Genomic DNA, 69420 nt, shown 5'->3' with positions numbered 1-69420 from the left:
TTCTTCTGGACTTGAGTGAGTGTTCATCTTGTGTTTCCGTGTCTATCCTGTTTGCATGCACCAATCATCCCTTTGCATCATGACTATGATTGGCTTGGTTGTGTGGTAACGAACATCATCAGGTGCTATTTTCTTGACCTATATGTATTGATACATTATTTGCTTGGAAGTGCATAATAGATCTGATGACTCAGTTTTGATCAGGTCAGGAACTTGGGTATTGGAATTTCTTGATTTTGGTGGTGAAATGAGACGAGATGTCTGGCATGCTTTTATTAGTGAGGTCATTTCATTGTATGATTTCATTGCGTTATGAAGAGCATAAGAATTCCATATCACAAAACAATTAAATCTGTAATAGCTTGAGATCTGAATCCAAAGAGAAGAACATTCTGAATAATCACTGAGCAAGCAATCAAACGAAAAATTTGGAAGATGAAAATTTTGAATGGGAATCATAGCAGCATTTCATTGCTGCTGCTGCTGCTGCTGTCATGAATATTATTCTTCTTTCACTATGTACAAGATCTAAATCACAACATTACGAATATCATGGTCATTTAGATGTCCACTGAACTGTAGGAATGCATGTTATAGTCTGAAACTCTCCTCAATGATGTCCAACAAACCACAGCTTCTGCAGCAAACTGCACAATGTCACAACACAAAGTTGTATGATTTCATGGTTATGGGAAGTGCAGCATTATTTATTATCTTTTTAAAGAGAGAGAGTTTGAGGAATTACTCTCTATCCAAGAATTAAATCTGGAACATTTTGTTGCTGAGTGCTGGCTGAGCTTCGAGCCCCTTGGGAGGCTACGATTTGGGCTGCGGCATGGCTCGAAAGCGATTGCCTCACTGTTATCCATTGGATCGAGAAAGCCATGAAACCGGCACGGTCTATCGTTCTTCTACGGGCTACGGGACATGGTAATTTCGGCTTCACGTTTCCCCTCGCGGACGCAGCGTCCGCGGCGCTATTTGTAGTTTCTTGAGAAAGCGTTGTACCCAAACCGCTCGGGGACTGGTTGAACGCTGACCGGATGAGCTACGTACTTTGGCGCTTAATATAATATATGACGAAGGAAGGTCCATGAAGCAGCTTAATATAATATGAAGCTACCGGGGAGTCAAATCTTCGCATGTAAATGCATATTTACAGTGACAAAAAAGGATGATATTTTTGTTTTTATCCTTTTTTTTTAAATTTGGCATCATTTTTATATCAGCATTTTGGAGACTTATAAGTAATCTTAAAATAAGATTTAAATACTTTTGGATTAATTGTTCGGTTATCTATGAGATCACAAGAAACTAATCACAAAATTTACTTTATGTAAAAAGATTTTATTAAAAACAGAGAAAACCTGTTCACCACAAAGTTACGGAGTTTTAGCCTAACATAACATAACGTAAAGCAACAAAATTTAACCCAGTAAATGTTGGTAACTATGCGATGCTGTCCGTACATATTTCTTTTTTTTTTTTTTTTCTTTTTTTGGTCAAAACGGCATTTCATAACCAATAATTCAAGATTGAGTACATCCTGCCAGATCAGAAGACAAAAGACAGTGCAGCAAATGGGGAACGGCTGCCAGGCTGGTCCAGATGACCTCCCCGGAATGACGAGCAACATATGAGGCGACCCAGTCTGCAGCTCGGTTCACCTCACGATATACATGACCAATCCGGACAGCTAATAACTCCTGAACTAGTCTGCGTGTATCCCGAATCAAGGGATGACCATCACCATATCTATCCACTCCCCGTATCCAGTCAATCACAGTAGCAGAGTCTCCCTCAATGCATAGTCTGTCGGCCCCCAGCACACACCTCGCGTATCGGATACCCTCCCAGGCAGCTCGTAGCTCTGCCCCAACAACCGTCAATCCTGGCGTGCTCCGACCACCAGCTGCAATCAACCTACCGTACTGGTCCCTGATAACAAAGCCCACTCCTCCAGAAGCTCTATCCATGGCCATACCACCATCAAAATTCATCTTAAGATAACCAGGGGGTGGGGGTACCCAAGAAAGAGAAGCATACCCAGTCGCTGCAGCAGCAAGAGAGGTACCCCAGATATCCCTAGCCAGTAAAGATGAACTCAATGAAGTAATCGAGAAGACCTCCGCCGCCTGTGTCATAGCTCTGTCCACCACAAACCTCGGGGCCGACCCTCGCCCCTCAAACAAGCGTCCATTCCTGTCCAGCCATATATGAAATGCCAAATAAGCAGCCATAATCCCCTGTCGTACTATACTAGGCCTCCTGGTGGAATCCCGCAGAAACTGTAACAAATCCTCCACTAACTCCCACCTCGGAAGTGGGAGCCCAGATAAGCTGCTCCAGATCTGTACAGCCCTAGGGCACAGAAGTAAGACATGGTGAATAGTCTCCTCGGTCTCCGGGCAAACCTCACAATACTGTGTCATCCTCAGACCGCGCCTAACCAGAACACTCCTAGTCGGAAGGCAGCCCCAAGCCACCTTCCAAAGGAAGAGCGCTACTCGAGGATGCAGCCTCAACCTCCATATCCAACCCACATCCATCTGCCTGTGAGGCGTCGTGTCGATCCGAGCAAGAAGATCCCTGGCACGGACTCCCGATCTGCCCGTCGGCTCCCAAATCAGTCTATCCGGCTCCCCCCGCGATGGAACAGGTAATGCCATGACTCTCGCCGCTAACTGCTCTCCAAAAACCTCCCGTATCAAGCCCTCGTGCCATCGTCCCTCTCCGGGATAAATCAGATCACATACCCTAAACCCCTGCAACCGCTCTGCATCCACCATCGTCGGCATCTGACTAATAGGAAACTCCGTCACCCAGCTGTCCTCGAGTACATCAATGGATCGACCATCACCCACCGCCCATCTGATCGCCGACAGCACCATCGGACCTCTGGCACAAATCTCCCTCCAAATAGGGGACGAGTGGCGCCCAGCACGGGTGCCAATAAACAGTCTCCCATATTTGGCCCTCATCAAGGAGGACCACATACTATCGGGCTCCAATAGAAATCTGGCTGCATGCCGCATCGCCAATGCCTCCTGTCTCAAAATCAAAGAAGTCACGCCCAAGCCCCCCTGCCTAATCGGCTGGCACACCACCTCCCACGCCATCAGATGAATGCCACCCCTGTCACCCCGCCTGCCCCATATAAAGTCTCTGATAAGCCTCTCAAATGATCTCAATAACGCCACTGGGAGTATGGAGCTAGACATGAGGTAAATCGGAATGGAGCTCAAAACTGTCCGTGCCAAGGTAACCCTACCCATCATAGATAAAGTATGTGTCTGCCAACCCTCCAACCTGTGTCTGAAGCTGGTCTCTAGTGAAAGACAATCACCTCTGCGTAGTCGTCGACCCGTAATCGGAACTCCCAAGTATCTCAGGCCACTGTCCTGCTGCCTAACCCCCAAAATCACCAAAATAGCTGCCTTCACTTGTGGTTTGATCTTCGGGCTAAAGTGTATCGTTGTCTTAGCAAGATTGACTCGTTGTCCAGAAGCAGCACAATAATCAGAAACAATAGATCTAATCACCTGAGCAGCCTGCCTGGTCGCCTGGGCCAGGAGTAAACAATCATCAGCAAATAATAGATGGGATATCGGCCTGGTCCCCCGTACCGGTCTATATGCCTCCAGCCGCTGAGAGTCCAGGCACTCCGCAAAGCCCTAGAGAGAGAGTCAGCACACATAATGAAGAGTAAGGGAGATAGAGGACATCCCTGGCGAAGACCAACAGAGGACTCGAAGAAGTAGGAAGGGGTCCCATTTACCAATATAGCAAAGGAAGGGCCCCTCACACATCCCATAACCCATCTAATCCATGTCTCATGGAAACCAAAGCTCTGTAGGGAATGCTGAACAAAGTCCCAACTCAATCTGTCATATGCCCGCTCCATGTCAAGTTTGATCTCCATTAAACTTCCCCGTCTAGGAGCCCTACCAAGATCATGCATAAACTCCTGGGCAATGAGCACATTATCAGTAATGCTCCGCCCGGCGACAAAAGCTCCCTGCTCTGGGCTAATGAGCCTGGGTAGTATGTCTCTCAATCTCACAGCTAAGATCTTAGCCGTTGCCTTATACAAAGTGGAGCACAAACTGATGGGGCGAAAGTGGCCCGGCTCGGTAGGGTCCTGTCTCTTGGGGATCAAGGCAATAAAAGTTCTCTGCCAATCAGATGACATCGCCGCCGTACGGAAGAACTGCTGGATAGCCTCAATCACATCCTGCCCAACTAGCATCCAATATCTACGAAAAAATACCGGAGGAAAACCATCCGGGCCGGGTGCCTTGTCCCCCGCAAGGGACCATACTGCCTCCTGAATCTCCCTCCCCGTAACCGGCCTAATCAACACCGAAGACTCCTCCGCCGAGACCCCCACCGAAGGCAGGGGTAGGTCTGTGGAAATCCCACTCCCTGTCTGCTCAGTCCACCTAGCTCTGAAGAACTGCTCCACCACCCGTATAATCCTGTCCGGCTCCTCTGTCAACTGTCCATCCTCTCCCCTGATGACCCTGATCCTGTTCCTCTGCCTCCTGACTAGTGTAGATCGATGAAAGAATTTAGTATTTCGATCCCCTTCTAAAATCCATTGAACTCTTGATTTCTGCCTCCAGAATATCTCTTGTTGACGAAGAAGAGAATCATGCAAAGATAGAAGAGATCTGAGCTCTGTCATCTCCCCTGCCAATAACCCTCCCCTCAGTACCTCCTGAGACTGTAGTCTAGTGATAGCCTCCTCGATTTCCTCTATCCTTCTGAAAATGTTCCCAACCTCATCCCTATTCCACCTCATCAATCGTCTCCTTGTCAGCTCCAACCTCCGAGAAACTCGATACATCGCGTCACCCCTCACCGGCATACCCCATGCCTCACTCACTACCTCCCAAGACCGGGGATAACAACACCAAAACTTCTCAAATCTGAAAGGACAACGAAGTGGAATAGGGATCTCCGTACTCACCAATATAGGGCTGTGATCCGAGGCAATCCTCGGCAAATGCTTGACCCGAAACTCTGGAAATTCCTGAATCCATTCAGCTGTAGCAAAAGCTCTGTCTAGTCTCTCCCAAACCCGAGCCGAGCCCTGTTGGTTATTGCACCATGTATACCTTGGCCCCACAAAACCCAAATCAATCAATCCATTCCCAGAAATGAACTCTTGAAACTCCCTCACCTTCCTATTGTAACTGAAATTCTTCCCCCCCATTTTCTCCTGTGGATCATCAATGCAATTAAAATCACCTGCTATCAGCACTGGTGCTCCCTGATCAACCACCCTGGATGCCTCCTCCCACAATGTCCTCCGGACCCTGAAGTCAGTGCTAGCGTAAACTGCTGCAAATATCCATGGCCGTCTACCCCCCTCAGATATCACCATGATGACTTCTTGATTACACATGTTGAAGATGTCCAAATTGCCAAAATTTAGTCTCCAAGTAACTATTATTCCACCCGATAGCCCAATGGAATCCACTGCATAAAAACCCCAAGATCTCGGCACTGCTCTCCTAGCCTTCTGTAAACTACTACCGGACAAACGGGTCTCAAGCAAGACACATATGTCTGGACTATGCTGCTGAACTAATCTACGGAAAGCCGGAGCAAAGGAAGGTTTCCCTGCCCCCCTGCAGTTCCATAGTATGATCTTCATAAATCACTCAAGATGACGGCACAGCCCTCTTCCTTGGAGCTGTTCCCATTGCTAGCTGAAGAGCCTACATCGCAACTCACCTTCTCTGAACTTTTCTGCACAGAGGCCATCACCTGGAGCAGCAGCTGAACATGGCTAGCATCCCCCTGCACACTGTTCCTTTGTGCCATCCGGCACGCCTCAGCCACAGTAGCAGACCCCTTCACAGTGGCCGATAGCTCCTTTGCCACCAGCTTGCCAGCCTTGCCTCCCGTTGCCTTAGTCTGCGCCGCCACACCCTCCATCTCCGGCGACGGCGAGCCTCCCTCAGCCGACGGAGACGATGAGTCTTCCGCGGACACGAGCCGAGAAGTCCCGCCCGGCCGAGATTCTTCACCCTGGCGTCCTCCCCCAACTGCCAGCCCTGTGCTGGGTGTCCGGCCAGACTCCGGCGAAGAAGGTGGGGGGGAGCTCCGACATCGCCGGCGACCCTTGCCTTCGAATCTCCGCTGCCCCTCTGCCGGAAGTTCCAAGCCGTCGGATCTGTTAAGATACAGATCATCCAACACCATCAGACCAGAGGTCGGGCTCCTCACCCGTTTGAATGAGCTCGGATCCGCACCCTTTAACCCAGGTGTATCAGACTGGACCCCGTCGACCAAATGCGAGCTGACTCCAGCCCCATCCCGAGTCGGGCTCTGGCTAACCCGCTCCGGATGCTGCCCCCTCTCCTGCTCACCAGATGGCTGGACCGCATAACGAGCCCGGACATGGTTGGTGCGACTCGACTCAGCCTGAAAAGAAGCAGCCCCGCCGGGTCGACCCGCTCCGCCGGACGGAACCACCGAGGGAGCACCCGCATAGGATTTCCCGGATGCTTTCCGGCGGGCAAGTTTTGATGGAGTCTGCCAGCCGTCTCGATCCTCCGAGCAACTAGCAGCACCTTTTCCCTTCACCGCCGCTCTCATCTCCGAGCTCGCCGGTATCGCCGCTGAAGTCGACCCTCCACCAGACTCAGGACTCTTCTTCGGTCGGTTCCCTGCTTGCACCGGACGAGGGGGGCGAATTCTGTGTGTGACCAACCAAGGGCCATAAGGCATCGCCCCGGTTGTGCCCTTCCCCTTTCCCTTAACCTCCCGTACATATTTCTGCTGCTCCGTTACCCCTTGTTCAGGCTTAATTACTACCTGTAGTTTCCTCTCCAACGAGAGGACAGCGGTGGTAGCCGACTCCGTCGGCCACCGCCGCGGCGGCCGCGTCAACAACCTTTCCGAACCTATGAACCCGGAGGAGCAACTTTCCGGCGGCGGCTAGAAACTGCACCGCCTGCCGCGGCCTCAAAATCCCCACGACGCCTTTGATCGTCTCCATCCTCAGCTGGTCCGCCCTCTCCAGCACCCGTTTCATCGCCTCCTTCGCTCCCACCAACCCCTCCTCCATCGCCGCCACCTCTCGCCCGCTCTCCGTGATCTCATGCGAGATCTCCACCATCTGTGGCCACGCGACCAACTCCTGAGCCTTGGCCTCCTCCTCCGATATCTTTCTTTCGGTCTTTATGGTCTTCCTCTGGAGCCGATCCACTTGCTCGAGCTGGAGGGCCGAGAGCCTAGTCAGGTCCTGGACCCGGAGTACACCCTGGACGAGGCATCGCTCGATCCGGCGACCGAGCTCGGAGTAGAGGAGTTGGAAGGCGGCGCTGGGCCGCCAGCCGCCGGCCCAGAGGAAGAGCTTCTCGGTGGAGGAGGCCCAGGCGGTGGAGAAGATGGTTAACACGTCGCGCCGTGCCGACGCCAACTTGGCGCGGTAGTAGTACTCGTAGTGCCCCAGCACCATCTCTACTAGAGACCGGAGCTGGTGCTCGTCGTCGTTGGCGTCGTCATGAGGGTGGTGCCGCGTGTCGAGGGAGGGCTCGTCGGCGGCGAGGAGGGCTCGGAGGTCGCGGTCGAGCTGACCAAGCCAGCAGTCGAAGAAGTGGGCAAAGATCTCCTGCTCGGCCGCTTGAGAAGCCATCGTAATAGAAGTGTAGGATTAGTACGTAGCAGCAAACGTCGTCGGAGGAATACTCGATCGGACATGTATGGCCTCTATAGGGCTTCTCCTTCGGGACTTTATATGGAGATAAGGATGGGAAGGGCGGCGCCCCGTGATATGCTTTAGGGGGGACATGGGATATGGATTGGCCTAGGCGATTGGGGCCGAATCTATGGTCCTCCATCAGGTTGGAAGGCGGATTTCGGCGTGGCACTGGTTGGACGCCATCTGGTAGCGGTGGTTCGCGCGTCATGGCGCAGACGAGACTTGAAAATATTCGTTTGTGTGTTGTTTATTTGGATCCGGCACCGGCCCTCTGCGACGATGGACACGTTGCTCAAGTCGGCGCCCTGCAGGACGCGGTTTCGCTGACCTAGGTGTCACGCTCCAACAAAAGATCCTGTGCAGGTACTAAATTTGTCGAACCCGAAAACTTCTTCTACTAATAGAATTATAAATTATATAATTAAAAATTAAAAAATATAGTTAAAAAATAAAAAAATAGTTAGGGTATTTTTATTTTTTTAGAATATATTTTTTTTGCCGATATACACTATCTGGCCAAAGAATACATACCAAGTAAATTAGTCATCTAGTAAGTCAATATATATCTTTAGATAAATTGATACATAATTTTCAGTGCATGGTATACTAATATACAGTACACGATCGGATAATATACACTTAGTAAATTAGTTATCTAGCAATTTAATACATATTTTCAAGCAAATTGATACATAATTTTCAAAATATTATATTTATCGGTACACATTATATGGTTCAATGGTACATATTCATCGACTTTCTGATATATACTACAAGCTTATTTGATACACGCCCAGTAGTGATCTAATACAATCTTCAAATAAATCGATACATAGTTTTCAAAATATGCTTTTTACCAGTATACACTAAATAGTCAGTTGATAGATACTAAGAAAATTAGCCATCTAGTAAGCTAATTCACATCTTTAGATAAATAGATATATAGTTTCTAAAATATGATATTCACCGATGTACAATACACGATTAGTTGATACATGTTAGTGTGGTCCCTCCTAATATAGGAGCTACCTCATTTAAATTTAAAATAAAAACGAGATAAGAAGGAACCGGCGGCTTGGATGAGTAAATTGCCAGGAAACCAGAGAGTGCATGGCTCTTTGTTAAACAGAAGAGAGAAAAAAAATAGAGAAGAAGAAGAGATAGAAAAGGTGCTGCTTTGTGAGATGATTGGATGGTTGATTGTATCTAGATTTGGCTGAAATTTCAGTATATTGTTTCCGACATTGAGAGCTACAAATTGAACGATTTGGATCTTTAAAAAGCCTTCTCTATTGATTATTTCAAGCATCAATACTTGGTGAGATCTATTCTATATTTTGTTATTTATTGTTGAAATTCGCCTTATTGGTGATGAATGTTTTTGTTGTGGAAGCTAAGATTAAATCTTGTTGATGTTTGTGCAGCCTCTAGTTGAACTAAAGAGGATCTATTGTAATCCCAATATTTTAAATAATAAAAGTTTTTGGCTAGACTAGGTCCCATAGTTTTTTTCTTCACATATAAGGATTTTTCTACATTAAAAATTATGTTGTAGAGAAAAAAAAATTGTGGCATCATTATTCCTTGGTTGCAATTTTTTTCCAACAATACATACTTAGCAAAATTAGTCATCTAGTAACTCAGTATACATATCCAAGCTAATTGATAAATAATTTTTAAAACATCATGTTTATCAATACATATTATATAGTTAAATGATATACACTCATCAAATTTCTAGTACATAATACAAGTTTCTTTGATACATACCACCAGTGATTTGATACACACATCTAAATAAATCGATACATAGTTTTCCAAACATGCCTTTTACCGGTACACACTACATGGCCAGATGATACTTACCAAAAAAATTAGTCATCTAGCAAGTTAATACACATCTTTAAGTAAATCGATATATAGTTTCTAAAATATAGTGTTCATTAGTATATGATACATGGTCAAGTAATATATACTTAGCAAATTAGTCATCTAGCAACCCAATACATACCTCCAAGTAAAGTGATACATACTTTCCAAAATATCATGTTCGTCAATCCACAAATATGGTTAAATGATATATACTCGTCTACTTTTTGATACATACTACAAGATTTTTTGATACACACCTAGCAGTGATCTAATACACACCTCCAAGTAAATCAATATATAATTTTCAAAATATATTTCTTACCGGTACACACTATATGGCTAGATGATACACAACAAGTAAATTAAGCCATCTAGTATGCCAATACACATCTTTAGATAAATCGATGTACAGTTTTTACAATATGATGTTTATCAGTACGAGTACATAATGCACAATTTTTTAGCTTTCTCTAACATAAGGAATGATATGTACATCATTCCTTAGATTTTAGAAACTCTTTGGTGCAAAGTCTTGAGAAAGAGAGAGATTTGGAGGAGAGAGAGACTTTGAAAGGAGGAGAAAGACCTCACGGACAAAAAAGACGCTTTGACGAGGAAGAGAATGGATGGAGAGGCTTGATGAGAAAGAAAGAGGATGTTATGTGCGACTTTCTTTCCTTCTTTTTTTTATATATATTTATTACGGAACCGACGACTCTGCTAGTAAGAGAAGTTCCTGGCTTTTGGGCTTTTGCTTTAAGATGGGCACTAGGAAAAATATGGAGAGTCCATCCCATATTTCCTTCTCTACTGCCTGCCTCATATGATTTTTGTTTGTCAGTGTTCAGTGAGCTAGGAAAAGATGAAGCTTCGGATTGGCCATGGAGGCTAGAATCTGCTTATCTGAGTTATTTCTCAGTAAAAATATATTTTATCCAAACCAAGCCAATCCAGAACTGACTTGTTGAGTTCACTTATTGGAGACAGCAACCTGACTTGCTAAAGATTTCAATCAAGACTCCAAATCCATCATGGGATGAGGGTATACATAGAAATTAAATTTTATTAAAAAATATTCAAGCTTCTGAAAAATTGATATGAACATTAGATATTGATCCGAAGATTCATAATTTAGACTAGGAAATAGTGATGGACTGGGATGGACCGGCTTGTAAAGTCTCGAAAACGCCAACTTGAAACTGCCAAATCATGATCTTCGGCAACATTCCCTGTTCCCCGAGGTAGAATTTCCTTGGGCCCCACTCATCCCTTCCATTTATACATAGTGCCAAGGAGTCCTCCAAGACGAAGCTATATGATAATGACAAGTGTTTTTATTTTTAGTCGGTTCTTGCTGCTTTCCATTTGGCCTTAAATTCCATTCTTCAAAGGGAAAAGGAAAGGATTTTTTTCCAAAATTAAAGATATTGCCGGTCATATGATTTTCTTTCACTTTATTCCACATGCATCAAATCCATCTTAGTGCATGAAGAGGTGAGCTTCACTGCTTTTATGGTTTTATTTCCTTAGCAAAAATTAAAAAAATAAAAATAGATTCTCTCTCCCCCATGGCATCAACTCGGCAAAAAGTCTCACCTTTTAGGCGGATCATCAATGCATGTCAATTTAAGGAGCCTTAATTGTTATCTTTGAGAATCCTATTCTCCAGCACGCAATTGGATGGGCAGGTTCACTATCAATTCATATAAAAAGATCACTTTAATATTTTTTTTTGATTATTTTTCTTAGATTTTCACTATGTAAAGAGCATCCTTAAATATTTTTTCTTCTAATTTTTCTAATTTGTCTTAAATTGTTTTTAGTCCTTTCTACCTGGCCATGTGGAGCTAACTGAGTGATTCACTCCATGTGCACGGTATGGTTGTTGTTGGGATGGAATTTGGCTACATGGATGAGTAGTCTTCTTATTTTAATCCAAAAGAAGATGGATAAGTCATCTTTAAAAAAACTCATTGGATACATCACCCATGTGCACCTGTTGTCGAAGAAGACGCGAATAAAAGGATGAATGTTCGAGATCATTTCGATGTTTAAAATAATAAAACTTGCTGGAGAAGGAACCAAAAAATATTTTTTTTGATGAAAATGAGAAGAAACCATAGTCATCACTGCTCCCATCTTAAGGTGGCTATTAGCATGAGGCTAAAGCTTGGATATAGTTTTAGTTTGAGGCATTGAGAACATCCCAAGAAGACAATTAGGGGGAACTTTGATGGTAACCCCACCAAATCTCGTGCAAGGCATGAATCCTTATTATATATTTGAGTGATCGAAAAAAAATGACTTTCTCGTCAATGACATGAAAGATAATATAGAAATTCACCACCAAACATTAGTTCAAACATCCTATATATAAATTTTTGGTTCCATGAGTAATGTGGCTTAGCCCGCTCAAACAAACATGCTGCAAAGCACAAGAAAGTTATTATTAAATTTATTTGCTTTACTAAATTCATCCTGAAGATTTTAGAATTAAATGATTACCTGGCATGATAACAGAGCTAGGTAAAATTATCAAATATCGATCCTCACGTAAGAAGGGACGTCAAGTCAGACTGTTGTCTCATTTCATATATTAACCTAAGCAATTATGTGATGCATGCTTTCGAAAAACTATTTTATTGAAAGTTTGATCAGAGATGACTTCATGTTGTTACCGAAGCAGGCTGGCATCATGCTCATGCAAGATGTTTTTTTTTCTCTCTCCGAAATCTTCCTCGCATTACCCAGTGTGTACTCGATCTCAGAAAAGTCCGGACGGCGAATCACTTTTCATGTAAATTAATCCGATGCTGCGATTGAAGGGTTGGCTAAATTCCCTCCCTGGGTTGCCGTCAATCATTACGCTGCCGACCGGAATCAGATTCCCATTCATGTCATCCACTAAGAAAATATCAGAGATCGAGCTGGCGCCCCAAACTCGGAGCTATAAACCGGCATTGATACTGAAGGAATTCTGCTGGTAGAAGTCCAGCAATAGCCTATGGGGAGCTACAAGCACTGCCTCTTCTTCACACAGAAGTTCCGGCGGAGCGAAGCGGCGCCGCCGCCGGACGTGAAGGCGGCCTTCGAGGCCTACACCGATGGCGGCAACCACATGGGGCCCGACGATCTCCTCTGCTTCCTCGCCGAGGCCCAGGGCGAGGCCGGCGCCACCCTCGCCGACGCTAAGCTGATCGTTGACCGGGTCCGGCATGTCCACTGCCTCCACCACCGCCTCGGCCGCCCACTCCTCACGCTGGAGGACTTCCACAGCCACTACCTCTTCTCCGACGAGCTCAACCCACCCATCCGGACACAGGTCCGTTTCCTACGCGCGAACCCAGAACATAACATGGTAGACACGGCATAGCGCTATGCCGCTAATAAATACATCATCATGCAAAAATTGCTTACAATGAAAAGAAAGGTTGGTTTCTGATTACATAATATGTTCATCACGCAAAAATTTCTTATAATGAAAAGAAAGATTGGTTTCTGATAACATAATATGTGCCTTAATTTGCCACACATCCTGATCGTATATATCTCTCGTGCAATCTTACTAAGATTGCAAAGAATCTGCACTCCTAATTCATGCATATAAATAGTTTACTTTCCATGTAGCCAAGGGACTAGCATATAACTCGTGAAAAGTAGTGCAGTACGCAAAAAATGGCTAAATATCGAGCGGCCAGAGCAGCGTTATGTGGGCGCAAGAAATATTTTGCATTCACCAATTGGTGTCTCAAAGCATATTCTCTATATTCCATACAAATGGAGAGCGAAATTTTTATTTCATAGCTATGTTAAATTATGGTACTTTTATATGGACCACCCAGGGACTTACAGTAATACTCTAGTTGTAAAGTGATGAACATAACTTCGACCCTCATGCAATATCTGATATTTTCCTCCAAAACTATATATTTCTCATGGCAGCTGCGAACCTTATGTTAATTTGCTTTTTTTTAATCTCTCTTAAAGTAAAAATAGTTGTTTGATTAAGAGTTGTTCTTTTATTATTTATTTTTTGGTACTAACATGAGGTGTTTCAAATTAATTTTTTATTCCAGGTTCGCCAAGATATGACTGCTCCATTGTCTCATTATTACATGTACACAGGCCATAATTCATACTTGACCGGAAACCAGCTTAACAGCAAGTGCAGTGATGTCCCAATCATAGAAGCGTTGCAGAGAGGTGTCAGAGTAATTGAGCTGGATTTGTGGCCAAATTCTGCAAAAGATAATGTTAAAGTTTTCCATGGAAGGTATTTCCAACCCTATCAAAATCTTTATTGATGGTATTGTTGTGATGCTCAATATTACTTGTTATTGAGATTGTGGATTCTGCATAAAATGTGCAACCTAGCTGTCTTGAGCAACAGATATTCGCCACCTTAGAAGTAGTTGATGATGTTGTAAGAGAATTTTGAAAATCCTATCTATCTATCTGTTTGTCTGTCTATCTATCTATCCATCTATCTATAGTTAATTTCAATATCCACTTGATGATAGTTTTGTTCTTCAACAGAGGGCACAATATTAGCATTATTAACTAGGGATGCTCGCTATGCTGTTTTCTCCAAGACACTGCTAACAAGGTTAATTTCCTAGAAATCATAATTTGAAACAAGGCCTGAAAAAGTGCTCTTTGTATGCCGATTAGGCCTTTTCTTTCTGCTACCAACTATAGAATCAGCTGATTACATATATCTTTAATTTAAAGCCTTTAAATTTTACTCTTTCCTTCATGTTGCAACTACCCTTAGTAGCTTACTTACTGCATTTGAAGGACACTGACAAAACCAGTGAAACTCCTCAAATGTTTGAGGTCCATTAAAGAGTATGCTTTTTGTGCATCGGAGTACCCTGTTGTGATAACTTTAGAGGACCACCTCACCCCAGATCTTCAGGATAAAGTAGCTGAGGTGAGTATGCTTTTCTACATTTGAATTTATAGTTCTCTGGATCCTTAATTTTAACTGCAGTATTCGTTTTTTTTCAGATGATCACTGGAACATTTGGAGACATGCTTTATTACCCCCAGACAGAAACTCTTGAGGATTTTCCTTCTCCAGATGCTCTTAAGAAGATGATCATTATTTCAAGTAAACCACCTAAGGAGAACAACTCTCAAAAGGGAAAGGTAACATCTGATGATGAACCAACGGCACAGGAGTTTGCAGAACAAAAACCTGAACTCGAATATGATGATAAGGTGCACATATAATTTTTTCTTTCATGTTATGATGCATCTTGTATTTATAGGATACCGATTTGAGCAGTTGCTAATAAAATGTATAAAATGAAGATCAACACCGATTGTATGGCACAAAAAACTTTGCTACCTTAACGACTTTCTATATCAAACTTAGTTTAGTCACTTTGGGAAGGAAAGCATTGTGGGCTATAGTCACTTGTTCTAGTTTCGGTTATCGTGCTATAGACTGGCTAATAGCATCGTAAGATCTTAACACAGAGAACCGTAAACCAACACCGCTTCTGCTTTGTGGGCCCTTGTGCTCGGTCTCTCGGCCTGGGTGCTGAGGCCCACTTCGGGAGCCTGAATTTTTTGATATGTCCATACATGTATAAATTTTGCTCATCCTAGAGCTTTATATTCAGAACTTAGATTTGACGCATTGACACTGATCACCATTGAATGCCATCAATCTCCGGCAGAATGATCACGAACGGAATGATCATGATCAGGAGGAAGATACTGATGGTGATGACTTCTTCCAGCAGAATTCAGCACCTCGATACAGACTACTTATCACTATTCATGCTCAGAAACCTAAAGGTCGGTTAAGAGAGTCGCTAAAGCTGGATCATGACAAAGTAAGGCGGCTTAGCTTGAGCGAGCAGGAGTTTGGAAAGGCAGCAGTATCCCATAGAGCTGATGTTGTAAGGTAATATTTACATTCTTAATGAATATCAGTCTTTTTGAGACTAAATATGTGGTTTGGTAGGTCAGAAGGGATAGTTTCCTTGGCGATTCCAAGTTAATTCTGTAACCACCTGCATATGTTCTATTTTATTTTCTTGATGAGTCAAATTAGTGTATTTTTAATTTATGCTCTGTGTAGCAGAAGCTACAGAAAGGAGACTAGCCTGACACATTCTTGTCCTCTTTAATCTGACTGAGAATTGTTCTGCTTGGCATCATAGGTTCACTCAGAAGAATTTGATCAGGATATACCCGAAAGGTACACGTATTACATCTTCTAACTACAAACCTTTGCTTGGGTGGCAGCATGGTGCACAGATGGTTGCATTTAACATGCAGGTTAGCTTCCATGCTCAACAAGTGAGCTGATAATTTGCTGATCAGTTACACTCGCATTCATGATCTTTCTTTTATATTTAGCAAAAGCATCAGTGTTGGAATTTCAGATGGGTAAATTGATGAGAACTAGAAATCCTTGCTATGTGAAATATTCAGCAAACTTTTGATTTAAAATAAGAAACAACATTATAGTTGTTGTGAGACTTATCAAATTTTCTGCTAAGATTGAGGCTTATATAAGGTTTATATACATATATTAACAACGAAATGGTGGTTACAGACATCCCTTGCAGACTTTGTTAGCCCCATCTTTTTCCTTGACAGAAAAAAGAAAAATCCCTTGCAGACTTTCTTTATGCTGATTCATTGTTTTCAAACACGAGCAGGACACCTTTGGATGACGGTACCAAATACTACATGGTAAAAGTTCGGGCAGCTTGTAAATTTAACTGGTTAAAACAAGCAATTATGCAAATGTTAAGCATCTTCACTTGCAAACTACATCTTACCATAACGAATGAGCAAATTCTTCAACTATTGGGTGTCTGATATTTGTTGCCTCTCTCTCTCTAGATTTTGGTCTGTCAAATTGCTGGCTGCTTGTTAAGATGGGCATTATTTATTTTTCTTTACCCTCATCATAGATCAATAATTAGTGATAATTAGAATACCTCTTAGAATAACTTTTTTTTTCTGTTTTTCATATTATGTTTGATGAGATAGAACACCGCTGACTGCCGAGTTGGAATTATGAAGGGAAACCTTGGAGAGTAAAGTTCATAAATCATATGAGCGGAAAAGATAGTGTACAGCAATCAGGGTTTTACAAATAAAATCACACAAAATACTCAACAAACTGATTTCTTTATTATGTTTTTCCACTTTAATCCTAAATCATCACAAAAAATTCTAAAAATTAGAAAAATTCCTATAGAAACCAGAAGAAATTCATGCACAAGATTATCATATGAATTTCAAATACAAGATCACATGAATAAAATTGTTATTGTTGATTTCCAAACAAAAAAAAAAAAAAAAGTTAAGTTGCCATTTTTGTCCAAACTCAATTCCCTTAGAACAGATAATCCCATATGTCATTTTCTTATTAATCTATATATTGAGGATTTCCACAAATTGGTACTTCATAGACTGATTAGTTTGTCTGTCTTCCCCTTTGATAGGGATATGGAAGATCTCTTTGGCTGATGCATGGATTTTTCAGAGCCAATGGTGGTTGTGGTTATGTAAAAAAGCCTGATTTCTTGCTAGAGGCCAATCCAAATGGTCAGGTATTTGATCCCAAAGCAAGATTACCTGTGAAGAAAACCTTAAAGGTCGGTCATTTGTGAATTATATATGCATCTATCCTCCTTTTGCCAAGTTTCCTAAATTCATACGCTCATAACAGGTTAAAGTATATATGGGAGACGGATGGCGCTTGGATTTTAAGCATCTGCATTTTGATCCCTATTCCCCTCCGGATTTCTATATGAAGGTCAGAATTTAAAACCATAGTCTCCACCCTGCTTTCTGTGCTCATGTTTAACTAGGACCTTGCATGCCACAGTTACTAATATGATGTGCAATCTTGTTGATATATAACATGGGAAGCAACTTGTGTTTCAATTTCCAGGTAGGGATAGCTGGAGTGCCAGCTGATTCAATGCAGAAGAGGACGAGAACGATATTTGATGATTGGACACCAGTATGGGATGAGGAATTTGGTTTCCCATTAACTGTTCCAGAACTGGCTTTGCTGAGTTTCGAAGTCCATAAGTTTAACATGCCCCAGAATGACTTCGGCGGACAGACCTGCCTGCCTGTATTAGAATTGAGGCCGGGGGTCCGAGCCGTGCCGCTCTACGACCGCAAGGGAGTAAAGCTAAATTCTGCGAAGTTGCTCGTGCGTTTCGAGTTTGTCTGAGACTGTAGCGGAGCTTTGTTGTCTGCTGGACTTCCCCTAACCATGAAATTATACCACTTTGCGTTATAACATTGTGCAGTTTGCTGCAGAAGCTGTGGTTTGTTGGACATCATTGAGGAGGGTTCCAGACTATAACATGCATTCCTACAGTTCAGTGGACATCTAAATGACTATGATATTCGTAATTTTGTGATTTAGATCTTGTACATGGTGAAAGAAGAATAATACTCATGACAGCAGCAGCAACAATGAAATGCTGCAATGATTCCCATTCAAAATTTTTATCTTCCAAATCTTTTGTTTCCCCTTCTTTTGTGGTGGTTGCTTGATTGCTTGCCCGGTGATTATTCAGAATGTTCTACTCTTTGGATTCAGATCTCAAGCTATTACAGATTAATTGTTTTGTGAGATGGCATTCTTATGCTCTTCATAACGCATGGAGAACATCAAGCCAAGAATATAAAAAACCTTAGGTATTAGGTTCGGACACCGTGATCAATAACTACTGTATTTTAAAAAGGAAAATTCATAACACCAACTCTTTCTGATTTGTAGGCTTTACATTTTGTTGGCAGTTGCCAATGAAAGTCTTAAGAAATATTGCTTAAATATGACATTTGTTATACCTTTTTATCATCTCACCCAATGTCGTTGGCATATTTTTCTGGTTTTTTAACTAGGAGTGGAAGAAACCTTGTGGAAATCATGCCATATTAGTGCAGAATGTCCTGTTTTCAAGACCAATTCCCATTAACGGGACCAGCTACATGGTGTCAAGTTAATGATCCCATCCTTGAGAGACGGCCATCCGGCCATCTCCCACATATCACAGGAGCGGAGAATCGAGCGTTGGCTGACAAACGGCAGCACCAGCTTTTAGGATCAGCATATTACTCTTTCGCTCAACGTGTTGTTGTGATAGTTTTTCTATATTCAAGAATTTTCCTCAGCAAGCTATCTTCCATATTGCCTCAGAAGATCTTCACTTATTCAATGAAAGCCCTACTCTTTGCAACCATAAACTTCTCTCTGAATTTGGAGATATCTGGTCCAAAGTCAAAAAAAATACAAGGGCAGCTTGCAAAAGATTGGATGACAACTTCTTCCTCCTATTTCATCCCACCTAAAAATAATCTTTGTATTTCTAATTGTTGCGACAAACAAAAAAAAAAAGTAATGAAACAAGAGAAAAAAAAAAGGAGAAAAGATAGAAAACACAAAATTCAAACGACCCCACCATTATTCTCAAGCAATAAAAATGATCACTCTGCGACCAACCTTGGGCCTTTGGGCTATGCCTAGCCCTGGCGATAGACAAAATCAAAAGCGGAACGGCTATAACTAATTCAAATGTGAAGACCGTAGTTATTTACCCGAATGGTGCTCAAGAGCCCGAGAATTCCAACTTGGGCCTGCAAGAACTTGACATATTTGACGGCAGCTTGAAACATCTCAGCTGTGTTCATCTTGTTTCCCCCAGGGATCAACTTCCCCAGCTCCTGAGTCTTCTCACTGATCCTCTTTCTTCGCTCCCTCGGTGCCACACTCTGTGCCGACAAGCACCCGCCATTCGTCTTCCTCTCTGCACTGCACACCAGTAGGCCAACCGCCGGCGGAGGCACCGCGATCTCCTATAAGAATCTTGGTGCCTGAAAACGAGCCAGCAGTCGAAGAAGTGGGCAAAGATCTCCTGCTCGGCCGCTTGAGAAGCCATCGTAATAGAAGGGTAGGATTAGTACGTAGCAGCAAACGTCGTAGGAGGAATCCTCGGACATGTATGGCCTCTATAGGGCTTCTCCTTCGGGACTTTATATGGAGACAAGGATGGGAAGGGCGGCGCCCCGTGATATGCTTTAGGGGGGACATGGGATATGGATTGGCCTTGGCGGCTGGGGCCGAATCTATAGTCCTCCATCTGATTGGAAGGCGGATTTCGGCGTGGCATTGGTTGGACGCCATGCGGTAGCGGTGGTTCGCCCGTCAGCGCGCAGAGGAGACTTGAAAATATTGGTTTAAGTGTGTTTGACTTAGGCTGTTGACTTTGGTGTCACGCTCCAACAAAGGAGCTTGTGCACATCATACCTTAATTCCAGAAACACTTTAGGGCTTGTTTGATTCGTGGAAAGCATTTTTTCTTCTAAAAATATGATTTCTGTAAAGCATATTTCTAGGAAGAGTATGCCTGAGAAAGTATTTTTGGTTGACAATGAGAAAGTACTTTTGGTTTTTCCACTTTTTATGGGAATACAACTTTTTCGTCTCTCTCCTTTAAAAACTCCAACCAAACAAGAGGCATCTCATTACTCTTCCCTTGACCACACTTTCTCTCCTTCTTTTTCTGCAAACCAAACAAGCCCTTAGTGTAGAGTATTGAAAAAGGAGAGAGAGATTTAATTGGGGGAGAAAGAAACTTTGAAAGAAGAAGAAAGACCTCAGACGAAAGATATAGCTTAACGAGGAAGAGAATAGATAGAGAGGCTCGATGAGAAAGAAAGAGAAAATCATGTGCGACTTTCTTTCTTTTTTTGTTTTTTTTATATTTATTACGGAACCGATGGCTCTGTTAGTAGAAAAAGTTCCTGGCTTTTGGGCTTTTGCTTTAAGATGGGCAGTAAAAAACATGTGAAAGTCCATCCTATATTTCCTCCTCTCTTGTCTCATATGATTTTTGTTCGTCGTGCTTAATAAACTAGAAAAAGATGAAGCTTAGAATTGGCCATAGAGGCCAGAATCCACTTATCTGAATTATTTTTGAATAAAAATCTATTTTATCCAAACCGAGCCAATCCAGAACTAATGTATCAAGTTCACTGATTGGAGACAGCAACCTGACTTGCTAAAAATTTCGATCAAGACTCCTAATCCATCATAAGATGAGGGTATGCATAGAAATTAAATTTTATTACAAAATATGCAAGCTTCTGAAAAATTGATATGAACATTAGATATTGATCCAAAGATTCATATATTAGACTAGGAATTAGTGATGGACTGGCTTGTGAAGTCCCGAAAACGCCAACTTGAAACTGCCAAATCATGATCTTTGGCAACATCCTTGTTCCCCATGGTAGAATTTCCTTGGCCCCCACTCATCCCTTCCATTTATACGTGGCGCCAAGGAATACTCCAAGACAAAGTTATTTAATAATGACAGGTGTCTTTTTGATTATTTTTTAGGAAAAGGATGCGGTAGGTGTCACTCTTCGATTCTTGCTGCCTTCCTTTGTTAGGTTAAAGTTCCAAAAAGTTTAGCCTTAAATTCCAATCCTCAAAGGGATAGGGAAAGGAATTTTTTGCCGGTCATATGATTTTCTTTCACTTTAATCCACATGCATCAAATCTATCTTAGTGCATGAAGAGGTCAGCTTCACTGCTTTTATGGTTTTATTTCCTTAGCAAAAATTTTAAAAAATAAAAATAAATACTCTCTCCCCATGGCATCAACTTGGCTAAGAGCTTCACCTTTTAGGCGGATAATGAATGTCAATTTAAGGAGCCCTAATTGTTATCTTTAAAAACCCTATTCTCTAGCACGCAATTGGACAGACAATTTCACCGTCTAGCAGTTTCCTAATTTATATAAAAAGATCAGTTTAATATTTTTTTGGTTATTTTTCTTAGATTTTCACTATGTAAGGAGCATCCCTAAATATTTTTTCTTGTAATTTTTCTAAATATTTTTTTTAGTCTTTTCTATCCAACCAAGTGGAGTTAATTGCGTGATTCACGCCATATGCTTGGTATGGTTGTTGTCGGAAAGGAATCTGAATAAGTGGATGGGTAGTCTTCTTATTTTAATTCGAAAGAAGATTGATAGTCATCTTAGAGAACTCATTGGATACATTCGACGGACCATGTGCACCCTTGGTCGAAAAAGACGCGAATAAAATAATGAATGCTCGAGAGCATTTCGATGTTTAGAATAATAAAACTTGTCAGCAAAGAAACCAGTAAGCTTTTTTTTTTTGATGAAAATGAGAAGAAACCATGGTGCTCACTAGTCCACCTTAAGGTGGCTATTAGCATGAGGCTAAGGCTTGAATATACTTTTAGTTTAAGGCATTGAGCATACCGCAAGAAGCCAATTAGGAGGAGCCTTGATGTGGTAAACCCACCAAATCTAGTGCAAGGCACGAATCCTTATTATATATTTGAGTGATTCTAAAATTGATTTTCTCATCAATGACATGAAAGATACTATAGAAATTCACTGCCAAACCTTAGTTCAAATGGTAGACCCTATCCTTTGAGACAAGGGATGGAGATTTGAATTCTAAGAGCGTCAACCCTCGCTTCAACACTGTATACATAAATTTTTGGTTCCATGAGTAATGGTGGCCGAGTTCGCTCAGAAGCTTAGGCTCCATCCAAAACAGGTGGGTAAAGGATAAAATAGATGGGGTAGATGTAAATTTAACTGCCATAAGTCAAATATTAGAATGGGTGGGTATATAGAAATTTAACTACTTTCAGTCAAATATATTAGTCCATTAAAATTGCTCATAATGTGGAAACATTCTTCGTTTAAACCTAGGAGGAGATTGTAGACTCAAACCCTGGGAAGTGTTCCCCAGATGCTAAACCAAGGTTATCCCCGTATCAGGGAATTACGAAATAATATTTAGTTATGCCTTGAAAGCTGGTTGGTTGCGTCAAGATGGGTTAGATATATCATGAGTTGACATATTTCGACTCGATGAGATCTGGAAACCAAGACAAGAGCCAAAAACCACAGCTTCTCTTGAGTCAGATCTCTCGATCGCCTGGGTGTAACTTTAGCAGTACTTCTTCTACCAAATAATGCAACTGACAGGCAAGACAAAGTATGCTCAAACAAACATGCTGCAAAGCACTAGAAAGTTATTATTAAATTATTTGCATTACCAAATTCATTCAATAATATTGAAGATTTTGGAATTAAATGATTACCTGGCATGCTATCAGAGCTAGGTTTAAATTGTCAAAAATCGGTCCTCACATAAGAATTGATGCCAAGTCAAATTGTTGTCTCATTTCATATTTACTTAAGCATTTTTGTGATTTTTTTTTTTTTTTTGTACAACAGTAACTTACACGCGATGGGTGTGAGTGTAGCTAATTGAATCAGAAAAAATGAGTCTGAGCAAGAGAATCGGACCAATGCAGCAGGGTCTGCCCGAGCAACGAGCAAAGAAAAATCTATATATTTCATCAAAATGTTTGCTAAGAGATGACATCATGTTGCTACCGAAGCATGCTTATGCAAGATTCTTTTTTTATCTCTCCGAAATCTTCCTCGCATTGCCAAGTCTGTACTCGATCTCGGAAAAGTCCGGACGGCAAATCAATGTTCCTCATGTTAGATGTAAATTCGCTCCCTGGGTTCCCATCAACATCACGCTGCCGAGGGGAATCAGATTCCCGGTGCGTTATTTTACTAGGGAAAATATCAGAGATCGAGCTGGCGGTCCAAACTCGGAGCTATAACGAGATATTGGTACTGAACGAATCCTGGTGGCGGCAGTCCAGCAATTGGTGGGTAATGGGGAGCTACAAGCACTGCCTCTTCTTCACTCGGAAGCTCCGGCGGAAGGTGGCCTTCGAGCCCGACACCGATGGCGGCAACCACATGGGGCCCGACGATCTCCTCTGCTTCCTCGCCGAGGCCCAGGGCGAGGCCGGCGCCACCCTCGCCGACGCCAAGCTGATCGTAGACCGGGTCCGGCTGCTCCACTACCTCCACCACCTCCTCGGCCGCCCACTCCTCACGCTGGTGGACTTCCACAGCCGCTACCTCTTCTCCGACGAGCTCAACCCACCCATCCAGGCACAGGTCCGTTTCCCACGCGCGAACCCAGGATCTAACATGGTAGACTAGGCATAGCGCTACGCCTCGGGTCAAGCGTCACCTTTCTGCTCTTGCAGCTCGCGAGAAGAAAAAAAATGGATTATTAATTAGCGGGGTCAAATAAATACATCATCATGCAAAAATTGCTTACAATGAAAAGAAAGGTTGGTTTCTGATTACATAATATGTTCATCATGCAAAAATTGCTTACAATGAAAAGAAAGATTGGTTTCTGGTAACATAATATGTGCCTTAATTATGCAGCTCAAGTTGCACAACTAATCAGAATTTGCCACATATCCTGATTGTAGATATCTCGTGCAGTCTTAACTAAGATTGCAAAGAATCTGCACTCCTAATTCATGCATACAAATAGTTTACTTTCCATGTAGCCAAGGGACTAGCATATAACTCGTGAAAAGTAGTGCAGCACGCAGAAAATGGCCAAATATCGAGCGGACAGAGCAGCATTATGTGAGCGCAAGAAATATTTTGCATTCACCAATTGGTGTCTCAAAGCATTTTCTATATATTCCATACAAATGGAGAGCGAAATTTTTATTTCATAGCTAAGTTAAATTATGGTACTTTTATATGGACCACCCAGGGACTTACAGTAATACTCTAGTTGTAAAGTGATGAACATAACTTCGACCCTCATGCAATATCTGATATTTTCCTCCAAAACTATATATTTCTCATGGCAGCTGCGAACCTTATGTTAATTTGCTTTTTTTTTATATCTCTTAAAGTAAAAATAGTTGTTTGATTAAGGGTTGTTCTTTTATTATTTATTTTTTGGTACTAACATGAGGTGTTTCAAATTAATTTTTTATTCCAGGTTCGCCAAGATATGACTGCTCCATTGTCTCATTATTACATGTACACAGGCCATAATTCATACTTGACCGGAAACCAGCTTAACAGCAAGTGCAGTGATGTCCCAATCATAGAAGCGTTGCAGAGAGGTGTCAGAGTAATTGAGCTGGATTTGTGGCCAAATTCTGCAAAAGATAATGTTAAAGTTTTCCATGGAAGGTATTTCCAACCCTATCAAAATCTTTATTGATGTTATTGTTGTGATGCTCAATATTACTTGTTATTGAGATTGTGGATTCTGCGTAAAATGTGTAACCTAGCTGTCTCGTGCAACAGATATTCGCCACCTTAAAGTGGTTGATGATGTTGTAAGAAAAGTTTGAAAATCCTATCAATCTATCTGTCTGTCTGTCTGTCTATCTACCCATCTATCTATAGTTAATTTCAATATCCACTTGATGATAGTTTTGTTCTTCAACAGTGGGCACAATATTAGCATTATTAACTAGGGATGCTCTGTTTTCTCCAAGACACTGCTAACAAGGTTAATTTCCTTGAAATCATAATTTGAAACAAGGCCTGAAAAAGTGCTCTTCTTATGCTGATTAGGCCTTTTCTTTCTGCTACCAACTGTAGACTCAGCTGATTGCATATATCTTTAATTTAAAGCCTTTATATTTTAATCTTTCCTTCATGTTGGCACTACCCTTAGTAGCTTGCTTACTGCATTTGAAGGACACTGACAAAACCAGTGAAACTCATCAAATGTTTGAGGTCCATTAAAGAGTATGCTTTTTGTGCATCGGAGTACCCTGTTGTGATAACTCTAGAGGACCACCTCACCCCAGATCTTCAGGCTAAACTAGCTGATGTGAGTATCATTCTAAATTTGAATTTGTAGTTCTCTGGATCCTTAATTTTAAGTGTGGTATTCGTTTTTTTCAGATGATCACTGGAATATTTGGAGACATGCTTTATTACCCCCAGACAGAAACTCTTGAGGATTTTCCTTCTCCAGATGCTCTTAAGAAGATGATCATTATTTCGAGTAAACGGCCTAAGGAGAACAACTCTCAAAAGGGAAAGGTAACATCTGATGATGAAACATCGGCAACAGAGTTTACAGAACAAAAACCTGAACTCGAATATGATGATAAGGTGCACATATTTTTTTTTCTTTCATGTTATGATGTATCTTGTATTTATAGGATACCGACTTGAGCAGTTTCTAAGAAAATGTATAAAATGAAGATCAATACCGATCATATGGCACAAAAAGCTTCGCTACATAAACAGCTTCCTCTATCAAACTTAGTTTAGTCACTTTAGGAAAGAAAGCATTGTGGGCTATGGTCACTTGTTCTAGTTTCGGTAATCGTGCTATAGACTGGCTAATAGCATCGGAAGGTCTTAACACAGAGAACTGTATACCAACACTGCTTCTGCATTTTCTTTTTTTTCATTATCAAAGCCTACTAACAGGGCCTTTGTGCTCGGTCTCTTGGCCTGGGTGCTGAGGCCCACTTCGGGAGCCTGATTTTTTTGATATGTCCATACATGTATAAATTTTACTAATCCTAGAGCTTTATTTTCAGAACTTAGATTTGACTCATTGACACTGATCACCATTAAATGCCATCAATCTCTGGCAGAATGATCACGAACGGAACAAACATGATCAGGAGTAAGATACTGATGGTGATGACTTCTTCCTGCAGAATTCAGCACCTCAATACAGACTACTTATCACTATTCATGCTCAGAAACCTAAAGGCCGGCTGGGAGACTCGCTAAAGCTGGATCATGACCAAGTAAAGCGGCTTAGCTTGAGCGAGCAGGAGTTTGTTAAGGCAGCAGCATCCCATAGAGATGATGTAGTAAGGTAATATTTACATTCTTAATAAACATCAATCTATTTGAGACTAAATATGTGGTTTGGTCGATCAGAAGGTCTAGTTTCCTTGGATGTCAGAACAAAGCCGAGCCATTTATCATGGCGATTACTTAACCACCTGCAGATGTTCTATTTTATTTTCTAGATGAGTCAAATTAGTGTATTTTTAATTTATGCTCTGTGTGGCAGAAGCTGCAGAAAGGAGACTAGCCTGACACATTCTTGTCCTCTTTAATCTGACTGAGAATTGTTCTGCTTGGCATCATAGGTTCACTCAGAAGAATTTGATCAGGATATACCCGAAAGGTACACGTATTACCTCTTCTAACTACAAACCTTTGCTTGGGTGGCGGCATGGTGCACAGATGGTTGCATTTAACATGCAGGTTAGCTTCCATGCTCAACAAGTGAGCTGATAATTTGCTATGATCAGTTACGCTCGCATAACTCATGATCTTTCTTTTATATTTAACAAAAACATCAGTGTTGGAATTTCAGATGGGTAAATTGATGAGAACTAGAGATCGTTGCTTTGTGAACTTTTGATTTAAAATAAGAAACAACATTATAGTTGTTGTGAGACTTATCAAATTTTCTGCTAAGATTGAGGCTTATATAAGGTTTATATACATATAATAACAACAAAATGCTGGTTACAGACATCCCTTGCAGACTTTGTTAGCCCCATCTTTTTCCTAGACAGAAAAAAGAAAAATCCCTTGCAGACTTTCCTTATGCTGATTCATTGTTTTCAAACACGAGCAGGACACGTTTGGATGACGGTACCTAATACTACATGGTAAAAGTTCGGGCAGCTTGTAAATTTAATTGGTTAAAACAAGCAATTATGCAAATGTTAAGCATCTTCACTTGCAAACTACATCTTACCATACCGAATGAGCAAATTCTTCAACTATTGGGTGTCTGATATTTGTTGCCTCTCTCTCTCTCTCTAGATTTTGGTCTGTCAAATTGCTGGCTGCTTGTTAAGATGGGCATTATTTATTTTTCTTTACCCTCATCATAGATCAATAATTAGTGATAATTAGAATACCTCTTAGAATAAGTTTTTTTTTCTGTTTTTCATATTATGTTTGATGAGATAGAACACTGCTGAATGCTGAGTTGGAATTATGAAGGGAAACATTGGAGAGTAAAGTTCATAAATTATATGAGCGGAAAAGATAGTGTACAGCAATCAAGGTTTTACAAATAAAATCACACAACTCAACAAACTGATTTCTTTATTATGTTTTTCCATTTTAATCCTAAATCATCACAAAAAATGCTAAAAATTAGAAAATTTCCTATAGAAACCCGAAGAAATTCATACACAAGATTATCACATGAATTCCAAACAAGATCACATGAATAAAATTGTTATTGTTGATTTCTCAACAAAAAAAAAAAAATTAAGTTTCCATTTTTGTCCAAACTCAATTCCCCTAGCATAGATAATCCCATATGTCATTTTCTTATTAATCTATATATTGAGGATTTCCACAAATTGGCACTTCATAGACTGATTAGTTTGTCTGTCTTCCCCTTTGATAGGGACATGGAAGATCTCTTTGGCTGATGCATGGATTTTTCAGAGCCAATGGTGGTTGTGGTTATGTAAAAAAGCCTGATTTCTTGCTAGAGGCCAATCCAAATGGTCAGGTATTTGATCCCAAAGCAAGATTACCTGTGAAGAAAACCTTAAAGGTGGGTCCTTTGTGAATTATATATGCATCTATCCTCCTTTTGCCAAGTTTCCTAAATTCATACGCTCATAACAGGTTAAAGTATATATGGGAGACGGATGGCGCTTGGATTTTAAGCATCTGCATTTTGATGTCTATTCCCCTCCAGATTTCTACATGAAGGTCAGAATTTAAAACCATAGTCTCCACCCTGCTTTCTGTGCCTTCCTACTCATGTTTAACTTGGACCTTGCATGTCACAGTTGCTAATGTGATGTGCAATCTTGTTGATATATAACATGGGAAGCAACTTGTGTTTCAATTTCCAGGTAGGGATAGTTGGAGTGCCAGCTGATACCATGCAGAAGAGAACGAGAACGATATATGATGATTGGACACCAGTATGGGATGAGGAATTTGGTTTCCCATTAACTGTTCCAGAACTGGCTTTGCTGAGTTTCAAAGTCCGTAAGTGCAACACGCCCCAGAATGACTTCGGCGGACAGACCTGCCTGCCTGTATTAGAATTGAGGCCGGGGATCCGAGCCGTGCCGCTCTATGACCACAAGGGAGTAAAGCTCAATTCTGCGAAGTTGCTCGTGCGTTTCGAGTTTGTCTGAGACTGCAGCGGAGCTTTGTTGTCTGCTGGACTTCCCCTAACCATGAAATTATACAACTTTGTGTTATAACTTTGTGCAGTTTGCTGCAGAAGCTGTGGTTTGTTGGATATCATTGAGGAGGGTTTCAGACTATAACATGCATTCCTACAGTTCAGTGGACATCTAAATGACTATGATATTAGTAATTTTGTGATTTAGATCTTGTACATGGTGAAAGAAGAATAATACTCATGACAGCAGCAGCAACAGTGAAATGCTGCTATGATTCCCATTCAATTTTTTTATCTTCCAAATCTTTTGTTTCCCCTTCTTTTGTGGTGGTTGCTTGATTGCTTGCTCAGTGATTATTCAGAATGTTCTACCCTTTGGATTCAGATCTCAAGCTATTACAGATTTAATTGTTTTGTGAGATGGCATTCTTATGCTCTTCATAACGCATGGAGAACATCAAGCCAAGACTAGAAAAAACCTTAGGGATTAGGTTCGGATACCGTGGTCAATAACTGCTGTATTTTAAAAAGGAAAATTCATAACACCAACTCTTTCTGATTCGTAGGTTTTACACTTTGTTGACAGTTGCCAATGAAAGTCTTAAGAAACATTGCTTAAATATGACATTAGTTGTACCTTTTTTATCATCTCGCCCAATGTCGTTGGCATATTTTTCTGGTTTTTTAACTAGGAGTGGAAGAAACCTTATGGAAATCATGCCATATTAGTGCAGAATGTCCTGTTTTCAAGACCAATTCCCATTAGCGGGACCAGCTACATGGTGTCCAATTAATGATCCCATCCTTGAGAGACGTCCATCCATCTCCCACGTATCACAGGAGCGGAGAATCGAGCGTTGGCCGACCAACGGCAGCACCAGCTTTTAGGATCAGCACACGACTTTTTCGCTCCACGTGTTGTTGTGATAGTTTTTTCTATATTCAAGAATTTTCCTCAGCAAGTTATCTTCCTTATTGCTTCAGAAGATCTTCACTTATTTAATGAATGGTCTACTCTTTGCAACCATAAGCTTCTCTCTGAATTGGAGATATCTGGTCCAAAGTCAAAAACATACAAGGGCAGCTTGCAAGAGATTGGATGACAACTTCTTCCTCCCATTTCATCCCACCTAAAAATAATCTTTGTATTTCTAATTGTTGCAACAAAAAAAAAATGTAATGAAACAAGAAAATAAAAAAAGAGGAGAAAATGTAGAAAAGCACTTAATGTTATTTCGTTTCGTTCGGCCGACCGATCTATGTTTATGAATAGCGATGATGTAAAATTTTGCTATAAAAAATTTGAGATTACAAAATATAAAATTTTCACTGGTTTGAGCTTTCGACTCAAAACCAAATGAAGGAAAGTGGATTGGTGGTAGACCCATTGCCAATTCAGTCAAAGGTTCTTGCATGTTTGGCAAAATTGCAAGTTTGTGAAAAAATTCAGATCGCAAGCTCTCAAGCCTCCCATTTCCTGCTTGCCCCACCCTTTGCAATGGTCTCAAGTACAACTGAATCCGGTCACCCGTTACAGAGTGGTTATCAAATCAACTCAGCAACAGTTCCGAATTCCTCTCTTATATCTCTGAAACTACACTGATTCTGTCGTCTCTGCCCGTTGCTCTCTCTCTCTCTATCTCTCTCTCTGAATCCCTCTTTGCGATGTAAATCTATCTCTTTTTTCGCCATATCAATAAAAGCCGGGTGAGTAATGCCTTCCTTCACTTCGAAAGAGAGAATTTTTCTATCAGTAAAATAATAATCAAAAGGAGCAGCTTAACCGCTCTCCTTCCCAACGGCTATTTTTTAATGTCCTCGCACATTGACTAAGCGGTCATCGCGCCACCAACCGAGCATCGGATCCGGTTCTGCCGACTGCCCGCTAATAAAAAATATTAAGAAAACTCGTGGCCGGCGACGACAGGCTGGCAGCAATAGCCCACAGTTTTCTTAAAGAGAGAAAAAAATAATAATAATAATAACAAAAACAAAACTATAATAAAGAGAGACCGAAGAAAGAGTTGAGGAGATCGATTTGGTGATTAACGTGAAACTTGCCTAAAAAATAATAATAGTCAATAATGATCCAACCTTCAAGCGTCACAAGGCATTCATTAAGTTTAATGAAGCTTAACCACACTGTAATGCTCCACGGATTAATTAATAGAGAGAGAGAGAGAATGGGAGAGAGAGAGTGAGAGGGAGTAGAAAGCGGCGGAGACACCAAGTGGCAGAGAAAGGAGAAGCGAAAAGCTTCGGGAATCCGAAGTACTTCTTGACGGGAAGCTCTTCCGCGGTTCCCTCCCTGCCGTAACCGTCGCCGTTTCCCCTTCCACCTTCTCCGAGAGAGTGTTAGAACTAGAAACCGATATTAGAGAAATAAGAAGCGGCGAACTACGGAAGAGGCGGGAAATGGGGAGCTACAAGTGCTGCCTCTGCTTCACCCGGAAGTTCCGGTGGAGCGAGGCGGCGCCGCCGCCGGACGTGGTGGCGGCGTTCGCGGCTTATGCCGAGGGCGGGGCCCACATGGGGCCGGAGCAGCTCCGGCGGTTCCTCGCCGAGGCCCAGGGCGAGTCCGGCGCCACCCTCGCCGACGCCGAGCGGATTATCTACCAGGTCCGGCAGCTCCGCCACCGCCACCACCTTCTCGGCCGCCCGCTCCTCGCCCTCGACGACTTCCACCACTTCCTTTTCTCCGACGAGCTCAACCCGCCCATCCAATCCCAGGTCGGTTTGATTACTAGCCCGCTGGAACCCTAGTCTCCGTCGACGTCTCCGTTTCTTTATCGGCGGGGGGTGTGAAGTAACCGCTCGGTTAGGTTATCGCCAATTGTTTTCTAATCTAATTTCCGTTTTAGTCTACGAGGACTTGTTTTGCGAAAGTCATAACTCATCTGGATGGAAGATTTGCGACATTTATTTATCGCGTCAATTTCCTGTGGATGAACGGTTGACCACTAATCATAAAGCAAAGTGAAACATCAAAGATGCAAACTTTCCAAATAAATTGCTTCAAAAAGAGGATTAGGAATTTAGGATGATACTATTATAAAACCGCCCAAATGCAGAGCAAAATTCTGTTCCATGCACCAATTAAGTATTTTATGATATGATAACTTTAATTTGCCTACCAATGGGGTTTGTAGTCATACCATGATTAGTTGTAGATTACTAAGCATGTGCTAGACTTTGTACCTCATTTGCTCTTCTTTTTTCTTTCTTCTAAGCTTTTTTAAGTTTAGTCTGCAGTGTAATCTATACTTATAAACATGATGGTGTATATATTTTTGGCATTAATATGCGATAATTGACAGCAGTCTTTTTATCCCAGGTTCACCAAGATATGACTGCTCCATTATCTCATTATCACATTTACACAGGCCATAATTCATACCTGACAGGAAACCAGCTCAGCAGTGATTGCAGTGATGTCCCAATTATCAAAGCACTGCAGATGGGTGTGAGAGTAATTGAGCTGGATATGTGGCCTAATTCTGCAAAAGATAATGTTGATATTCTTCACGGGAGGTATTGATCCAATGCTCAAAAGTATGCGATATCAGAATTGCTGGTTCTAGTTCGCTTGTGGCGATCTTGCTCTCTTGTTCGGCAGACATTTGTATCTTAGAAGTCCACACTGATGGTCCAAGAAAAATTGGATTATGATGATGACATGGGAGTCTAGTCTAGTGAGACACTTTGGATAACAGCTGCTAATGAATTCTTTCTAGATTTCATTTGTTCTTTCTTCTATATTTCTTTTATATTTCACAAAAGTTTAAAAAAGATCATATTATTCTTTTCCTTCATGTTGGTACCATTCTTATATCTTGTCTCTGCATCTGAAGGACGCTGACTTCTCCAGTAGAGCTCATCAAATGCTTGAGGTCCATTAGAGAGTATGCTTTTTGTGCATCACCATATCCCCTTGTGATAACTCTGGAGGACCACCTTACACCAGATCTTCAGGCTAAAGTAGCTGAGGTGGACGTTATTTTCTACACTTGAATTTAGATGTTAAATGTTCTCAAATTCTCGCTTTCAACTGTCACGTACATTTTCTTATAGATGGCCGCTCAAACTTTTGGAGACATGCTTTATTACCCTGAGAAAGATTCTCTTAAGGAATTTCCTTCTCCAGATTCTCTAAAGAATAAGATCATTATTTCAACAAAACCACCCAAGGAGTACCTCAAATCTAAGAATTCTAAGGAGAACGACGCTCAAAAGGGAAATTATACATCTGATGAAGAAACATGGGATAAGGAGGTTACAATTCAAAAATCTGAACTTGAATCTGATGACAAGGTACAATTCTTGCTTTAAAAATGCATGTGTTCTTGTTCTTCAGAAAAGTTTGACCTGTTAACATTCATTCTCATTAAATTTCATTGATCTTTGGTAGAATGAAGATGAACAGAATGATCAGGAGGACCGGGATGAGGAAGATTCTGATGATGATGATGACGACGACGATGACCAAAGCTTCCAGCAAAATTCAGCACCTGAGTACAAACGCTTGATCGCTATTCATGCTGGGAAGCCTAAAGGTCCGTTGAGAGATGCACTAAAGGTGGATCTTGATAAAGTAAAGCGTCTTAGTTTGAGTGAGCAACAGTTTGCAAAGGCAGCAGCATCACATGGGACTGATATAGTAAGGTGATTTTTATAGTCACACGGGAACATTCATTTTATGGAGATTGCGTGTGTGGTTAGGTAATCAGCTGATTCTTGAGATGTCATAATGTCATAACATACCAATCACTTTTGTCAAGACAACTCCATGAAAAAATTGTGACCACCTGTAGATCTTTTTCTATACAAGTTAAATGATTTGTATCTTTAAGATAAGCTATTCTTCAAGATAACAAAAGCAAACTTAACACGTTCATCATTCTTTTTGTTGTTTTTTCCTTTTTGATCAAAATGTTCATCATTGCTTGTTCAAGTGCTTGATTTGCTTGAATTCCAATGTATAGGTTCACTCAGCAGAATCTGCTCAGAATATACCCAAAGGGTACCCGTTTTACCTCTTCTAATTACAAACCATTGGTTGGATGGATGCATGGTGCACAGATGGTTGCATTTAATATGCAGGTGAGCTTATATGCTTAGCATGCAGCTAACAATTTTCTATTATCAGTTATGGTGCTGTCTTTACTCGTGATTCATGATTCATGATTCATGCAGGGCTATAGATCTTCTTATTGTACTATTGACTTTTCAAAAGCATAATATTGGAATGGGAGTTAAGCACCTGCCATCTTCCGCTGTTCTTCCTTCTCTTCCCCTTAATGCCATTTGTTTGTTGTTTCTGCTCTGATGGTTCCATGTGGATTAGGTTGTATTATATAACCCTGTTTCATTCTCTCAATTAAGGTTGATGGGTCCTAGTTCGGTACATGTCTTCTATTTTTTCTTTTTTCCTAAACAAAGTGGGATCTAAGGAATATTTGTATGGCAAACATTTGGCACATATCTGATTGAGCGATTGGGTATAAGATTACTAATTGTGGCAAGACTTTATGCAAGAATTTTGCTTTGATGAGCTTTCTTGCTGAGTGATATATTTTTGACATTCTAAAACAATGGGCAGCTAAGAACATTCTCCCTGTCTTTTATCTGTTCTGATCTCATTCTTCTAACAAAGGGAGAGAATTTTGGGTGACTGTATTGAATGCTACAAGATAAAATATGTCGCAACAATGCTAGCAGACTTATTTTATTAGAAAAAAAGTATCTAAATATTAAGTCTCTCCATGCATATGTCATACCATACTATATCGAGCAAGCAATTTTTTCAAATAATTTGATTTTGGAGGTGTTGCCACCTCAAACCTCTTTGTGATAGTGTTTGTGTATACTATTTGACACGCTATAGATCAATAATTGGTTCTAGTTAGGTTGAGGTGCCGTAGCAGAAGTTTTCTGGTATGTTTTGAAATGTTTGATGAGATGGAAATAGGATTCAGTATTAAGTTAGAATTTTAGAAGACTCTTTGGAGAGTAAGGTCCATACATTAGTTAAGCATAAAAAATAGGACAATGTAGAATTTTATGTATCTTTAGAAGAGAGAAGCTTTTGCTAATGTAATCACACAACTGTGCTGCAAACTCATTTGTTTATTATTTTTACGAAGCAAATCTCTCAAAATATTAAGGAAACTCTGATAGAAACTAGACTAGACGTGTTTTGTATTAAGAAAGACCTAACCATGTGAAAATTCATACCTAGCATGATCACATGGATATAATTCATACCCATCTGTTTACTTTGATCTTATTGAAATTTTCATTAGTTGGCATTTTAATGTGCCTTTCCTTCGACAGGGATATGGAAGGTCTCTATGGTTGATGCATGGATTTTTTAGAGCAAATGGAGGCTGTGGTTATATAAAAAAGGCTGATTTCTTGTTAAAGGCTGGTCTAGATGGCCAGGCGTTTGACCCCAAAAAAACTTTTCCTGTGAAGAAAACCTTGAAGGTGTGAAATTTATCTGCACCTCTCCGCTTTTTGCCAACTTTGCTAAATATCTGTGCTTATAACAGGTTAAAGTATACATGGGGGATGGATGGAGGATGGATTTTAAGCAGACACACTTCGATGCATATTCCCCTCCAGATTTCTATACGAAGGTCAGAATATAAAAATGGTTACTTCTACCACAGCTTTTTCTGTATGTTTCCATTGATTATGGTTGGCCAAGGCATTTTGTCTTCCATTCTGTAGGATCTGCCATCTTGGCTGATTCAGAGTACATATAATATTATTTGCCCAAAATAACAAGAGTGTAATTTCGCAAATAAAAGCATAGAGAAGTCTGTGAATAATCACTTGTTCAACCTTCAGGTAGGGATAGCTGGAGTGCCAGCTGATACTGTAACGAAGAAAACTAGAACTATTGAAGATGATTGGACACCAGTCTGGGATGAGGAATTCAGCTTCCCATTAACTGTTCCAGAACTGGCTCTGCTGAGGGTCGAAGTTCATGAGTATGACTTTTCTGAGAAGGATGACTTCGGTGGACAAACCTGCCTTCCGGTATCGGAGTTGAGGTCAGGGATCCGAGCAGTTCCACTCTATGACCGCAAGGGAATGAAGTTCAAATCTGTGAAGTTGCTCATGCGATTTGAGTCTGTCTGAGACTGCAGCAGAAGCTTGGTTTTGTTGGAACTTCAATAGCCTTGGAATAGTTTGTGCTGTGTTGTAACTTATTTGGTAGGCTGCAGAACCAATAGCTTTTGATCTTGCAGTAGGCTCTGTATTTTAAGTTGTGCTCCTACAATTTGGTATACCTCTGTAGGTCAACTTTTAGCGTCGTTATTTAGATCTCCCGTACTTATTAAATTAAGATTTTTCTGTTTTTTGCTGAACTTGTCCAAAACTCCATTTGCAAACTTTTATGTCCCACCTTTCTGAAGGCTACGGTCTTCTTGATTGCTCACCAACTTGTGATTCAAAATCTTCTATCATGCAGGTAGCATGATTTGATTGATTTTGAAACTATTCTATTGATCGAATTCTATCAGAAGTCCACAGAAACAGAAGTGTGCAGTAGTATGTTGATCTAGTAAATTAATTAATTTCCTAGGTAAGTGTCATGTTTTACAATATTGGAAGAGAAATAGAGAGAGAGGAAGAGGTTGTTCATAGGAGAAGTAAAAAAGAAGAAAAAGAAAAAGAAGAGACAGTAAATACAGAGAGAGAGAGAGAGAGGTGAGAGACATCAAAGCGTTACAGTGGGCAATTCATAAACATTCTTTTTTAGTAGTACTTCCAATTATCAAATTTTTGGGTCTTTTTGGAAGCAGGAGCTTGGTTTATAACTTGCAGTAATTCTCTCTAGAACAATTTAACCATTGTCTGACCAACAAATTTACCCAAGAATCTGATTAAAGAAAGAAAAGACTCTTGATCATAGATCTCCATCAGAAAGATTCTCAACAAGCAACAAGAGAATGTTATGCATAAGTTATGGGCCAAAGGAACTAATATCCTATGCAACATTTACTTAGTCCTCAACCAAGAAGATCACCCCATCATTGCGAAGGAAATCATGTGTCGTATGATCTACCACCTGAAAAAAAAAAAGCAAAAAAACAGAGAAAAAAGATTCATTATAAAAGGGGTAAAAAGAAGAGGCACATGCATGCAACATGTCAGCTTTCTTAAGTACATTACATATGCAACAAAAGTATGAGAACTTTTCCATACAAAGTTAAAAGAAACATCACTAGAATCATTCTAATACAACTCAACGCTGTCCATTCCAGCATGTCTAAACTGCAATGAAGAATTTTATGGTTAACAACTTAACATGATGAGTAAGTTCAATTTCACTACCCACCAATGGATTTTTTAGGTTTCAGTTCCAGCCCCATTTTGCCTAAAGTGGCCTTGGCCAAGACATCAATTATTCAAGGGTCCATATCAGGTTCAGTTGTGCCACAAAAATCTGCTCAATCCTTACTTGAAATCCTCCTGACTAGAGTTGACTAGTTATATGTAAATTCCATCTCCTCATCAACTCTATGTTATAAAACAGAATGTTCCTAAGACCTGCCATCATTGACAGTCAAAGGTGTTCCGAAGAAAAATACCTAAAATATACTACAAACCAACCAGCATTATTTTAATGATTCTGTAATTCGCCTATCTAATTACCATGGATGATTATGGCATCCAAAACTGCAGATTCCTATAAAAAAAAATAAAAAAAAAATAAAAAAAAAAACATGTTTGGTTTTCATAAGGAAAAAAATCTATCTTCTTTCACATATTACATAAGGTTTTTGGATTATCTGCATTTCCCTGAGGCCCCCATTCTCTACCTTCCCCTTTTCACCTCACATGATATTTAAGCAACTCTAATGTTCTTCAACCATAAGAATGTTTCGATCGTCTCTTCTCCCCCTCTTCAGCTCCCCGATAAAAGTTGAGGTAGCTGTTACTCATCCACACTGAGAGTTTCATCAATTAAATAAGATGAAGACATGATGTTCCAAACATTCAAGGCGCTGTCATATTAAAGCAGGGTGTTTTCAATGGTAATCAACAACCTCTGATTTGATAATCATAAAATTTCTGAGTCAGAAGAGAATGAACTACAGTTCAAATATTAAGTTCTGTAAATAATGGGGAGTAGTTTTTTATTAGTAAGAACTGAAAGGTGGTGTCACTGCACACTCAAGAATTGGAATTTCATGTCCAGACTTAGTTGAGTGGACAATGCACCTTTGTTCCTGCTTCCAACTAAAAAAATTCCACTTCAATAGAAGGAAAGAAAGTTATGAACATCAGATCTATATAAAAGTCTTATCAGAAATCAAATTTAAAATAGCATTAAAAAATAAGCTGCTCCAATTATTAAGAAAAAAAAAAAGAAAATGCTTACATTAGTGTTGCTTAGCTCTAGATTATAGAAATCCATAGTCCTTGTCTTGAACAACGGACCTGCATGCCATGTCCCGACATTAAGCTTCAGAAATTTGGGACCGGCAATTCGAAAAATGCAAACATCTTCAGGATGAGGAGGCATGTAATAATGTCCACAGGTTGATTGCATAAGTTCTCTGCCATCCTCTTTACTAACATTGCTTTCATCCAATATGGAAGCCTTAGCAACACCAAGATACCACTCTTGCCCGCCAACAGAACCAAGGCACTGGGTTACATTTGCATGATGAGTGATTTTAGAAAATTTAAGTTCTCGGTCTTCCAAATGCATTATATATAACCTGTTAAGAGAAAAAGATAAACTATCAAGGCAACAGTTTTTGCAATTGCTTGGGAGATTGGACTCAAAATTGCACATCAGTGCGGAAATGTCAGCCTGTGTCAATGAGAACTTCAGTTCTACATGTCTATATTGGACATTGACATGATCACTCTAAAAGCTGAGATTTGCATAGATAAAATGCTTTTTAGAATCCCATAATTTAGGGGCCAGTGTGCTTCAGTTAGTCATAAGCCATGGCTGCGTAAAATAGCAGAAATTTCGGCATAGATCCTGGGATCAACCAAATATGTGATTCTGATGCTACTTGCACAAAAATATCAGGCTCAGTTCCAGAAATATAAGAAGAGGAAGAAACTCAGACATGCTTATGGTTCAAGGAATGACTTTATATGTTGAAAAACCTACCTTCCAAATTGAAGGTAGATGTGGAAAGAAGCGCATAAAATGATCATTTACAATGAGATGCAATATTGTCTCCAAAGGTGGTCAACAAGTTGAAGATGCCAACTGATATGTATCCACATAGATACAGAGTTGCACGAGACAATTACAGAACCATTCACATTTCAAAGCAGCCTCTCAAATACGGCCACTCATATCCTTCTCGTTTAATCACTGTCTATGGGTATGACCGTATGAGGTGCATCATGTCGTATAGTCTAAATAATAAAGATATGCCACCATGTAAAGTGTAATATCTATACCAATCTGATGGCCAGGCAAAATGTTACAAATAAAAAAGAGATCATAAAGTTCCTTTTATGCATCTAGTCAAGTCCAAGAGCAAGACAGAATAAGGCATTCAAGTCACAAACAAAGAAATTTGGCTATTGTTGACAGAAGCTATGCATCTAAAAACATTTGGAGTTGGGAGGAGTTAGACTCTAGAAAGAATGTAACAACCCAAAATTTATCCAGCGAATAATCGATGTAGGACTAAACACACGCCTCCACGGGTTCTCACATACTCTTTCCGTTTAAACCGTGGCATCCTCGTCAGGTTAAAAATTTAAATCCATTCAAATTTAATCACAAGCACCATGATCGACCCATTGTTTGCCTCAATAGATCTATGCTGCAATGTCCCCTAGTCCATAGATTATGAGATGGATCCGCTCTGATATCATTTATCACGATCCAGCACCTCACCTAAAATAGCTAGACAGAAAGTATTATTTAAGTTTCTTGATCCTATATAAGTATCCAAGATCTACCCGACGAATAATCGATGTGGGACGGGTTCTCACAAAAAATACACCAGTCCTTCCAAAATCCAATCCCTAGTATTCAAATTCCATTCCAATTCTGATTCCAGTCACAAACCAAACATGCCCTTGATGTCTAAGAGGTAGTTTTTGTTTCTATATTTCCAGAAAAAGTAATTGATATAGTAGAATGATAGATTCAGCGAAACAATTTTAGAAATCCAACGCATTTAGTCAGCCACTCATGAAACCCAAATTCCTTCTAACTGTGAAAGTAAAATGCCTTCTTAATAAAGGGAATTCTGGATCAAATGGAGAAGTTTGCAAAAGAGCTAAAAGAAAGAAGAGTGCCAAGACACAATTGCCAGAACGAGAAAAAACGACGACAGCAACAAAAAAAAAAAATCAAGAAAACTGCCTGCCTCAAAAAGTTCCTAAATATGGCCGAGAGAGATGGAGCATCGTATGAAAAGATTAATAAAAGTCTAAAAGAGACCGAGATTTTTCTTTCCTTGGGGTGCCGCGATGGAGCTCCAACTGGGCATCATGGGGCCCGTACTCCTGTCCGTCCGGCGACGCTGAGACCACCTGGCCGAACTCCGCGAAGCTCGCCGGAGTCGCGTCGATGGGCTTCAGCTTGACCATCTTCAAGGCTTTGGAGGAGGAATCCATCTGTATCGCACAAAAAAAAGGGAAAAATAAGAAACCCGGTGCCGCAACGGACGACTTTATTAGCGTCGGAATTCCGCGAACAAAAGTAGGGCAAGAATTTTTTTTCCCCTTTTTTTCCAACCCTTGGATGGTTGGGAACAAGGGGAGGAGAAGCGACGGAATTCAAAGACAAGGGCCTAGGATATGAGGAGACGATAAAATCAAGCTACAGACCAAACGAACTCAAGTCACTAATATCAACATCCAACGATCCAATGATACTATCAGAGAGAGTTCTAATATATCACTTCTATCAATATCCAATAATTTTACCAACAATATAATATTAGATAATTTTAGTAATTAAATGAACTGACATTCTCAAAAAAAATTGTAATAATAATATGCTCCCATAATCTGAAACTTAAAAAAAAAAAAAAAAAATTGGGGATGCTAATAATAAGAATGCCGTGCCCTCTCAAGAAAATAAAATAAAATAAAAACATGCATACAGAGAAGTAGAGGTCATGCATGCAGCCAATTATAGCCGCTCATTCTTGTACAGATGCATCGAGATAAGTGTTTAGAGGGATCGAGGTCATGTAGCCAATTACAACTACTCATTCTTATACAGATGCACTGAGATAAGTGCTCAATGAATAGAGCCTAAAAAAACAAATAGCTATGATTAGCCGTGTTCACAATCAAATGGTGCACGCAATGTAGAGTATAGTTTCTCCCAGAAAAGAGATGGATGATATCATAGGACTTGTACGCATGGATGATATTATCAAGAATTAAACACCTTTACTCATGCCCGGCGCTTTTCTCAATAATGCAAATGCGAGAAGTCGGGCAAGCAGCACATAATCTGCAAGTAATTTAGATTTTACTTCTGACCACTTCTCTTTGGTCAATCATTCCTGATGAAGTTATAGCCTCTTTTGCTTTGAGAAAATTATTCCATTTTAGCCTCCATCATATTCCAAACAGGCACTCAAATTGAAACAAAAATGCTTCAAAACCTCATCGGCTGATTATTTCATCCACTAACAGATCTTGACTATCATCTTACAATTGTATAAACAATTACAAGAAATCAGAGTAAATTTTCTGCTGCATAAGTACAGTGCTGAGTTTTATCTAAATTGCACAGACAAACATAGCTTTTCCGTGATTGAACAAGTTGGATGAAATACTATTGAATTCCAACTTCTAATTAGGAGCATTCAACAATTTAATAATGTACAGGCATTCCAGGGATCGGATGGCATCGTGGCACAGCAGGCATCTGTCAGTTCAGGTGCTCGAAGAGCCATAGCTTCTTAATTCTATTCAGGAAACATCACAAAGTCTGATTAGAGGGAGGGATCCCATGCTTTTGGAACCACTCGGGCATATGAAATCTTTCATGTAGTACAGGCCTGACATCCTTCTGGAGAGAGAGGTGCTTAAGAAGAGGAAAAACAACCGCCATAAGCTGAAAGCAGAACATGATAAGAAAAATATGAGATTTGAAAGATAGAACATAATTATAGTTATGAGATACCTATTTATCGCAACATAAATTAGCTTTCCCTTCATTAAATTGATTGGAAGGTTCAAATTCTTCTTACCTGCTCATCATAAGGCTGTCCAGCAGAAAATGGAACACATGGTATTCCATTCAATGGCTGCAGCAAGAAGCTGAACGGGTTGTTATCAACAAGAACAGTTCGGCATAGATCTTTTGATAGGCAAGTAAGATCCTTGACATGTTCCCTGTATTCCCTGGTTTAAATAATAGAATTACAAAAAAATAAAAGAACGAGTTAATCCAGGGTGGAAATGATTCCAAACATCACTTGGTGTAGAATGCATTCAAAATTAATTCGACATGCAGATTTAACAAATAAAAATATACATTATAAATGTAAATACAATGGGTTGTCATAGTGGTAAAGGAACCCTATACAAGAGACAATTATGTAAGTGCATCAGGAACCCTGATACCACATTGGAAGTCTAGATGGTGGGGTAAATCTCTTAATTTTATGCTCACAAGTTTTGATGCGCCTTAATAAAATACAAACCCAGAGGTCTTCTCAGGTAAATGACTTAGGGCATTCTTCATTGTCCATGTAGTTCCTGAACCCTTAAAAAGTTTGGGCCTATGTTTGCATAGACATAAAAAGAATAAATAGATGAAGGAATCTCTTGCCACTGGGCATTCTTCAGGTACTGCAGCACCGTAAACATATTTGCAAACCAAGCGCCAGTTTCAACTCATAGAAACTGGCAGGAAAAATGCATCTAAATACCAAGTCCAGAATGCAGCTAATCTCTACATCCCATCATAAGGAGCAAGATCCAGATCCTGGCAGACATAATACATTGACTTTTGGAAGGTAAACAGTGGTCTAGAGCAAAAACATTCTGTTTTGTGCTTATATGTGAACTGAACTTGTCAGAAAATTTGATGATATCTTTGTACGTGAAATATATGAAATACATCACAATATATGATGGCTAAAGTGTACAGAGAATCATGTGGGCCCACATCTGAATTCTTTTGGCTACAGTGCAATGGAGGCAGATGAAATACCACATGCTCCAGTGGGCTACAGAATTTTAATTATCAACTCTATTCATATGTAGATTGGTTCTAGTTGGCAGATTCCACAAATCTGCACATATTTTCCAACTTACTAGATTTGGCATATGATCTTCTGAACTGCCAATATTACATCCATAATGATTTAGAGGACAAAAAGGAGAAACTGAATTAACATTTATTCAGGGATTATTAGACAAGTAAAAGGGACAGTAAAATGGGTAGTCATGATAAAATATGTTCTTCATGATCGCTAATCAGTAATTCATGTGACAAGAATTGTGGACATTTTATAGTTATATTTCCATGTGAATTGGTTCAGAGGCTTGCTTTGTTCTTGCCTGGTGGTTCATATCTTGAGAGTCACAGGTTTTGAGACTTTGCATAAATGTGAAAATAGAAAACAGATAATCTAAGCCAAGTGGAAGAAAATTAGCACTCACAAGGTTATCAAAGCAAAAATGGCAAAATTTGAACAGGAAAACATCTGATCTATAGAAAAACATATGCATGAAAAATGTAGATCCTGTATGCTCAGATACAAAAAAAATCATAAAAGCTTATAAAATTATTCATGACAATATTTTTTTATTTTTTTAACTAAATTCCATTAATTATAATTTAAATATCATCATAAATCTACTCTATACTGCAGTTACCCACAAATAGGAGTTAATAATAATCATTATATTAGAATAACGAAAACACTCCTGGAAGAACAATAAAATATCATCCGCAAAGATAACTCTAAAAGATGTGCAGCATCATACGGTTAACCTCCAATTCCATTTTGTTGGTTTTCAGTTCATATAAAGGGAACCGATCAGACTTTATATATCTTCAAACGGGTGAAAAAATAGAGATAATTATGTAACTTGTGTTACTTCAACAATAAGAATAGAGATAATTATGTAACTTGTGCTACTCCAACAATAAGACAAACAAGGTTGCTAAGAGATTTTCATTTTTCGCATTTCTTGTAGGTCAAACCAATTCCCCCAAATAGACAAAACAAGAATAGGAGACAGGAAACAAGAGGCCTTCATCATAAAAGATTACTCATCATCACTAGAAGACAATGCATTGGCTTATACTAGGTTCACGGAAGAAAGTTTCTCAAAAAAAAAAGGACAAAAGATTTCCTAAAAAAGCAGGAAGAAATAAATCCCAAACAAACAAGGATCGTCTACAAGAACCCATTCACAAAAGGGAGCTCACCATCTTGCAGAAGGGAGCTCCCTGTCACATGGGTCTCTCTGCCAAAAGTGAACACATGAATTATTTTGCACTTGGTTAAAATGCAAAATCAGATTCCAACTACATCTCCTAGGTACTTGAGGGATCACAATTTTCAAACTTCTTTCGAATCAAAAAATTCTCAAGCTACACAATCAAAAAGTGAAGCCATCTTAAAACACCCCACTATTCGGTCAAAAGGACTAAAGAAGGGCAAGAAGAATGAGGCATCCTCATCCCTGTCTAGTCCAAGGGGTCCAAAGTTCTTTCATATACTTTTAGTCGAAGTCAATGAGGCCTTAAATGTACCTTGGTGAATGTCTGGGGCAATTATAAACCCAAATGTTTTGGTCAAGATTGAAACTATCATATTAATTAATATCACTTCAAAGTATCCGCCACACTGTTAAAGTAACAACAACAACAAGCCTCAAGAAAACAATTGAAAAAAGTATATTTCAAGCAAATAAAATCAATTCTAAGAGAGCTGCAGCTATCATTGAGATAAGCATAACTTACGTGCTAACTGTTGCAGGCCGATAAAGACGAAGACTAAATCTATTTTCAATATCAATTCTATCAACAAGTGGTCTAGCATAACCTGAAATAATATCAAAGAATGAAAATTCAAATGCAGTAAGGATAAAAAATTATGTTAAACAAGGATGTCCCATAAATAAAAATATTAGATAAAATCAGACCTTCAAGACCAGCAGTAAAGAGAACAAGGTCTGCAAAGTCACTAATTTGCTGTAGGAACTCTTGCAAACCAGGACGCTCGAACACAGTAACATGATTCACCTTTTGTTTTCCTTCAACCTCCTTCAGCTCAGCAATTTCAACTTCAAATAAGTTCCTTTTTAGAGAATAAAAATTAGACAAACAGATAAATAAGATGTAAAAATTTAAAAGACAGCTACCTTATCTATTGATATGCATTCCAGCTCAAAACACTTGAGACCAGCTTCAACAGCCTGGCTACGCACAACAGCAGGCAGGCTAGATGTCTCGTATGCACATACTAAAGTCTCATCCAAGTCAAGCACTACCTGCACATTTATTCTAAATTGGAGTTAACAGAAAGGGTGCATGCATAAACTGTGTTGAGGCAGTGGCAACCATAAGAGGAGAATATGAAATGATAATTTCCACTTTGATACAAGAAGGAAAAAAAAAAGGTGTATTATGGAACAAAAAAGTATAAAAAGAGCCAAGCAGCGAGGAATGAACAATAAAAGAGTAAAGTAAATCAAAGAAGGTTTACTCATGGTTAACAAAACTTTCAAGGAATTTATGAGAAAATGCTTGAGTTCTAATTCCCTATCTCAAACTTTTCTTAACCCAGCCATTCTAGCTTGCCTTAATAAAATCTTCTTTTTAAAATAAAAACTGTGTTTGTTATTTGTTGCATATTTCTTGTTATATACATGAATATCACAGATATACACATTAAGGTGACTGAAGTCGACTACCCCAGACATGAAAATTGAGGCAAACAACTTTTTCAGGAAGACAAATATAAGTTAGAAAGGGATGGGACATAAAAGATCTTTCTATATATAAGCAAAGTAACTTTTCTATAAAAGATCTTAATCAATAGATAGGTTTTAACCTCTTACAAGTATTACATAATTTAGAGGAATATCGTATATAGAAAAGTTACTTTGCTTGGCAGCTGCTTAAGGTATAATTTGTGTTTGATATTCCTTTGGAGAGTCCAAAAGTTCATGCTATAGCCCTGTATAAATATCACCTCATTCTAAAAGCAAAAGAACTTCCTCCCAAATACATTCATGATTCAATCATTCAAATTCTACATTGCCAACCCACCCCACCATTCTAAATTCATGTGATTACTTAGTTCTAGTTATAGTGACCAAAGGGCATGTGGAAGATCTCTCGAGTCCAGCGACTATAAAAAAATCAAAGAATATAAAGGGATACCCAAAGCATTGCAAAATTGGATCACTAGAATTCTCATGAATTTTCCAAATAAGTAACACAATCACTGCAACAATAACATGTGACAAGCCATGACAAAGGCAGCATATCTTTGGTAAGGCAAGAGAGAAATATTAAGTTTTAAATAAAAGCTTTATGCTCCCCTTCTTGGCCTCAAAGATGACATATTGGTGTAAAAAGCAAGTTAATAACTTATTCTCAATGTTCCTAGTTTTGAATTCAGTGAGCTATCTTCAAGGTGTTTTATTTCCTTCTCTGTTTCAAGGGCATCATCAAACAAATCACTTAATTTAATTGTAACCATAAAACTTCAATTGGGTGCCTAAGAACTTTGCCATATGCCATTGATGCTTAGAAGCCAAAGCAAAACATCTTTATTCCATAAATATGGGATAAGGGTCCAACTTGTTTTATTTTATAGCCACTTTCCATCCTCTAGCTGACCAGTGAGAGAGTAGCAGTACGTTAACACATTTTTTGGACTAAATCAGTGGTTTCTAACTTTCTATTGTTGGGTATACCACAGATTGTGATATGACTTCAAGCCTCTAATAATATAGCACCCCCTTACGATCCTCTTAACCAAACCTTGTAGCCGAACATGGGAAAAGACGGTACCAAAAGCATGTCCTTTTTTGCATTTCATCTATCTTAAAAAGTTGCAATCTTTTCGGCTGCTGTCCAGTTCTGCATCACTATGGAACACACGAATTGCTGATTGGGGGTTGCCTTTTTGTGGGGAGGGGGAGGTGGGCTGTATGATTGGTGAAAAAGGCTTGTAGTGGTGTGAGCATGTTGCGTTAGTGGTGGTAGCAATGGCAGTATTCCTGTCAGCAAATAGAAATCCAAGGCCAAGTGCGAGAAGAGGCAAAAGCTGGACCAAGTCATATGCAATTTTGATCTTGTTCTTGACCATCCCTCACGGAGTATGGAGCTCTTTCGCTGCTTAACCCAGATGATGTAAATCCTCTCAAAACTGATCTTGAATTGTGTGATGGTCAGACAGCATCAGCCGAAAAGACGAACATGTCTCAGTATTCAACGCTTCATCCTAAAACCATTCCCAGTAATTGGAATCAATCATCACCCCACCTTTTAGAATCCAATAATTATATCAAGCCCCTGAAGCCGCAAGTGGCGAAATTCGGATTTGAAACTAAAGGAGAATAGATGTTACAGGCACCCAAAGCTCCCAAAAGAATCTAAAATTGGTCAGAACTCGAGAGAATACATGATCGGATCCTAGCATCGTTCCAGTTTAATGACCGATCTCCCAATTCCAAACAGAACATCCGGATCCAGAAAGCTCACAAAGATCAAAAGTAACCAACAAATCTACACCAATCGCACGAAAACCGGATCCCGCTAACCATTCGTCCTTCTAATCGAAAATAAAAATCACTAGTAAAGATGCAGAAAAACAAGAAAAGATGAGGTTTTTATTACATTCAAGGACAAAAGTGGCTCCTTTCTCCCTTTTTTTCCCAGGAAAGAAAGGAAATACCACCAAGGGAACAAAAAAATTAGAACAAGAGGACCGGAGACGATGACATACCGTGAGCTTATCGAGAACCTCCGGGGGAGGCGGGGGCGGGGTGTCGTTGGGTGCCTCGGCGGGGAGGGGCTTGAAGGCCGGGGAGGAGGAGGAGGAGGAGGAGAGGAGGGGGTGGCGGAGGCCGACGAAGGAGAGCACCTGAGCCCAAGACGGCGTGCCTCTCAGGATCTGGAGCAGGATCTGGAACAGGAATCCCAGCCAGCCCAGCACCGTCCGCCACGCCTGCCCCGTCGTCGTCCTCCGCCCGGCGGCGGCGTAGACCTCCGCCGCGGCCAGCTCCGCCATGAGAGCCCCGGAGAGGCAGGAAAAAGGACAGGAGTCAGGGGAGCGAGGGCTGGCGGGCGTCCACGTGGCGAGGCGCTGTTGGGGCCACAAAGCGGGGCAGGATACGCCGCGGGGAGCCGGGAGAAGGTCGGCGCGGAGGAGGTGAAGGGGAAGAGAGAAAGGAAGGCCAAAATCGCTCGTTGGCCGCGAGGAGGGGGGTTGGGGCGGGGACAAAAAGGGTACGTAGCAATCATGCGTGGGGCCGGAGATGGGACCCACCGGCTCACCGGTAGTGCTCGGTTTTTTATGCCTTTATTTATTTTTAGAAAGCCTCCGAGATGGATGTTCCGGGTCGCTCACGGCGGTTCGCCGGCTATCCCGGAGAGAAAGAGAGTTGAGGTTGGGTCGGGGGACACCGAACCGGTACCGAGTCGTTAACTGACTCCGTAGTTTTTGGTGCAAGAACACCACCAGCTTCAAAAGCCTTTTGTTAAGAGTATTATATAATCCATGGTATACATACATTCAACCAAGATCTTGTATGGCCACTGTGAACGTCTAAATTCAAAATGGCTCTAGCTATGTTAGTGGGGTCACCATCTGCTTCAGAATATTTTAGTTATGGTGAATAACCGAGTGATCTTTCAGACCAAGCATTTATTTAGAGAGTAACAAGGCTATGGATTCGGTGGCTTCGTACATAACCAGTCACTTCGAAGACATCCTGTGGGTCGGAGATAGGGTGTTGCCTAGAGCGCTTCAAAATCTTTTATTTTTTGACTTTATTAGATGTATCCGTACCAGAAATGTATGAATCATCCATTTCAGCAAAAAAAAAAAACAAAATCCTGCATCATATATCTCTCATACTGCAGAAAGTTGTGCATCTCTAAATAATTGCTATTAGAAGATAAATGGGCATCAAACAATGCACATCGTGTACATATACTGTCTTGTTTAATTGTCGTCCACCTCTTGCATTATATTCAGCAGTACCATATCCATGCTCATATACATTAAGATCCATACGATATGTATCCAAACTCGAATTTTAAAGCTCCTATGGCATTGGACTGAATCCGAAGAAAAAAAGTTTCTACACCGCAAAGAAAACTTGATAGTTCGGTGTACTGGTCTGAGTCAAGTGGAGAGGATGAATGAGTAAAGACTGGTTCAAAGATTCCATCGAGTGCGAGGCTTATTTTTCTCACGGCGTTTCATGGGTGGGGCCTGCAGCTGATGTGGAAGGTAGAAGAAGTCCAAAGCTTGGTCTTTTGCATGGAATGATGGAGGGCACATGGTAGATAGAAGCTTTTACTTTTCCGCTACTTTTATGGATGTTTGTAGGAAATCCAGCTCACAATCATTGAATCGGGGATATTCTATTATTTGTTTATTATTGATGGACCCAGTAACAGTATTGAGTTCCTTGCGTCTCTTAACTGGTTTGCCAAGTGGCAGTTGTAAATGGCTTGGGCTTCTTCCATTGGGTAATATGACTGGCTTACCGGGAACAGAAGACTGACAAAAGCCATAGGCTGTATCAAACTGAAAGCATGACCAGGTTCAGAGGTAATGCAAGTGCTCGATGTATTATTTTTTTGTATGAAGTTAATGAGATTGGGGTGGGTGGGGCAATTGAACTAAGTTCTCCTATAACACCAGCCATGATGTGAGGGAAAGCATTATTAGTTGTTATAAATTACAGGCTTGACTCCTAGTCCAAGTCAGTCAACCACTGGGGGGCTGATTCAGTGGAAGGGTTGGAAGAAAGTATATCCTGCTAGTGACCAAATGAATCAAATATTTCTTTTAACTTCTTGAATTAAAGAAGAATAAAATGATGTAATGGTTAGATTCTGAAACCATGCATCAAGGCTTGTAGCTTTTTATCAGTTGCAATACATGATATCTTTGGTGCTATATAAGGGATCGATGGGCTAGTTGATTTGTTTTCCGATTTCTTTCATTATTGTATTTAATGTTTTGATTCGCTCTATACTTAGAGCACAGGGCTTTGGTTTTTTAATTTACTTTTATTTTACTTCTAGATAACAACATGTTAATTGGATCAGAAGAGAAGATGGGACCTACCTTTGTGTCCTCTTATGCACATCAGTCAAAAGTAGATAAGGGATTGTGATAGTTTATACTCCACATACATTTCTCCAGGGTATAGTCAGGTCAGGTCACCTTCAGATGAGCAATGGTATAAGGCCCAAGAATAGTGCCTGAAAAAAAAAAAAAAAGAGCTTTCATAAATGAGGCCCGTGTGACAAAAAGGAGATTGGCGCATTCAGGATATCAGCGTCATGGACAACGCAACAGTTCCCTGGTGCAAGGAGATTTGGGCCTCAAACACTTGCAATTAAGATAAATTCAAAGAATGTAAAAAAGGAATAATGATGTAAATGACTATAATTGTTCTGACACCCACTCATTTCTTTTTAAGCGAGCTGAATGGACGAGCAAAAGGTGCCATGGAGTGGGGAATATCCCGAGTATAAAGTTAGACAACTAAATCCAAAGAACTAGAGGACCTTCTCCAGCACAGGATAGGCAATTGAGAGATAAAGTTAGCTTATTCGTTATGGGGAATCAATTGTTCTGACACCCACTCATTTCTTTTTAAGTGATATTTTCAACTTTTTTTTCTTGGTTTACTGGATTGTTTAGCTTGCTCTTACATTTGGTATAACAAAGCTTGCCAATTTAGAGCTGACCATTGGAGGAAGACAATCTCGAGCCTAAGTTATATTCATTTTTAGTTAGATATTAGGCCATATCTATTTAAAATTTGATATTTTCCATGTCCAAATCTAACCTATGATCATCTCTACTTTTTATAAAAAGATATGCAAATGAGTTTCTTGGTTGGTTGTTATAGAACACCACCTAAAGCGCCCAAGAAAGTGGGGTGCCAAGATGGATAGAATCGTTCTAAACTTATTTGACTGGCGCTGTAAATTTGATAAAATAGCCATGGAAGATAGTTGAGGTAATTGGTTGTAAGTTATATAACTTAATTCACTCACATTTCTCATATATTACCAAGATGTTAATCCACTCTTGCACCCTCATTATAGGATGCTGAGTCGTGTAAGATGAAAAAATTCATATACTTTATTTAAAAATACGATAGACTGCAAGTGAATAGCCGTCTTATAGTAAAGGGTCGCAACCCTTTATTTAAGAGACGTGTCCCTCGGACATATTGCATCCCTTTACTGAAAAGAAAACTAAGCTGCCATATGCGTCTTTTGGGTCTAAACCAAGAGATGCATCTCTTGATGCACCTTTACAAAGCAAACCTTTATAATGCAATCCGTTCAAAACATAAGCTACATTTTGGATCACCATTCTGAAAATAGGAATAAACAAAAATATTAATAGAAATCAAAAATAGACTGCCTACAAACATGTCTCTTTTTTTTTAGATCCAAGTTGGTGTCGTGGGCCATGCTTGGGTTTGGCACGTTAGGTGAAGTTGCAGTCAGCATGATAAGCCTCCAAGTATTTTGTTCTTGCTCAGCCAATTTTTTTAAAAAAAAGGGGTCCATTACCAGTCCTATTACACATAAAATCGAATTGCGAACTTAATTTATTGATAGTTAGCAAGTTGGATTGAACATAGGACAAGATAAGATGGTTTCAACCTAAAAAACCTGTGAGCTTGGACGTAAATCCATACTTATTTTAGTTCGCAGCGGCTAAACCACTCACATTCTAGGGACTGTTGGTGATAATTTTAAAGCTGGCTCGAGGTCTATCAAACTGGGACATAGTTGAATTCGCTTAGTTTTCGAGGCCAGAATGGTTATAAATAATAGCAACCAGTCCTCGTGGATATACTCTTCTTAGGGGGCTTGCCGTGACGACACAAGGTCGTTCATTTCAATAGAAACTATCCGGGAACTAATGTTGTTCCATCATAGAATTTATGTAACTATGTCATCACCGTTCATGACAAATGATGGGCTCGTTTGGTTCGCGGGAAGCATTTTCCTTCCTAGGAATATGATTCCTGGGAAACAAATTCCTAGGAAGAGGATGCCTAGGAAAGTATTTTTGGCATGTTTGGTTGACCATGGGAAAGTGACAAATTTCCAAGGTGCTTATGTTTGGTTGGCCATCCACTTTCCTAGGAAAGTTATATATAATTCCTATTATGCCCTTAATAAAAATTAGATTTTTAATGCCTCTTTAATGCTTCTTTAATGCTGAAGGGACTTTTTGGGAAAAAGTAAAAATAGAGTGATTCCCGCCTCATGGGAAAGTAACTTTCCCATGTTTCTCATGGGAAAGACTTTCCCATGAAATGTGGGAATCACATTCCCATGGGAATATAACTTTCCCTTCTCTCTCCTTTGAAAACTCCAACCAAACAAGAGGCATCTCATTACTTTCCCGTTGACCACACTTTCCCCCCTTCTTTTCCCGCGAACCAAACGAGCCCGATGTGTTGTGATCTACATTACGCTTCCATTATATTGTGTATTTAAATCATTCAAGATTTGGGATTAAGTTTTGAGGCCAAGGGTGGTGAACATGTGAGGGACATTCTGGAATAATGCTTGAAAAGAAGGTTATTCCACACCAGCAGAATAAAATGATTCTGTGTGGTTCTTAAATAAACTGGAATTATCTGAATAAACTTCATTTATTCAGCATTATTCTATCATACTCCCTTATTTTGCCCCCCTTTTGACTATCACCTTAACCGAGCAAGACTAAAAGAATTCTCCACATTTCAATTTTGGTTTTCAACTATTTAGGATTACCCGATACCTGGGTCACGCCGCCTAATACTTTGGTTTAATGTTGTCAAAGAGACTTATTTTTCTTTTAACCATGAAGAAACTATTTAATCAAGATGGCCAAAAAAATGTTTTCGAGTTTATTCCTTTGTTTTTTCGTCTCCAACTAATTTCCTTTTATTAAAAATAACATGAATAAACATGAAATTATCTATGAACTGATGAATTATAAGATGTCTGTTATCTGATATGTCTGCTTACTTATACAGGCTACTTGGAAGCAGTAGAGCCATATGTAACTCAAGTTGGAGGTGCAAACCATCCCGCTCGTTTGGATATCTACCCCTCAAATTATGTACTAAGTTGCTTTGCTCTTAAGCAACAACTTAGGCCATCTTGTGGTAGGTTCACTTGCAGTCAAAATAGCCACAAAACAAGATATCTTAATTAAAGAAAAAAGAATCTCCCCTTTCTATCTTAATTAAAGAAAAAAAAATTTTCCTTTTTTTTCCTCTCTCCTCCACTCTACCACCTCCTCTACCTCTACCACCACGTATCCTCACCTTTACATCACCCAACCCACCTCTCTCATTCACCTTCTCCACCTCCTCAAAGCCCGCACCACCCGTCCTCCTTCCCCATGGTGCTTAGGTCCGCACCATGAATATCACCATTGGCGACTTCAACACCAACCTCCCTATCTAAAATATCCTTATCTCCATATATATCAATTATCCTAACCTAACATCCATTCGCAATATGTTTTACGAAATATCTATTAAGTGCATCCCTCTTTTTTCAAAACTTTCATCTAATAGAAGAAGTGAGCTTCCTTATAAATCAACTAATACAACATAAGGTACAATGCCTTCTAAGTTGCAGTACAACTTCAACTATAGAGCTCCCTGCATAATAAATTTCTAACACAAGAAGAAGTATAAAACAGTACTTGCTTTATCATATTTGCTGATTATTCAATGTATTGAACGTTACATATCACTTAGGATATCTGCATATCCTGTTTCGAAATTTCTAATCTAAAACAATAAAAAGCAACATTTCATTTTTCCCAATTAATCCTAATATTAGTCAACTGTCCAAACTTACTATGGTATTGGAGTTTTAGAAATCAGAAGCCTTCCACTGATTTATCAGTATTAATCACCACTTCCAGAGCCAAATGATTTTAATACAAATACATCACTTGATTGATGGCAACATGGATAACACTCAGGCCAAGACAGGACCAAAATGTGGCTTAGAAATCAACTTACTAGCTAAATAAAAGCTGCTTAGAACTTAATAGCATTTCCAGCTCCGGGAGTTGCAAGCATGGAACTGGAACTCAGGGCCAAACGTTCGGAAAGAACCATAAAATATATACAGAACATGTATGTTAGATATTTACATGCATAGTTACATGTATGACTCGATTCACTTGGTATAACTTTCTCTTTGTTGTTTTCAGGATACTCACTCAATACACTTGGGATGCAGAAATTCCGGACAAACATACAACAGAACATTGAACCTGTAGATGGTGAAAATGCCTTTGCTTAGCAAAAGCAATAGCAGGTATTGAAACAAGGTGGTATGGCACTGGCCTTTTATAAGGGGCATCAGTGAAACTTTGGATGGAGATTTACTCATATGGAAAGGAAAGCCATGGATGTAATAACGCTTGTCTTGCTGTGGGCCGCCTCCTAGGATTTATTTCGAGCAAACATGAAAGGAAATCGAGAAATTTTGTATCAGAAACTTGCAAATGATGTGCCAATGATGACTTCTCAGGTATCACATGCTCTATCTGATCTGTTTCCTGAGAAGCACATATAGACAAAATAAAATAGTTATTTTTCAATAGTCATAACATACTTCCAACAGTTTTGGCCAGATAAACACTTAATGACACTATAAAATCATTTAACCTTTTTTTTAATGAGGAAAACCAGCTAACAAGGTAACTATATCATAACACAACAAACTTCCCCATGGGACTACATTGATCCTGTTAGTTGATTATTCTCGAGGTAATAAAGGTTATATCCAGGCTCCTTACATAATAATTCCTCCAAATTATTCCAAAGATTTCTCATTTATGTGACATGTTATGGTAAAAATGGCTTAAATTCACAATGTGGCTTCAAGTTTGAATGTTGCAAAGGTAATGATCTAGAAACTTTCAAGCATGAGTTTCAGACAGAAGATAGTCTATCATATGATTTATGGCTATCAGCAATCTTTATGCTATCAATCATGCATATTACTTTCAATAGCTAGTCTTTCAAGAAAGACTTGCATTTTAAGTAACAAAGAGTTTAGAAACTTGCCATCAGGAAGACATTAACATAAGGGTAAGCAGGATTCGCTAAAATGTGCCACAAATAGATGGTCTGAGAATTCTTATTTTCTTAGTTCACCTTTTTCCATGCAATTAGATGTTGCACAGGATTCATCCGTCCATGCTCATTATCTACACATGTACCACTTCAACAGGTTGTATGTATTCCGTTTCTTTTGAGTTACTTTGAATTAATCCTCTTCTTTGAAAGATGGAGTTCCGACTCAAACCAATTGATGATCTGCCTAAATTAGTTGTCTGTAAACCAAAATCCCAAAATAATGAATCCCTTAGAAAGCATCCAAAAAGAGCGGCCCAGTGCATGAGGCTCCTGCCATTGCAGGGTCTCACGAAGATCCAGCTTTACCCCTACATGTGGAGAGGCTATTTCCATGCTTTGAACCCATGAAACCCTTAGGTCACAATTGAAGCAACCTTACCGTAGCGCCAAGGCTCAAAGTCTGAGAACATTGAATTGCAAGACATTCAAATTGGCCTTTCACTAAAAATAATTGAACTCACAAAAACATGTCACTGTGAATATTGCAGGACTTTATATGAAACAACACTCCCTGTTTAGAAGTGTATGGTTCATCATGGACAGAAGCCAAAAAACTAATACTAAGCAAAACATAGATATGATGTATGATTCTGGTAGCATACCTCAAAGTGACCTACATAAGAATATTCTATTTTTCATTTCAAAATTACTAGGTAGCTGTTGTAAAGAGAATTTCTACATTCAAGGGCGTCTTAACATTAACAAAACAGAATTATAACTAACAAGCCTTATATCATATATTTGAGCTTGCAAAAATTGACAAATAATCAAATGAATTCTTCTTGTCTTTCAATGTAATTCTATTTCCCATTTTAAAATTACTATGCAGCTATAGTAAAGAGATTTTCTACATACAAAAAGATATTAACACTGAGAAAACAAAATTATAACTAACAAACCTTATTTTATATTGAGTTCGGAAAGATTAACAAAATGATAATCTTATTTAAGTTTAAGAAATGACTAGACAGCTTTTATATTGAAGTTAAGACTAAGAATGTGACACAAACCTCATTTCTGTGATAAAGATCAAAGTTATCTGTGAAGTATTTGTGGGTTTCCTGGCCCATTACAAGCATCTCCATGTCAATTGGACCAAGAATCCCAATCATGCGAGCCAGCATCATGACTGCTGAAACATTTGGAAAGAGCACCTGTTGTAGGAAAAAACCTTACAACTTGTAATCAGCTGGTATGGAAAGAAAATTTTAAAAATTCAAATATTATAGCAAGCAGTGAACTATACATACGTGCTTCATAAATAATACTTGTTCTTAAGCAGATACTTTGAACAAAGTTTTTGAAGGGGGAAAACATATGGATGAGTAAAAACACAACATCTATGGCTGAAGAGAGCTGTAATCGAGTTTTATACTAGCAGTTCCAAATCCTAACAACTTGTTGGTTGAATGATCTCTTAAGCATATCCTGAGTAAGTCAGGTGAATTTGTTTAATAAACTTAGAATTCCTTGCACCAATAAGGATAAGCTTTCAGAAAAAGGAGATAGCCCTCGTAATAAGAAGGATAATGCTTTAAGTCACATGGGAGAATGGTATGAATGTACCCTGGCAATAATTGCTATAACAGAGAAACACTACCACTTGTTCCACTGAAAGATTCTTCCTGATCCGTGCATTGTTATAACTTTCTCAAGCTTCTTGCAGTTAAAGATTTCTGACAACATGGTAGTATTATACATAGTAATATTAATTGGTATTATATACTTGGCATGGGCCACATGGGCTGCCTTTTCAGCATAAGGCCAGGCCAGATATCAATTTTCAGGCCAGGCCTGGGCTTAAATAAAGTTAGCCCTGGAAAACCCAGGTTGGCCAGACATTCAACACCAATATATCTAATATATAATCTATCATGTATTATGTAACAACATCGAGGTCACATATAAATGATAAGAACATTAAGAATTCACCTAATATGATTTTGTCTAGCGATGGAGTGAAGTTTTTGATAAAGTCAATGTCTTTTTTCTGATGTCATTAACGAAGTTAATTTCATACTCTTGGTTGAAATCACTACCAACTAATCAATCAATGGTACAGTCAATAAGGCCATCATAGAGAGACTTGACCCTGTAGACCAACTTGCATTTGATCTGAACTTCTGCATTTGATCTGAACTTCTCTAGTAGGAAGTATCACAAAATCTCAGTTGTGTCTCCATCGAAGAACTTGAAGCTATGATCGCAGTTATATGCCATCCTAGATGGTAGGATTTCACAGAGGGAGTCGATGATACGAGAAATAGTAGGGTCTAAAGAAGACCAAAACTGAGTTGTGAAACGGAAATTTATTTTCTACCATCAAGGGACAAGGATGCTTGTTCCTTTCTTCTTAGAATGAACACAAATAACATAAATTACATTGGTGAAATTTGTGCTGCAAACCATAAGGACTTAGTCATAAGACTATTTTAAAAGAAAAGGGTGGATCTTTCAATCACATAATGAATTTTATAAGCTTCTCTAAAGAGATAATTGCATTTTATGAATAACATTGTCAAACTAAGCAGTTACAAGAAAAGGATGAAAAGAACTGTTACTTCAGTGATGATTCCAATCAAGTATGATACCTGGAGTTTATATATCATTAGACATTGTTACAATATCTAACAAAAAAGCATATCTCTATAAATTTAAGCTATGGAAAATCAAGTTAAACTTACATCACCAGTGTAAAGCTCAGCTAGGATGCAACCAAGAGACCAAACATCAATCTTCTCATTAAAAGGTAGACCGAGAATAGTTTCAGGAGCTCTATAAGAACGAGATTGGATATGCAGGCACAAGTTGTCCATCTGAAAGCAACTGCTTCCAAGATCAATAACCTTAATTTCACATCTGTTGTAGCTTTTAATAAGGATATTCTCAGGCTTTAGATCACAATGAATTATTCTCAAATGATGCAGGTACTCCAAAGCCTCTAAACATTGTCGAGCTATATCCTGAGAGAAAAAGGAAGATCCAATATAAGTCGTTAATCATTTAGTATTTGTTCTTCCTATCAACAATAAATAATAAATAAGTAACACATAGAATTTCAAGTTTCTGTTGTTGAAATAGGAAATTATATGCGGCATTACTTGAAACTTAAAGATTGTCACCAGCCAATGAAATGATCTTAACAAACTAAAGAATGAACTAGATGATTCAAGGCATGTTAATAGAGAGAACATTTCTAAATTACATTAAAAATTGGTGCCTTTTTGATAAAGCTTTAGTGTGTTTTGACTTGACTCGTAGAGTAGCCAGCATGAATATTATCATAAATTTCTTTAAACAAGCATAGAAAACAATTCTTTCACTCACCTTATTTGTTACTGATCAAAGCGGGACTACAAATATTTCCAATTATGGCAAACGGTCAGATGTATTAGTTTTATTTGTAATATGGTGAGGACTATGTTAGTTTTACAGGTATTCCTAGTCTACAAAACTTTTGTATGAGTGCCTAATGACTATTAAAAATAGAAAGAATAAACCTGTATCTTGGACAATGTGAAATACACCTCCCCACCAGTTTCCTGATTATATTTCTGAAATTCGTACAGATTTGCTCGAAGTAGTTCAGTAACAATGAAAAGATGTTCCTGTAGGATTTTTCTGCGGTCAGAATTTCAGAACAATCAACAAATCAAATTTTAGAAGTTGTATTTTTATAAAGCTATTTAATTAAAAAGGACAAATTTAAATATGAGTACCAAGAACAAACCAGATATACCCATTAGTATAAGAAAGAAACACATGTAATCACAAAAGCAGAAAATCCTAACGGATGAAATAACCTAATTAAAAATATATAAAGACAAAATATTAACTAAATGCATATGGATTTCAAAAGAATATTGCTTGTTAACCACTGAGTGAAAAACAATCCAGCAAACATGACTTACAGATTCAACACCAAAAATGTTGAAAACCTCCATCGTCATTTATCCACAATGCTCATGGAATGCACAGTATTCTTATAAAATTTATTGTCTCCTACTAAGAACCAACCACTCATTGCTTGCATTAGTGCCCTGATTATTAGCAGGTGTTCATACACCCTGATTGGTAGCGCTTATACCAATCTTTTATGACTTATACAATGTTTTAGAAAATTACATAGAAAGAGATTAGGAAAGCATTGCTTGAGATGCCTGAGAAGAAGGCACCTGAGCTTGATTTTTATTCAATTCTTTTATCAGCAATTCTTGGATATTGTTGATGTTGAATATAGGGTGTGGAGAGATACAAAGTGTATTACTAGGGTGACTTCTCAGTCAGGATCTAATATGAATTTCTTTGCCTTGATTCATAAGTAATGATGAGTGATAATTGCATCAAGAACTACATGCCTCTTACCTTATTGAATGTGTTAAATATTCATCTTCCACAATGCCAGCTATGTGCCATAAGAGCCAAAATTATCGGGAGACAAAATTTTTAACTTTGATGGCTTCTTACTGTTTAGAGGCCCAGAAGTGTGCCCATGATACTGGAGAAAGATCTCAGTTATTCAAATAAGACAATTGGAGAAAGATCTCGTGCATGTTTTATGTTGACTGTAGAAAGTATCATAATAATGTGAACAAGGAGTGCCTATGACTTTTCCCAGAAGTGCCATTCTGCAAAAAAAAAAAAAAAAAAAAAAAAGGCTCAAGTTTGGATGTTCTTCCAAGTAGGAACAATAGATTAAAATCAGCTGGTTGCATAAAGGCATCCGTTGGAATTTTAAGGGGTAAGAACAGTGATAGGTGACCATCCTTGCGCTTAACATTCTACCATTATCTTAGGAAATGTTTTGGGAGATGTACCTCAATGAGAAAAAGAATCATTTTTGACATTTCTTTTTATACATAGAGATGTTGAGAAAGCAGTCTTTTCTAGCTATTCACAACATGCAAATGATGGCTGATCTCCTAAGGGGTAGAACGAGCTTTTGGTTAGAATAAGCTTTTAGTAGATTTCAAATCATGCTGAGTCATTTCAACTAGATTATCCATCTTCAAGTGGATTTGAGAAAGAGATTGTTAATAGGGTTGTATGTAGAATGCCCAATAAGCTTGGGATAAATAGGATGAGATGTATAGTGGATACTTTGTCAATGTGCTTTGGCTCTCCTTTTGAGGTTAGAGTTTGCAACTATGCAAGAGGACTTTGATAGGATTGTTTTTGCTGTAAAATGGTCAATTCCTCTCACTAGGGGAAGAATACTGACCTTGATCCAATCTTTATAGGTCAATCTCCCAAGTATTTTTGTATATATGTCAATATAAAATTGTAATGCTCGAGAGTGCAGATCAAGGAGGACTATATTAGAAAAAAAATATTCATGTTGAGCATCAGTTAGAAACACAAAGAACTTTGATTTTTTTTTTTGGGCATGATCTATCTCAGTGAGAATGGGGAAAAAAACAAGTGTTTGAACATTATTCAAGAGACTTCTTATATGCTGAATTGATACAACAAACCTGATGATAGAAGAAGTCGTAGAGACGCAATATATGGTGCTCATCAGCAGGGTCATGTTTATTCGCTAATTTGAGGAGTTTGATCTCATCCAAACTCTGATCAAAGAAATCCTTATCATTTTTTATTATTTTAAGGCACACATCAATTCCCATATAAAGATCGCGTGCCTCGACAACCTTGCTGAATGCAGCTGAACCAAGATATTCAGTAACATAATATCTGCCTGCTATAGCAGAGTTCAAAACAATTGGCAGATCTTTGTTTTCTTCAAAGCCAGTCCTGTAATTGATTGTCCAGCATGTGAGCACAAGGATAGTTTTATGCATTAATCAAATTATACTCTGACAAGAAGGTTTGATTCTTATTTTACCTCTTTTTCCGATGTATGATTCTCAACTCAAATGCTTCATATTCATCCTCATCACAATTATACAGCTGAAGTTCATTACTGGTAATGTCGTCCTCTCCTTCAATGTCCACAGCTCCAGAACCCTCAAGTGCCCTATCAAGTGTTTCACACTCTTCATAGGCATCATCTACATCTTGAGAAGCTCTCTCAGGAAAAGGTTGTATGCAGTAGTCTCTTTTTTGCACCTCCTTATCATCTATAGTGTTTACAATAATCACTCCACCACAGTTGTTTGAATCCCCACTACTTTTTCTCTCATATACAGAATCATCATCTACATTCACATGACAAAAATTTCAATAATGAAACCCAGCATCTAAACGATAGTAAATATAAAGAAAGAAAAGTACACATATTTCTGAAATTATAATGGAATGGAAGAACTGTAAGAGCTGAGGCACCAAAGCTGAAGAAGATTTCAGAAAACATACCATATTAAACATATAATAACATGTAATGATGGTCACATCACAAAAAGGTATCGTTCTCTCTAGAACGTAGTTAAGTTAGAATTCTTTTTAGATTTAGTGTCCAATAAAACAAAGAGACTGGTCTAACAACCAGATCGAAAATTTTTATTTACAATACACCATCAATCGAGACTATGATTAATAAATAGGCCACCTTGCAAATTCCGCCAACTCATCATTTTTGTTCAAACAGACTGGACAAATCGACAGTCACCCCCTGGCCAAAAAAATAAAACTAACATTACAGAAAACAACTATTAATCAAAGAGAAAAAAGCAAATGCTCACTTGTGAGATTACTCGTGGCACCTGCATATGAGTTACACATATGAGATTCCTTCTCCACTAACCCAAACTCCAAAATTTTCTTCTTCTGTACTTCATTGACATCTTGAAGCAAATCACCTTCCAAAACAACATCCTCTGGCCTCATATCAACGCACTTCAACTGAAGCCCATCTTCTTCCCCACATTCATCCAGTCTCTCTGCATAGTCATCAAATATCTGGTACCTTCCATGTATTGTCAAACTCGAATTTCCAACAACGTTCACGTCATACCGCTCCCTCAATTCACTGCAACAATCGCATAGAGGAGAAGAACATTTATAAATCTCAGAACAACCCAAACAGCTAGCACCAACACCATCTCCATGCTCATCTCCAGCACAAAAATCAAATATTTCTTGCTTCCCAAGTCTCTCCTCAGCATCCATAGACATTATAAACTTATCCTCGGTCTGGCATCCACCAGGGCTCGGGCTCATCTTTACAATGTACGGATCATTGAGATAGCCCTCGTACCGATCATCATCCCAGAAGGGGACATCGAACAAATTCGACTCATCATACTCTCGCGCAGTCCCAAATTCCCTCTCCAACGACGAGTCAGATGATTTAGCCCCAGCCGGCGACCAAATTCCATAAGGATTCAATAGTTCTGTCCAAGAAACATCAAAATAGGTAACGAGACCAAGAATTTAAGATAAAATGCCGGTCGAAAGTAACAAATTAATCAAGTAATCAACTAAAATTGGCTTGTAATTGCTCGAAGAATAGTCATTTTAGATTTTCCGGGAGTAAAACCGGAGGGGGACGAGCCGGGGCTGACGAAGGCGTCGGTGGAGCGGGAGCTGGAGGCGGAGCTCACCGGAAGGCCGCCGCCGCCGTCGCCATCGCCACTGCAGGGATTGATCCTGAGCGGCCGGAGGAGGTCGAGGCCGACGGAGTCGGCGTCGCCCGCGGCGGAGCGGGAGTTGATGTCGTCGCGAAGGGCGGCGGCGGCGCTGGCGAAGCCATGCGCCGTCAAGAACTCCATGATGTCCTGCACGCTCGGGGAGGCCATGGGCGGAGCGACTCAAAAGGAGGGAGATGGAGGATTACGGAGCGGAGGACGGGATCCCATCGGGGCCGCATGATTTGAAAGAGGGGGGGGGAGGAAGGGGGGGTTGGAAGGCAGCGTCACCGACTCGCTAGAGTTGAATAGCGCTCGGGGAGGTCATCCTTTAAAAAAACAGTAAAAATAAAAATAAAAAATTACAGAGGCATCGGCTCAAGTTAAATCATTAACACTTGGGTCCTAAAAATCTAAAAAATATCAGTCATCTCTTACAAAGTATTATTACGTAAAGAGTCACCTAATAGGTGGAAAAGAAAAAGACCTCAACTTATGGTTCTCTCAAAAGCCATTTCCCCTTCTCATGAATATAAATTTAGTTCATCCTGTAATTTTATAATTTTACTAGTTATACCGACCAGCCCATAAATCCCGTAGCATTTTCAATCTAATTATCCAAAAACTTTTAAACTTTTATAAAATTCTAAAATTATCTTTTCAGCTTCCATAGCAAGACACTTTTTTTTAGCATGAATATAAAAAGAAAGAGAAAAAGAGTTAAGTGGATGGAGCACTTTAAAATTTGCGCAAACAATTGAACGGTAAAAGATAAAATACTTTAAGAACTGTGTAAGCAGATGAATGATAAAGGATGGAGTGCTCTAAAATCTATATACCTGGATAATTGACGGATGATGAGATGTTTTAAGATTTATCTAGGTGGATAGATGATATATGATGAGGGCACTTTGAGATCTGTGCATATAAAGGAAGTGCTTTAAGATATATACAGACGGATGGATGACAGAGAATCAAATGCTTTGAGATCTACGCAAGCAGATAGGTAATAGAAAACGGAATGCTTTGATATCCGTGTAGGTGGATAAATGAGGAAGGGAGAGGAAGGGGGTGCTTGTGGAAGGGAGAGGAAGAGAGTGACTTGTGGAAGGGACCAACTGAGAACACGTGGCGAGAGGTCGATTTCGTCGAATAGTTTTATCGGGCAGGGGATTGAGGCGGCGGGTGGTGGAAAGGCGGCTTTTCTTCCCTTCTCCCGCGGCCTCGGACGTCAAACTTTGGGAGTGTGGTCACCACCCTGTGAGGGTAGAAATTCTGAAGAGCTCTGTAGTTTCGAGATAACGAAAAACGTCCTTGCTCCGTTGTAACGGAACTTCCGCCCGCCGTTTGTCTGGTTTTAGTCAAAACAGGCTGAAGTGGGTTTATTGGATATGCAATTGCTGCTCATCAGAGTTCTGTGATGCATTTTATACATCTCATTTATTAATAAAAATTGTATAAATTATCTTATTTTTTTTTAAAGGATGAAAATGAGAAGAATTTATTAGTCAAATGTCAAAGTATGATTGAGATGAAAAATTGAAATTGTCTCTTGCATAATTACTATCACCAATGCCTTTTGCTCCACATGTTTAGTACAAATATTATTTTATTATTTTTTAAGAAATAAAAGATAGAGCCACCATCAAGGTTGAGCAGGATGCCTATCAATTTGGGTTGATGCTGGTTTGGTCTTCTTTTTTTTTTTTTTTGTTTCCTATTGGCAACATTTCATGTCGTGCAAGACAAAAGAATTTAAATTTAAATATATTCTTTTTAAATGAATGAAGAAAAAATAAATTAGAGTTTTGAATTAAAAATAGAAAAATGCTTGTTTGGACTAATTCTTTGGAATGATAACATCTGTTGGAGTGAACTGAAGTGAACTAAAGCGAAGGAAGGGATGGAGCAGGAGAAGAAGAAAAAGCACATGGAGGGCTTACAAGGCTCGATCCCTCCCGAAAATAAAAGCTTGGTCGATTGCTTACCATTCAGCGATTATAGTTCTATTGAGTTAAGAAATGAAGTTAGTTGATTATTTATCATACGGTTCATGTTATATTTTAGGTGCTTTTGTTGCTGATCCAATCAATTCTTTGTTTATATGCTCTCTCTTTCTCTCTCTAAGATAGGTTCCTATATCATGTTTTGACAAAAAGATATTATAATTTATATCGGAGGAATTATTTTTATTTTTTTAATAAGTTTTAGTTAAATTTTGGACATATTGGCTCTCCCATTCTCGAAAGAAGATTGACTAATCTGAAAAAAAGAAAAAAAATAAAAACAAAATGGAATGGATTAAAAGAGGGGCTTGTGGTGGCTTTGATTCCTCTGTTTACGGGCACAGCTCGAGCTATAGTTGGGGTAGTATGGCTGCTAATGGATCAGCCTGTGGGCCGCATTTCATATGTCCATGATGGCCATGGGCCTAATGGTAAATGGGCCCTGCAAGGCCTCAACACTGCAATAAACAGCAAAGAAAAATGTAAAATAATATAAAGTGGAAATCATGAAGGACCTCTACCTATAGTAGAAATCTTGAAGCAAAGTTACTTATTAAACAGAAATGCCCAGTGCAAAAAGGAAGGAAGAAAAATTCACACCTTATTGAGTGTGCGGAATGATAAATCTCCTGCAATGTTTGCAGAATAATTCATTGGATTGTTCGCATAATTATGCTTTCGCTGCTTTCCACAACTTGGAAGGCATAAGCCACATTAATCAAACATTATGTTTTTATAAGAGTTCTAATATTGCTTCAGATACCTCACTCACACAAACATTATAAGACTTATGAGCCTGATAGCTCGAACAGGCTCAGCGCAATACTTACTTAACATGTACATATAAATATATATAGTAAAAATATAATATTAAAAAAAAATTCTCGTATAAGTTAGGGATGACAGTTAGGTCGGATCGGATATACGATAGATGTGAGGGGAATTCCTTTTTCGAACTCTGATTTCCTATTATTATGAGACTATGAGTTGATCTGATTTCAACATGAACTCATTCGTCATTTATTGGGCTGAGCTTGCCCCAAACATGTGGGTTGAGTATGGGCTGGGCCAAGCTTGAGACCATGTATGGGCTACCTCATGTCGCCCGATATGCATCCCTAGTGTCACAGATTCATTGCCCATTCTTTAAGGACGAGAAATCACATGAAGTTGAAAAATTATTTTTTGGTTCCTAAGATACAAGTTATACATGAAATGGCAGGATCTAATGACTTCATATAGCTTGATAAAAGTTACTAGGTTGTTTTTTTTTTTTGTTGAGAAGTTTATAACAGGATTGGTCCCTAATTTTATATCAATCTATTTTGGGATCTCTGAGATGTGTACCCTTTGTGAAGACAAAACTTGACAACTTCATATAGATCAAACATAACTTGAAGCCACCAAGATGGTAGCCTGGTGGTAAAAGGGCTTGGACTCTACCCGAGTTGTCCGGGTTCGAAATGCATGAGCATCGATTAAATCAGGAGACCGTATGCCCCACGCCCGGATGTCTCTGTATGGATATATTTCCATCTATCAGTACTGAGGTGGCGCTAGGATGATGTACTCACACGTGGATGGCCCAGTGAGATTTCCCACGATTTGAGGAGGGCATGCAGAAACTTGCGACCCGCATCGAATATTCACTGATGGAAGGGGGCCCAGTGGGGGCTGCTACGCTGGTGGGGTTCTGCCCCTCCCCCTCCCCTCCTATTTTTTGAACAAAAAAAAAAATCATAACTTGAATTATTTTTTTGGTTTCTTAAATACAAATTTCATATGAATTTGGCATTCAGGCCATGACAACTCATGCGGATTCATAAAATTTAAGTATGGATGTTTAAGTATCATTGATATGTGTTTCCTAAAAAATACAAATCTATAGTTTGGGAATCAAGAAAAGCAAGTTCATGTTTTAGTAAAAGTACTGAAGGAAGTAATAGCTTGCAGGTAAGAGAAATTAAGAACTAATAAATTTCATTACATAAAAGAATAATTGAGTAGATGCTAGCAGTTCTTCAAGGTAGAATGATAGTCACATCAGAGTTTGGTAAACCAATAAAGATTTATGACGTAGAATCTTCTCAATGCTGCCATTCTTTTTCAAAATGAACTGCGATATCATTTTCGAAAACTTTGGACTATGATCAGAGATGTAGAATCCTCTTGATGGTAATCATGGCATATAGGAGAGGCATGGAAGCCTTGTCCAATATCAGGATAATTAACAATCCATGTGTTCATAGGAGGGGCATAGAAGCTTTATCCAATATTAGGATAATCAACAATCCAATTGTGTAGAGTGTAAGAGAGAGTGAATAGAGCATTCTTTTACCTTCTTTTGATGGTTACTTATCATAATAACTCCTTGTTTTAGTGGTTGCTGGGGCTCACCGGCATGAATATCTTCCTTTTGTCCCAATAGCATCCTTTAGAAAGTTAATTCCAGCTATTAACTGAAAACAATGCTATAGAAACAGGGGAAGACTAACAGAGAAGAAGATGAAAAGTATATATCTCAGATGACTCTCAGACGATAGCTTTATATAGAGCTATGTCTGAGAGTTAGTTGGGTTTGTTAGAGTCTAACAGACTCTGTTGTAAATCCCGTTACATCACCAGGTGTCCGTTGGGGTTGTTACAGTTGGTTTGAAAACGTTTCACTGAAACGTTCGGGAACGATGATATGGTGGAGTGCCTGGGAGATTCGTCTGGTGATACTAAGCTTCAAACCTGGTGAGCTAATATCCCCTGTCAAGCTGAATGATCTGGAAGAACATGAAGCTTGGAGCAGATGAGAGAGTGTCGCAGCATTGGAAGAGATTTGGTGAAGATGTCAGCCGGCTGGTCTAGGGTGGAGATATGAGCTAGATGTACCTCCTTGGATTGAACTTTCTCACGTACAAAGTGGTAGTCTACCTCAATGTGCTTTGTACGTGCATGAAATACCGGATTTGATGCTAAGGTCATGGCTGAGATATTATCACAGAACAAATCAGTAGGAGAAGTGACAGGAATCTGCAGCTCTTGAAGAAGTCGTCGAAGCCAGATGAGCTCAGTGGTTGTAATGGCTAAAGCCCGGTATTCGGCTTCGGTGGACGACCTGGCAACTGTTGGTTGCTTCTTTGCATACCAAGAGATGAGATTGGTGCCTAGAAAGATGCAGTATCCCGTTGTGGACCGGCGATCCATATTGTTTCCTGCCCAGTCAGAGTCACAATATGCAGACAGAGTCAGCTGGCTTGATTTGTAGAAGAGAGAATGATCCAATGTTCCTTTAACATAACGGAGAATCCGTTTTAACATGCTGTAATGGAGCTGCAGTGGACAGTGCATGAATTGACATATGTAGTTGACGGCAAAGGAGATATCTGGCCGAGTGATGGTAAGGTATTGTAGAGACCCTGCTAGACTTCGAAATAATTCAGGATCTGAAAACAAAGTTGAGTCAGGGGTGTGTTGCTGCTTTGAGGATAATGGTGTTTGTACTGGTTTGCAATCCAGCATACCAGCCTTATTCAGCAGAGCAGTGGCATAGGTTGATTGGTTTAAAGCAACACCAGATGAAGAGTAAGTGGCCTTAATTCCCAAGAAATGAGATAGGATGCCAAGATCTTTAATCTTAAATCTACCCTGCAGCTTGAGAAGGAGCTCAGTGATAGCCGTATTACAATTGCCGGTTATGAGGATGTCATCAACATAGATCAAAACGTAGACTGCAGTGTCGCCTTGATGAAGCAAGTACAGGGAAGGATCTGCTGTGCTTACCCGAAATCCTAAAGTTCTTAAGAAATCAGAGAATGTGGCAAACCATTGCCGAGGAGCTTGCTTCAGACCGTAGATAGCCTTCTTCAGTCTACAGACATGATCACTCCGTAGGGGATCAGTGAATCCTCTGGGTTGCTCCATGAAGACTGTCTCATCAAGGTTGCCATGGAGAAAGGCATTAGAGACGTCGAGTTGGCGAATGTCCCACTGAGAAGAAAGAGCAAGTGCGATCAGCACGCGGATAGTTTGGAACTTAGCAACCGGACTGAAAGTTTCAACATAATCAATGCCATATTGTTGCTGAAAGCCCTGAGCTACCAAACGAGCTTTAAATCTGGCTAATGAACCATCTGAATTGTGTTTAAGCTTATATGTCCATTTGCACCCAAGGACATGCTGTTCTGGAGACCGTGGAACCAACTCCCAGGTTTCCTGATCCAGTAGAGCATTGAACTCCTGGGACATTGCTGCTCTCCAATGAGGATCAGTATTTGCAGTAGAAAAGCAGGTTGGTTCAGTTGGGGAAGACACATTGGTTAGTAAAGAAAGAATCCTTCGCGGGTGAAGTGAACCAGTTTGGGACCTTGTAATCATATGATGACGAAGGGAAGGACGAGCTGAAGATGGCCGTACAACAGGAGAACATTGATGTATGTTGGTATTCTGTTGTGGAGATGAAATAGAGCTGGTGGGAGAAGGAAGAGAATGGGAAGAGGAATGAGATGTAGTAGAGGTGACAGGAGAGGAAGTGGGCAAGCGTTGTGTTAAGGAAGCTGGGACAAGTAGTGGATATGGAAGAAGTGATGGCTGGGAGGAAGAGGTGTCCTTGGTGACTGAGAACGGAAAGAAGTTTTCATCGAAGGTGACATGACGAGAAATGATGATCTTACCTGTGAGGGGATTATAGCACCTATAGCCTTTATGTTTAGAGGAATAACCAAAGAAGACACAGGGAACAGATCTGGGTGAGAATTTGGTAGGAGCTAAAGGCCGAAGCCAAGGGAAGCACCGACAGCCAAAGGTTCTTAGAAAACTGTAGTCAGGGTGCCGATGGAAGAGTATCTCATAAGGGGATTTGTGAAGAAGTGACTGAGAAGGTAGTCTATTG

The 69420-nt window shown here is 39.7% G+C and overlaps 8 protein-coding genes across 14 annotated transcripts; 3 read left to right on the top strand and 5 right to left on the bottom strand.

The window, feature by feature from the left end:
• Positions 1-1529: 1529 nt before the first annotated feature.
• On the bottom strand, positions 1530-5389 carry LOC120110131. Its single transcript, XM_039124070.1, has 3 exons — positions 3779-5389; positions 2047-3563; positions 1530-1968 (listed from the first exon to the last, which is right to left on the bottom strand). The coding sequence occupies exons 1-3, from the start codon at positions 5387-5389 to the stop codon at positions 1530-1532; spliced, it is 3567 nt and encodes a 1188-aa protein (XP_038979998.1).
• Positions 5390-6783: 1394 nt separating this feature from the next.
• Positions 6784-7699, bottom strand: LOC103718906 (protein DOG1-like 4). Its single transcript, XM_008807918.2, has one exon. It carries the CDS (start codon positions 7649-7651, stop codon positions 6818-6820), a length of 834 nt encoding a protein of 277 aa, XP_008806140.1. The 5' UTR covers positions 7652-7699; the 3' UTR covers positions 6784-6817.
• A 4857-nt stretch (positions 7700-12556) lies between these two features.
• LOC103718899 (phosphoinositide phospholipase C 4-like) lies at positions 12557-18092 on the top strand. The gene is made up of 9 exons (XM_026809247.2): positions 12557-12911; positions 13666-13862; positions 14387-14522; positions 14600-14812; positions 15277-15506; positions 15766-15883; positions 17065-17217; positions 17292-17378; positions 17517-18092. Exons 1-9 carry the CDS (start codon positions 12594-12596, stop codon positions 17805-17807), a joined length of 1743 nt encoding a protein of 580 aa, XP_026665048.2. The 5' UTR covers positions 12557-12593; the 3' UTR covers positions 17808-18092.
• Positions 18093-23085: 4993 nt separating this feature from the next.
• On the top strand, positions 23086-28937 carry LOC120110306 (phosphoinositide phospholipase C 4-like). The gene is made up of 9 exons (XM_039124967.1): positions 23086-23619; positions 24476-24672; positions 25189-25324; positions 25399-25611; positions 26172-26335; positions 26616-26733; positions 27902-28054; positions 28129-28215; positions 28362-28937. Exons 1-9 carry the CDS (start codon positions 23134-23136, stop codon positions 28650-28652), a joined length of 1845 nt encoding a protein of 614 aa, XP_038980895.1. The 5' UTR covers positions 23086-23133; the 3' UTR covers positions 28653-28937.
• A 1885-nt stretch (positions 28938-30822) lies between these two features.
• Positions 30823-36020, top strand: LOC103718431 (phosphoinositide phospholipase C 6-like). Its single transcript, XM_008807260.4, has 9 exons — positions 30823-31372; positions 31977-32173; positions 32494-32629; positions 32714-32953; positions 33051-33304; positions 33625-33742; positions 34976-35128; positions 35194-35280; positions 35495-36020. The coding sequence occupies exons 1-9, from the start codon at positions 31058-31060 to the stop codon at positions 35786-35788; spliced, it is 1794 nt and encodes a 597-aa protein (XP_008805482.1). The 5' UTR covers positions 30823-31057; the 3' UTR covers positions 35789-36020.
• A 372-nt stretch (positions 36021-36392) lies between these two features.
• Positions 36393-40522, bottom strand: LOC103718412. 2 transcript variants are annotated; one of them, XM_008807239.3, is made up of 3 exons: positions 40101-40522; positions 38040-38382; positions 36393-36722 (listed from the first exon to the last, which is right to left on the bottom strand). In XM_008807239.3, exons 1-3 carry the CDS (start codon positions 40259-40261, stop codon positions 36657-36659), a joined length of 570 nt encoding a protein of 189 aa, XP_008805461.1. In that variant the 5' UTR covers positions 40262-40522; the 3' UTR covers positions 36393-36656. The 2 variants fall into 2 exon arrangements, with proteins under 2 accessions (XP_008805461.1, XP_008805444.1); XM_008807222.4 differs by having other exon boundaries at positions 40086-40483.
• A 732-nt stretch (positions 40523-41254) lies between these two features.
• On the bottom strand, positions 41255-48067 carry LOC103718402 (carboxy-terminal domain RNA polymerase II polypeptide A small phosphatase 1-like). Its single transcript, XM_008807209.3, has 6 exons — positions 47587-48067; positions 44990-45118; positions 44771-44891; positions 44589-44670; positions 41857-42010; positions 41255-41720 (listed from the first exon to the last, which is right to left on the bottom strand). The coding sequence occupies exons 1-6, from the start codon at positions 47869-47871 to the stop codon at positions 41586-41588; spliced, it is 906 nt and encodes a 301-aa protein (XP_008805431.1). The 5' UTR covers positions 47872-48067; the 3' UTR covers positions 41255-41585.
• A 5794-nt stretch (positions 48068-53861) lies between these two features.
• On the bottom strand, positions 53862-62816 carry LOC103718363 (dual specificity tyrosine-phosphorylation-regulated kinase 4-like). Of its 6 annotated transcripts, none has more exons than XM_008807158.3 (8): positions 62448-62816; positions 61651-62301; positions 60855-61167; positions 60484-60763; positions 58510-58617; positions 57694-57972; positions 56020-56163; positions 53862-54426 (listed from the first exon to the last, which is right to left on the bottom strand). In XM_008807158.3, the coding sequence occupies exons 1-8, from the start codon at positions 62704-62706 to the stop codon at positions 54250-54252; spliced, it is 2211 nt and encodes a 736-aa protein (XP_008805380.2). In that variant the 5' UTR covers positions 62707-62816; the 3' UTR covers positions 53862-54249. The 6 variants fall into 6 exon arrangements, with proteins under 6 accessions (XP_008805380.2, XP_038980894.1, XP_008805410.1 ...); XM_039124966.1 differs by having other exon boundaries at positions 62512-62594; XM_008807188.4 differs by lacking the exon at positions 62448-62816 and adding an exon at positions 61518-61580 and having other exon boundaries at positions 61672-62020.
• Positions 62817-69420: the final 6604 nt, after the last annotated feature.

Source organism: Phoenix dactylifera, chromosome 3 (assembly GCF_009389715.1).
Source record: "Phoenix dactylifera cultivar Barhee BC4 chromosome 3, palm_55x_up_171113_PBpolish2nd_filt_p, whole genome shotgun sequence".
NCBI classification, from domain to species: domain Eukaryota; kingdom Viridiplantae; phylum Streptophyta; class Magnoliopsida; order Arecales; family Arecaceae; genus Phoenix; species Phoenix dactylifera.
The sequence above is the reverse complement of the archived record's forward strand: the minus strand, read 5'-3'. Positions and strand labels throughout refer to the sequence as shown.

Excerpts from the sequence above, each read along its gene's own strand:
- LOC120110306 (XM_039124967.1), top strand. The coding sequence starts at position 23,134 with ATGTTCCTCATGTTAGATGTAAATTCGCTCCCTGGGTTCCCATCAACA. Across the intron at positions 23,620-24,475 it reads ACCCACCCATCCAGGCACAG|GTTCGCCAAGATATGACTGC; the intron begins GTCCGTTTCCCA and ends TTTTTATTCCAG. Across the intron at positions 26,336-26,615 it reads CATAGAGATGATGTAGTAAG|GTTCACTCAGAAGAATTTGA; the intron begins GTAATATTTACA and ends TTGGCATCATAG.
- LOC103718906 (XM_008807918.2), bottom strand. The coding sequence starts at position 7,651 with ATGGCTTCTCAAGCGGCCGAGCAGGAGATCTTTGCCCACTTCTTCGAC.
- LOC120110131 (XM_039124070.1), bottom strand. The coding sequence starts at position 5,389 with ATGGTGATATCTGAGGGGGGTAGACGGCCATGGATATTTGCAGCAGTT. Across the intron at positions 3,564-3,778 it reads GCCCTTCCTTTGCTATATTG|GCGACCAGGCAGGCTGCTCA; the intron begins GTAAATGGGACC and ends CTCCTGGCCCAG. Across the intron at positions 1,969-2,046 it reads CTTGCTGCTGCAGCGACTGG|AGCTTCTGGAGGAGTGGGCT; the intron begins GTATGCTTCTCT and ends GGCCATGGATAG.
- LOC103718363 (XM_008807158.3), bottom strand. The coding sequence starts at position 62,706 with ATGGCCTCCCCGAGCGTGCAGGACATCATGGAGTTCTTGACGGCGCAT. Across the intron at positions 62,302-62,447 it reads CCCCGGCTCGTCCCCCTCCG|AACTATTGAATCCTTATGGA; the intron begins GTTTTACTCCCG and ends TTTCTTGGACAG. Across the intron at positions 56,164-57,693 it reads CTGAGCTTTACACTGGTGAT|GTGCTCTTTCCAAATGTTTC; the intron begins GTAAGTTTAACT and ends TTCCTACAACAG.
- LOC103718431 (XM_008807260.4), top strand. The coding sequence starts at position 31,058 with ATGGGGAGCTACAAGTGCTGCCTCTGCTTCACCCGGAAGTTCCGGTGG. Across the intron at positions 32,174-32,493 it reads GTTGATATTCTTCACGGGAG|GACGCTGACTTCTCCAGTAG; the intron begins GTATTGATCCAA and ends CTGCATCTGAAG. Across the intron at positions 32,954-33,050 it reads AACTTGAATCTGATGACAAG|AATGAAGATGAACAGAATGA; the intron begins GTACAATTCTTG and ends GATCTTTGGTAG.
- LOC103718899 (XM_026809247.2), top strand. The coding sequence starts at position 12,594 with ATGGGGAGCTACAAGCACTGCCTCTTCTTCACACAGAAGTTCCGGCGG. Across the intron at positions 14,813-15,276 it reads AACTCGAATATGATGATAAG|AATGATCACGAACGGAATGA; the intron begins GTGCACATATAA and ends AATCTCCGGCAG. Across the intron at positions 17,379-17,516 it reads CTCCGGATTTCTATATGAAG|GTAGGGATAGCTGGAGTGCC; the intron begins GTCAGAATTTAA and ends TTCAATTTCCAG.
- LOC103718402 (XM_008807209.3), bottom strand. The coding sequence starts at position 47,871 with ATGGCGGAGCTGGCCGCGGCGGAGGTCTACGCCGCCGCCGGGCGGAGG. Across the intron at positions 45,119-47,586 it reads AGGTTCTCGATAAGCTCACG|GTAGTGCTTGACTTGGATGA; the intron begins GTATGTCATCGT and ends ATAAATGTGCAG. Across the intron at positions 44,671-44,770 it reads CTTTACTGCTGGTCTTGAAG|GTTATGCTAGACCACTTGTT; the intron begins GTCTGATTTTAT and ends ATATTATTTCAG.
- LOC103718412 (XM_008807222.4), bottom strand. The coding sequence starts at position 40,261 with ATGGATTCCTCCTCCAAAGCCTTGAAGATGGTCAAGCTGAAGCCCATC. Across the intron at positions 38,383-40,085 it reads CCAAGGAAAGAAAAATCTCG|GTTATATATAATGCATTTGG; the intron begins GTCTCTTTTAGA and ends TTCTCTTAACAG. Across the intron at positions 36,723-38,039 it reads TAGAGCTAAGCAACACTAAT|GTGGTAGATCATACGACACA; the intron begins GTAAGCATTTTC and ends TTTTTTTTTCAG.